Consider the following 72,089-nt stretch of genomic DNA (forward strand, 5'->3'; position numbering starts at 1 on the left):
ATGCATCGGAGTTAAATACAAAAGGCACAATGCCGACTTAAGTACAAGAAGACTGATTCTTCTTACTGTCTATGTTTTGAACCATTCCTGTGACACTAGTTATAAATTCCGATGCTTCACTCCAGGTTTACTGTATCCCTTGGACCTTCTTATTGACGATGAAACACAGAAATTGCATCGGAATTAAATACAAAAGTCACATTCCGACTTAAGTACAAGAAGACTGACTCTTCTTACTGACTATGTTTTGAACAATTCCTGTGACACTAGTTATGGATTCCGATGCTGCACTCCAGGTTTACTGTGTCCCTTGGCCCTTCTTATTGACGATGAAACACAGAAATTGCATCGGAATGAAATACAAAAGGCACAATGCCGACTTAAGTACAAGAAGACTGACTCTTCTTACTGACTATGTTTTCAACCATTCCTGGGACACTAGTTATAGATTCCGATGCTTCACTTCAGGTTTACTGAATTCCTTGGACCTTCTTATTGACGATGAAGCACAGAAATGGTATCGGAATTAAATACAGAAGGCACAATGCCGACTTAAGTACAAGAAGACTGACTCTTCTTAATGACTATGTTTTGAACCATTCCTGTGACACTAGTTATAGTTTCCGATACTTCACTCCTGGTTTACTGTGTCCCTTGGACCTTCTTATTGACGATGAAACACAGAAAACGCAACGGAGTTAAATACAAACGGCACAATGCCGACTTAAGTACAAGAAGACTGATTCTTCTTACTGTCTATGTTTTGAACCATTCCTGTGACACTAGTTATAAATTCCGATGCTTCACTCCAGGTTTACTGTATCCCTTGGACCTTCTTATTGACGATGAAACACAGAAATTGCATCGGAATTAAATACAAAAGGCACAATGCCGACTTAAGTTCAAGAAGACTGACTCTTCTTACTGAGTATGTTTTGAACCAATCCTGTGACATTAGTTATAGATTCCGATGCTTCACTTCAGGTTTACTATATCCCTCTGACCCTCTTATTGACGATGAAACACAGAAATTGCATCGGAATTAAATACAAAAGTCACATTCCGACTTAAGTACAAGATGACTGACTCTTCTTACTGTCTATGTTTTGAACAATTCCTGTGACACTAGTTATGGATTCCGATGCTGCACTCCAGGTTTACTGTGTCCCGTGGCCCTTCTTATTGACGATGAAACACAGACATTGCATCGGAATGAAATACAAACGGCACAATGCCGACTTAAGTACAAGAAGACTGACTCTTCTTACTGACTATGTTTTCAACCATTCCTGGGACACTAGTTATAGATTCCGATGCTTCACTTCAGGTTTACTGATTCCCTTGGACCTTCTTATTGACGATGAAACACAGAAATTGCATCGGAATTAAATACAAAAGGCACAATGCCGACTTCAGAACAAGGATACTGACTGTTCGTACTGTCTATACTTTTAACAATCGCTGAGACACTAGTTATAGATTCCGATGCTTCACTCCAGGTTTACTGTATCACTTGGACCATCTTAGTGACGATGAAACACAGAAATTGCATCTGAATTAAATACAAAAGTTACAATGCCGACTTAAGTACAAGAATTCTGACTCTTCTTACTGACTATGATTTGAACCATTCCTGTGACACTAGTTATAGATTCCGATGCTTCACTTCAGATTTACTGACTCCCTTGGACCTTATTATTGACGATGAAACACAGAAATGGTATCGGAATTAAATACAGAAGGCACAATGCCGACTTAAGTACAAGAAGACAGACGCTTCCTACTGTCTATGTTTTGAACCATTTCTGTGACACTAGTTATAGATTCCGATGCTTCACTTCAGGTTTACTGTATCGCTTGGACCTTCTTATTGACGATGAAACACAGAAATGGTATCGGAATTAAATACAGAAGGCACAATGCCGACTTAAGTACAAGAAGACTGACTCTTCCTACTGTCTATGTTTTGAACCATTCCTGTGACACTACTAATAGATTCCGATGCTTCACTCCAGGTTTACTGTATCCCTTGGACCTTCTTATTGACGATGAAACACAGATATTGCATCGGAATTAAATAGAAAAGGCACAATGCCGACATAAGTACAAGAAGACTGACTCATCCTACTCTCTATGTTTGAACCATTCCTGTGACACTAGTTATAGATTCCGATGCTTCACGTCAGGTTTAATGTATCCCTTGGACCTTCTTGTTGACGATGAAACACAGAAATTGCATCGGAATTAAATACAAAAGGCACAATGCGGACTTAAGTACAAGAAGACTGATTCTTCTTACCGACTACGTTTCATTCAGTCCTGTGACACTAGTTACAGATTCCGATGCATCGGTCCAGGTTTACAATATCCTTTGGACCTTCTTATTGACGATGAAACACAGAAATTGCGTCGGAATTAAATACAAAAGGCACAATGCCGACTTAAGTACAAGAAGACTGACTCTTCTTACTGACTATGTTTTGAACCATTCCTGTGACACTAGTTACGGATTCCGATGCTTCACTCCAGGATTACCGTATCCCTTGCACCTTCTTATTGCCGATGAAACACAGAAATTGCATCGGAATTAAATAGAAAAGGCACAATGCCGACTTAAGTACAAGAAGACTGACTCTTCCTACTGTCAATGCTTTGAACCATTCCTGTGACGCTAGTTATAGATTCCGATGCTTCACTTCATGTTTAATGTATCCCTTGGACCTTCTTGTTGACGATGAATCACAGAAATTGCATCGGAATTAAATACAAAAGGCACAATGCCGACTTAAGTACAAGAAGACTGAATCTTCTTACCGACTATGATTTGATTCATTCCTGTGACACTAGTTATAGATTCCGATGCTTCACTCCCGGTTTACTGTATCCCTTGGACCTTCTTATTGACGATGAAACACAGAAATTGCATCGGAATTTAATACAAAAGGCACAATGCCGACTTAAGTACAAGAAGACTGACTCTTCTTACTGACTATGTTTTGAACCATTCCTGTGACACTAGTTATAGATTCCGATGGTTCACTCCAGGTTTACTGCATCCCTTTGACCTTCTTATTGACGATGAAACACAGAAATTGCATCGGAATTAAATACAAAAGGCACAATGCCGACTTAACTACAAGAAGATTGACTCTTCTTAGTGTCTATGTTTTGAACCATTCCTGTGACACTAGTTATAGATTCCGATGCTTCACTTCAGGTTTACTGTATCCCTCCTACCCTCTTATTGACTGTGAAACACAGAAATTACATCGGAATTAAATACAAAAGTCACATTCCGACTGAAGTACAAGATGACTGACTATTCTTACTGTCTATGTTTTGAACCATTCCTGTGACACTAGTTATAGATTCCGATGCTGCACTCCAGGTGTGCTGTGTCCCTTGGACCTTCTTATTGACGATGAAACACAGAAATTGCATCGGAATTAAATACAAAAGGCACAATGCCGACTTAAGTACAAGAGGACTGACTCTTCTTACTGTCTTTGTTTGAACCATTCCTATGACACTAGTTATAGATTCCGATGCTTCACTTCAGGTTTACTGTATCCCTCAGACCTTCTTATTGACGATGAAACACAGAAATTGCATCGGAATAAAATACAAAAGGCACAATGCCGACTTAAGTACAAGAAGACTGACTCTTCCCACTGTCTATGTTTTGAACCATTTCTGTGACACTACTTATAGATTCCGATGCTTCACTCCAGGTTTACTGTATCACTTGGACCTTCTTATTGACGATGAAACACAGATATTGCATCGGAATTGAATAGAAAAGGCACAATGCCGACATAAGTACAAGAGGACTGACTCTTCCTACTCTCTATGTTTGAACCATTCCTGTGACACTAGTTATAGATTCCGATGTTTCACTTCAGGTTTTATGTATCCCTTGGACCTTCCTGTTCACGATGAAACACAGAAATTGCATCGGAATTAAATACAAAAGGCACAATGCCGACTTAAGTACAAGAAGACTGATTCTTCTTACCGACTATGTTTGATTCATTCCTGTGACACTAGTTATAGATTCCGATGCTTCAGTCCAGGTTTACTGTATCCCTTGGACCTTCTTATTGACGATGAAACACAGAAATTGCATCGGAATTTAATACAAAAGGCACAATGCCGACTTAAGTACAAGAAGACTGACTCTTCTTACTGGTTATGCTTTGAACCATTCCTGTGATACTAGTTATGGATTCCGATGCTTCACTCCCGGTTTACTGTAACCTTTGGACCTTCTTATTGACGATGAAACACAGAAATTGCTTCGGAATTAAATACAAAAGGCACAATGCCGACTTAAGTACAAGAAGACTGACTCTTCTTACTGACTATGTTTTGAACCATTCCTGTGACACTAGTTATAGATTCCGATGCTTCACTCCAGGTTTACCGTATCCCTTGGACATCATTATTGACGATGAAACAGAGAAATTACATCGGAATTAAATACAAAAGGCACAATGCCGACTTATGTACAAGAAGACTGACTTTTCCTACTGTCTATGTTTTGAACCAGTCCTGTGACACTAGTTATAGATTCCGATGCTTCACTCCAGGTTTACTGTATCCCTTGGACCTTCTTATTGACGATGAAACACAAAAAATTGCATCGGAATTAAATAGAAAAGGCACAATGCCGACTTAAGTACAAGAACACTGACTCTTCATACTGTCTATGTTTTGAACCATTCCTGTGACACTAGTTATAGATTCCGATGCTTCACTTCAGGTTTAATGTATCCCTTAGACCTTCTTGTTGACGATGAATCACAGAAATTGCATCGGAATTAAATACATAAGGCACAATGCCGACTTAAGTGCAAGAAGACTGATTCTTCTTACCGACTATGTTTTCATTCATTCCTGTGACACTAGTTATAGATTCCGATGCTTCACTCCCAGATTACTGTATCCCTTGGACCTTCTTATTGACGATGAAACACAGAAATTGCATCCGAATTGTAGACAAAAGACACAATGCAGACTTAAGAACAAGAAGACTGACTCTTCTTACTGTCTATGTTTTTAACCATCGCTGAGACACTAGTTATAGATTCTGATGCTTCACTCCAGGTGTACTGTCTCCCTTGGACCTTCGTATTGACGATGAAACACAGAAATTGCATCGGAATTAAATATAAAAGGCACAATGCCGACATAAGTACAAGAAGACTGACTCTTCTTACTGTCTATGTTTTGAACCATTCCTGTGACACTAGTTATAGATTCCGATGCTTCACTCCAGGTTTACCGTATCCCTTGGACATCCTTATTGACGATGAAACACAGAAATTGCATCGGAATTAAATACAAAAGGCACAGTGCCGACTTAAGTACAAGAAGACTGACTCTTCCTACTGTCTATGCTTTGAACCATTCCTGTGACACTAGTTATAGATTCCGATGCTTCACTCCAGGTTTACTGTATCCCTTGGACCTTCCTATTGACGATGAAACACAGAAATTGCATCGGAATTAGATAGAAAAGGCACAATGCCGACTTAAGTACAAGAAGACTGACTCTTCCTACTGTCTATGTTTTGAACCATTCCTGTGAGACTAGTTATAGATTCCGATGCTTCACTTCAGGTTCAATGTATCCCTTGGACCTTCTTGTTGACGATGAATCACAGAAATTGCATCGGAATTAAATACAAAAGGCACAATGCCGACTTAAGTACAAGAAGATTGATTCTTCTTACTGACTATGCTTTGAACCATTCCTGTGACACTAGTTATAGATTCCGATGCTTCACTCCAGGTTTACTGTATCGCTTGGACCTTCTTATTGATGATGACACACAGAAGTTGCATCGGAATTAAATACAAAAGGCACAATGCCGACTTAAGTACCAGAAGACTCACTCTTCCTACTGTCTATGTTTTGAACCATTCCAGTGACACTAGTTTTAGATTCCGATGCTTCACTTCAGGTTTACTGTATCCCTCAGACCTTCTCATTGACGATGACACACAGAAATTGCATCGGAATTAAATACAAGAGGCGTAATGCCGACTTAAGTACAAGAAGACTGACTCTTCTTACTGACTATGTTTGCAACCATTCCTCTGACACTAGTTATAGATTCCGACGCTTCACTTCAGGTTCACTGTATCCCTTGGACCTTCTTATTGACGATGAAACACAGAAATTGCACCGGAATTAAATACAAAAGGCACAATGCCGACTTAACTACAGGAAGACTGACTCTTCTTACTGTCAATGTTTGAACCATTCCTATGACACTAGTTGTAGATTCCGATGCTTCACTTCAGGTTTACTGTATCCCTTGGACCTTCTTATTGACGATGAAACACAGAAATTGCATCGGAACTTAATACAAAAGGCACAATGCCGACATACGTACAAGAAGACTGACTCTTCTTACTGACTATGTTTTGAACCATTCCTGTGACACTAGTTATAGATTCCGATGCTTCACTCCCGGTTTACTGTATCCCTTGGACCTTCTTAATGACGATGAAACACTGAAATTGCATCGGAATTAGATACAAAAGGCACAATGCCGACTTAAGTACAAGAAGACTGACTCTTCTTGCCGACTATGTTTTGAACCATTCCTGTGACACTAGTTATAGATTCCGACGCTTCACTTCAGGTTCACTGTATCCCTTGGACCTTCTTATTGACGATGAAACACAGAAATTGCACCGGAATTAAATACAAAAGGCACAATGCCGACTTAAGTACAAGAGGACTGACTCTTCTTACTGTCTTTGTTTGAACCACTCCTATGACATTAGTTATAGATTCCGATGCTTCACTTCAGGTTTACTGTATCCCTCAGACCTTCTTATTGACGATGAAACACAGAAATTGCATCGGAATAAAATACAAAAGGCACAATGCTGACTTAAGTACAAGAAGACTGACTCTTCCCACTGTCTATGTTTTGAACCATTTCTGTGACACTACTTATAGATTCCGATGCTTCACTCCAGGTTTACTGTATCACTTGGACCTTCTTGTTGACGATGAAACACAGATATTGCATCGGAATTGAATACAAAAGGCACAATGCCGACATAAGTACAAGAGGACTGACTCTTCCTACTCTCTATGTTTGAACCATTCCTGTGACACTAGTTATACATTTCGATGCTTCACTTCAGGTTCTATGTATCCCTTGGACCTTCTTGTTGTCGATGAATCACAGAAATTGCATCGGAATTAAATACAAAAGGCACAATGCCGACTTAAGTACAAGAAGATTGATTCTTCTTACTGACTATGTTTTGAACCATTCCTGTGACACTAGTTATAGATTCCGATGCTTCACTCCAGGTTTACTGTATCGCTTGGACCTTCTTATTGATGATGACACACAGAAGTTGCATCGGAATTAAATACAAAAGGCACAATGCCGACTTAAGTACCAGAAGACTCACTCTTCCTACTGTCTATGTTTTGAACCATTCCAGTGACACTAGTTTTAGATTCCGATGCTTCACTTCAGGTTTACTGTATCCCTCTGACCCTCTTATTGACGATGAAACACAGAAATTGCATCGGAATTAAATACAAAAGGCACATTCCGACTTAAGTACAAGATGACTGACTCTTCTTACTGTCTATGTTTTGAACCATTCCTGTGAAACTAGTTATAGATTCCGATGCTTCACTCCAGGTTTACTGTGTCCCTTGGACCTTCTTGTTGACGATGAACGCAGAAATTGCATTGGAATTAAATACAAAAGGCACAATGCCGACTTAAGTACAAGAAGACTGACTCTTCTTACTGACTATGATTTGAACCATTCCTGTGACACTAGTTATAGATTCCAATGCTTCACTTCAGGTTTACTGTATCCCTTGGACCTTCTTATTGACGATGAAACACAGAAATTGCATCGGAATTAAATAGAAAAGGCACAATGCCGACTTAAGTACAAGAAGACTGACTCTTCCTACTGTCTATGTTTTGAACCAATCCTGTGACACTAGTTATAGATTCCGAAGCTTCACTTCAGGTTTACTGTATCCCTCTGACCCTCTTATTGACGATGAAACACAGAAATTGCATCGGAATTAAATACAAAAGGCACTCTTCCTACTGTCTATGTTTTGAACCAATCCTGTGACACTAGTTATAGATTCCGAAGCTTCACTTCAGGTTTACTGTATCCCTCTGACCCTCTTATTGACGATGAAACTCAGAAATTGCATCGGAATTAAATACAAAAGGCACATTCCGACTTAAGTACAAGATGAATGACTCTTCTTACTGTCTATGATTTGAACCATGCCTGTAAAACTAATTATAGATTCCGATGCTTCACTCCAGGTTTACTGTGTCCCTTGGACCTTCTTATTGACGATGAAACACAGAAATTGCATCGGAGTTAAATACAAAAGGCACAATGCCGACTTAAGTACAAGAAGACTGATTCTTCGTACTGTCTATGTTTTGAACCATTCCTGTGACACTAGTTATAAATTCCGATTCTTCACTCCAGGTTTACTGTATCCCTTGGACCTTCTTATTGACGATGAAACACAGAAATTGCATCGGAATTAAATACAAAAGGCACAATGCCGACTTGAGTTCAAGAAGACTGACTCTTCTTACTGACTATGTTTTGAACCATTCCTGTGACATTAGTTATAGATTCCGATGCTTCACTTCAGGTTTACTGCATCCCTCTGACCCTCTTATTGACGATGAAACACAGAAATTGCATCGGAATTAAATTCAAAAGTCTCATTCCGACTTAAGTACAAGATGACTGACTCCTCTTACTGTCTATGTTTTGAACAATTCCTGTGACACTAGTTATAGATTCCGATGCTGCACTCGAGGATTACTGTATCCCTTGGACCTTCTTATTGACGATGAAACACAGAAATTGCATCGGAATTAAATGCAAAAGGCACAATGCCGACTTCAGAACAAGGATACTGACTCTTCTTACTGTCTATGTTTTTTACCATCGCTGAGACACTAGTTATAGATTCCGATGCTTCACTCCAGGTTTACTGTATCCCTTGGACCATCTTACTGACGATGAAACACAGAAATTGCATCTGAATTAAATACAAAAGGGACAATGCCAACTTATGTACAAGATTTCTGACTCTTCTTACTGACTATGATTTGAACCATTCCTGTGACACTAGTTATAGATTCCGATGCTTCACTTCAGGTTTACTGTATCGCTTGGACTTTCTTATTGACGATGAAACACAGAAATGGTATCGGAATTAAATACAGAAGGCACAATGCCGACTTAAGTACAAGAAGACTGACTCTTCTTACTGATTATGATTTGAACCATTCCTGTGACACTAGTTATAGATTCCGATGCTTCACTTCAGGTTTACTGTACACCTCTGACCCTCTTATTGACGATGAAACACAGAAATTGCATCGGAATTAAATACAAAAGTCACATTCCGACTTAAGTACAAGATGACTGACTCTTCTTACTGTCTATGTTTTGAACCATTCCTGTGACACTAGTTATAGATTCCGATGCTGCACTCCTGGTTTACTGTGTCCCTTGGCCCTTCTTATTGACGATTAAACACAGAAATTGCATCGGAATGAGATACAAAAGGCACAATGCCGACTTAAGTACAAGAAGACTGACTCTTCCTACTGTCTATGTTTTGAACCATTCCTGTGACACTACTAATAGATTCCGATGCTTCACTCCAGGTTTACTGTATCCCTTGGACCTTCTTATTGACGATGAAACACAGATATTGCATCGGAATTAAATAGAAAAAGGCACAATGCCGACATAAGTACAAGAAGACTGACTCATCCTACTCTCTATGTTTGAACCATTTCTGTGACACTAGTTATAGATTCCGATGCTTCACGTCAGGTTTAATGTATCCCTTGGACCTTCTTATTGACGATGAAACACAGAAATTGCATCGGAATTAAATACAAAAGGCACAATGCCGACTTAAGTACAAGAAGACTGACTCTTCTTACTGACTATGTTTTGAACCATTCCTGTGACACTAGTTATAGATTCCGATGCTTCACTCCAGGATTACCGTATCCCTTGCACCTTCTTATTGCCGATGAAACACAGAAATTGCATCGGAATTAAATAGAAAAGGCACAATGCCGACTTAAGTACAAGAAGACTGACTCTTCCTACTGTCAATGCTTTGAACCATTCCTGTGACACTAGTTATAGATTCCGATGCTTCACTTCATGTTTAATGTATCCCTTGGACCTTCTTGTTGACGATGAATCACAGAAATTGCATCGGAATTAAATACAAAAGGCACAATGCCGACTTAAGTACAAGAAGACTGAATCTTCTTACCGACTATGATTTGATTCATTCCTGTGACACTAGTTATAGATTCCGATGCTTCACTCCCGGTTTACTGTATCCCTTGGACCTTCTTATTGACGATGAAACACAGAAATTGCATCCGAATTAAATACAAAAGGCACAATGCCGAGTTAAGTACAAGAAGACTGACTCTTCTTACTGTCTATGTGTTTAACCATCGCTGAGACACTAGTTATAGATTCCGATGCTTCACTCCAGGTTTACTGTATCCCTTAAACCTTCTTATTGACGATGAAACACAGAAATTGCATCGGAATTTAATACAAAAGGCACAATGCCGACTTAACTACAAGAAGACTGACTCTTCTTACTGACTATGTTTTGAACCATTCCTGTGACACTAGTTATAGATTCCGATGGTTCACTCCAGGTTTACTGCATCCCTTTGACCTTCTTATTGACGATGAAACACAGAAATTGCATCGGAATTAAATACAAAAGGCACAATGCCGACTTAACTACAAGAAGATTGACTCTTCTTAGTGTCTATGTTTTAAACCATTCCTGTGACACTAGTTATAGATTCCGATGCTTCACTTCAGGTTTACTGTATCCCTCTGACCCTCTCATTGACTGTGAAACACAGAAATTACATTGGAATTAAATACAAAAGTCACATTCCGACTGAAGTACAAGATGACTGACTATTCTTACTGTCTATGTTTTGAACCATTCCTGTGACACTAGTTATAGATTCCGATGCTTCACTCCAGGATTACCGTATCCCTTGCACCTTCTTATTGCCGATGAAACACAGAAATTGCATCGGAATTAAATAGAAAAGGCACAATGCCGACTTAAGTACAAGAAGACTGACTCTTCCTACTGTCAATGCTTTGAACCATTCCTGTGACACTAGTTATAGATTCCGATGCTTCACTTCATGTTTAATGTATCCCTTGGACCTTCTTGTTGACGATGAATCACAGAAATTGCATCGGAATTAAATACAAAAGGCACAATGCCGACTTAAGTACAAGAAGACTGAATCTTCTTACCGACTATGATTTGATTCATTCCTGTGACACTAGTTATAGATTCCGATGCTTCACTCCCGGTTTACTGTATCCCTTGGACCTTCTTATTGACGATGAAACACAGAAATTGCATCCGAATTAAATACAAAAGGCACAATGCCGAGTTAAGTACAAGAAGACTGACTCTTCTTACTGTCTATGTGTTTAACCATCGCTGAGACACTAGTTATAGATTCCGATGCTTCACTCCAGGTTTACTGAATCCCTTAAACCTTCTTATTGACGATGAAACACAAAAATTGCATCGGAATTTAATACAAAAGGCACAATGCCGACCTAAGTACAAGAAGACTGACTCTTCTTACTGACTATGTTTTGAACCATTCCTGTGACACTAGTTATAGATTCCGATGGTTCACTCCAGGTTTACTGCATCCCTTTGACCTTCTTATTGACGATGAAACACAGAAATTGCATCGGAATTAAATACAAAAGGCACAATGCCGACTTAACTACAAGAAGATTGACTCTTCTTAGTGTCTATGTTTTAAACCATTCCTGTGACACTAGTTATAGATTCCGATGCTTCACTTCAGGTTTACTGTAACCCTCTGACCCTCTTATTGACTGTGAAACACAGAAATTACATCGGAATTAAATACAAAAGTCACATTCCGACTGAAGTACAAGATGACTGACTATTCTTACTGTCTATGTTTTGAACCATTCCTGTGACACTAGTTATAGATTCCGATGCTGCACTCCAGGTGTGCTGTGTCCCTTGGCCCTTCTTATTGACGATGAAACACAGAAATTGCATCGGATTGAAATACAAAAGGCACAATGCCGACTTAAGTACAAGAAGACTGACTCTTCTTACTGACTATGTTTTGAACCATTCCTGGGACACTAGTTATAGATTCCGATGCTTCACTTCAGGTTTACTGTATCCCTTGGACCTACTTATTGACGATGAAACACAAAAATTGCATCGGAATGAAATACAAAAGGCACAATGCCGACTTAACTACAAGAAGATTGACTCTTCTTAGTATCTATGTTTGAACCATTCCTGTGACACTAGTTATAGATTCCGATGCTTCCCTTCAGGTTTACTGTATCCCTCTGACCCTCTTATTGACGGTGAAACACAGAAATTGCATCGGAATTAAGTACAAAAGTCACATTCCGACTTAAGTACAAGATGACTGACTCTTCTTACTGTCTATGTTTGGAACCATTCCTGTAACACTAGTTATAGATTCCGATGCTTCACTTCTGGTTTACTGTATCCCTTGGACCTTCTTATTGACGATGAAACACAGAAATTGCATCGGAATTAAATACAAAAGGCACAATGCCGACTTAAGTACAAGAGGACTGACTCTTCTTACTGTCTTTGTTTGAACCATTCCTATGACACTAGTTATAGATTCCGATGCTTCACTTCAGGTTTACTGTATCCCTCAGACCTTCTTATTGACGATGAAACACAGAAATTGCATCGGAATAAAATACAAAAGGCACAATGCCGACTTAAGTACAAGAAGACTGACTCTTCCCACTGTCTATGTTTTGAACCATTTCTGTGACACTACTTATAGATTCCGATTCTTCACTCCAGGTTTACTGTATCACTTGGACCTTCTTATTGACGATGAAACACAGATATTGCATCGGAATTGAATAGAAAAGGCACAATGCCGACATAAGTACAAGAGGACTGACTCTTCCTACTCTCTATGTTTGAACCATTCCTGTGACACTAGTTATAGATTCCGATGCTTCACTTCAGGTTTTATGTATCCCTTGGACCTTCTTGTTCACGATGAAACACAGAAATTGCATCGGAATTAAATACAAAAGGCACAATGCCGACTTAAGTACAATATGACTGATTCTTCTTACCGACTATGTTTGATTCATTCCTGTGACACTAGTTATAGATTCCGATGCTTCAGTCCAGGTTTACTGTATCCCATGCACCTTCTTATTGACGATGAAACACAGAAATTGCATCGGAATTTAATACAAAAGGCACAATGACGACTTAAGTACAAGAAGACTGACTCTTCTTACTGATTATGCTTTGAACCATTCCTGTGATACTAGTTATGGATTCCGATGCTTCACTCCCGGTTTACTGTAACCTTTGGACCTTCTTATTGACGATGAAACACAGAAATTGCATCGGAATTAAATACAAAAGGCACAATGCCGACTTAAGTACAAGAAGACTGACTCTTCTTACTGACTATGTTTTGAACCATTCCTGTGACACTAGTTATAGATTCCGATGCTTCACTCCAGGTTTACCGTATCCCTTGGACATCATTATTGACGATGAAACAGAGAAATTACATCGGAATGAAATACAAAAGGCACAGTGCCGACTTAAGTACAAGAAGACTGACTCTTCCTACTGTCTATGTTTTGAACCATTCCTGTGACACTAGTTATAGATTCCCATGCTTCACTTCAGGTTCAATGTATCCCTTGGACCTTCTTGTTGACGATGAATCACAGAAATTGCATCGGAATTAAATACAAAAGGCACAATGCCGCTCTAAGTACAAGAAGATTGATTCTTCTTACTGACTATGTTTTGAACCAATCCTGTGACACTAGTTATAGATTCCGATGCTTCACTCCAGGTTTACTGTATCGCTTGGACCGTCTTATTGATGATGACACACAGAAGTTGCATCGGAATTAAATACAAAAGGCACAATGCCGACATAAGTACCAGAAGACTCACTCTTCCTACTGTCTATGTTTTGAACCATTCCAGTGACACTAGTTTTAGATTCCGATGCTTCACTTCAGGTTTACTGTATCCCTCAGACCTTCTCATTGACGATGAAACACAGAAATTGCATCGGAATTAAATACAAGAGCCGTAATGCCGACTTAAGTACAAGAAGACTGACTCTTCTTACTGACTATGTTTGCAACCATTCCTCTGACACTAGTTATAGATTCCGATGCTTCACTTCTGGTTTACTGTATCCCTTGGACCTTCTTATTGACGATGAAACACAGAAATTGCATCGGAATTAAATACAAAAGGCACAATGCCGACTTAAGTACAAGAGGACTGACTCTTCTTACTGTCTTTGTTTGAACCATTCCTATGACACTAGTTATAGATTCCGATGCTTCACTTCAGGTTTACTGTATCCCTCAGACCTTCTTATTGACGATGAAACACAGAAATTGCATCGGAATAAAATACAAAAGGCACAATGCCGACTTAAGTACAAGAACACTGACTCTTCTTACTGTCAATGTTTGAACCATTCCTCTGACACTAGTTATAGATTCCGATGCTTCACTTCTGGTTTACTGTATCCCTTGGACCTTCTTATTGACGATGAAACACAGAAATTGCATCGGAATTAAATACAAAAGGCACAATGCCGACTTAAGTACAAGAGGACTGACTCTTCTTACTGTCTTTGTTTGAACCATTCCTATGACACTAGTTATAGATTCCGAAGCTTCACTTCAGGTTCACTGTATCCCTTGGACCTTCTTATTGACGATGAAACACAGAAATTGCACCGGAATTAAATACAAAAGGCACAATGCCGACTTAACTACAAGAAGACTGACTCTTCTTACTGTCAATGTTTGAACCATTCCTATGACACTAGTTGTAGATTCCGATGCTTCACTTCAGGTTTACTGTATCCCTTGGACCTTCTTATTGACTATGAAACACAGAAATTGCATCGGAACTTAATACAAAAGGCACAATGCCGACTTACGTACAAGAAGACTGACTCTTCTTACTGACTATGTTTTGAACCATTCCTGTGACACTAGTTATAGATTCCGATGCTTCACTCCCGGTTTACTGTATCCCTTGGACCTTCTTAATGACGATGAAACACTGAAATTGCATCGGAATTAAATACAAAAGGCACAATGCCGACTTAAGTACAAGAAGACTGACTCTTCTTGCTGACTATGTTTTGAACCATTCCTGTGACACTAGTTATAGATTCCGATGCTTCACTTCTGGTTTACTGTATCCCTTGGACCTTCTTATTGACGATGAAACACAGAAATTGCATCGGAATTAAATACAAAAGGCACAATGCCGACTTAAGTACAAGAGGACTGACTCTTCTTACTGTCTTTGTTTGAACCATTCCTATGACACTAGTTATAGATTCCGATGCTTCACTTCAGGTTTACTGTATCCCTCAGACCTTCTTATTGACGATGAAACACAGAAATTGCATTGGAATAAAATACAAAAGGCACAATGCCGACTTAAGTACAAGAAGACTGACTCTTCCCACTGTCTATGTTTTGAACCATTTCTGTGACACTACTTATAGATTCCGATGCTTCACTCCAGGTTTACTGTATCACTTGGACCTTCTTATTGACGATGAAACACAGATATTGCATCGGAATTGAATAGAAAGGGCACAATGCCGACATAAGTACAAGAGGACTGACTCTTCCTACTCTCTATGTTTGAACCATTCCTGTGACACTAGTTATAGATTCCGATGCTTCACTTCAGGTTCAATGTATCCCTTGGACCTTCTTGTTGACGATGAATCACAGAAATTGCATCGGAATTAAATACAAAAGGCACAATGCCGCTTTAAGTACAAGAAGATTGATTCTTCTTACTGACTATGTTTTGAACCAATCCTGTGACACTAGTTATAGATTCCGATGCTTCACTCCAGGTTTACTGTATCGCTTGGACCGTCTTATTGATGATGACACACAGAAGTTGCATCGGAATTAAATACAAAAGGCACAATGCCGACATAAGTACCAGAAGACTCACTCTTCCTACTGTCTATGTTTTGAACCATTCCAGTGACACTAGTTTTAGATTCCGATGCTTCACTTCAGGTTTACTGTATCCCTCAGACCTTCTCATTGACGATGAAACACAGAAATTGCATCGGAATTAAATACAAGAGGCGTAATGCCGACTTAAGTACAAGAAGACTGACTCTTCTTACTGACTATGTTTGCAACCATTCCTCTGACACTAGTTATAGATTCCGATGCTTCACTTCTGGTTTACTGTATCCCTTGGACCTTCTTATTGACGATGAAACACAGAAATTGCATCGGAATTAAATACAAAAGGCACAATGCCGACTTAAGTACAAGAGGACTGACTCTTCTTACTGTCTTTGTTTGAACCATTCCTATGACACTAGTTATAGATTCCGATGCTTCACCTCAGGTTTACTGTATCCCTCAGACCTTCTTATTGACGATGAAACACAGAAATTGCATCGGAATAAAATACAAAAGGCACAATGCCGACTTAAGTACAAGAAGACTGACTCTTCCTACTGTCTATGTTTTGAACCATTCCTGTGACACTAGTTATAGATTCCCATGCTTCACTTCAGGTTCAATGTATCCCTTGGACCTTCTTGTTGACGATGAATCACAGAAATTGCATCGGAATTAAATACAAAAGGCACAATGCCGCTCTAAGTACAAGAAGATTGATTCTTCTTACTGACTATGTTTTGAACCAATCCTGTGACACTAGTTATAGATTCCGATGCTTCACTCCAGGTTTACTGTATCGCTTGGACCGTCTTATTGATGATGACACACAGAAGTTGCATCGGAATTAAATACAAAAGGCACAATGCCGACATAAGTACCAGAAGACTCACTCTTCCTACTGTCTATGTTTTGAACCATTCCAGTGACACTAGTTTTAGATTCCGATGCTTCACTTCAGGTTTACTGTATCCCTCAGACCTTCTCATTGACGATGAAACACAGAAATTGCATCGGAATTAAATACAAGAGGCGTAATGCCGACTTAAGTACAAGAAGACTGACTCTTCTTACTGACTATGTTTGCAACCATTCCTCTGACACTAGTTATAGATTCCGATGCTTCACTTCTGGTTTACTGTATCCCTTGGACCTTCTTATTGACGATGAAACACAGAAATTGCATCGGAATTAAATACAAAAGGCACAATGCCGACTTAAGTACAAGAGGACTGACTCTTCTTACTGTCTTTGTTTGAACCATTCCTATGACACTAGTTATAGATTCCGATGCTTCACTTCAGGTTTACTGTATCCCTCAGACCTTCTTATTGACGATGAAACACAGAAATTGCATCGGAATAAAATACAAAAGGCACAATGCCGACTTAAGTACAAGAAGACTGACTCTTCTTACTGTCAATGTTTGAACCATTCCTCTGACACTAGTTATAGATTCCGATGCTTCACTTCTGGTTTACTGTATCCCTTGGACCTTCTTATTGACGATGAAACACAGAAATTGCATCGGAATTAAATACAAAAGGCACAATGCCGACTTAAGTACAAGAGGACTGACTCTTCTTACTGTCTTTGTTTGAACCATTCCTATGACACTAGTTATAGATTCCGAAGCTTCACTTCAGGTTCACTGTATCCCTTGGACCTTCTTATTGACGATGAAACACAGAAATTGCACCGGAATTAAATACAAAAGGCACAATGCCGACTTAACTACAAGAAGACTGACTCTTCTTACTGTCAATGTTTGAACCATTCCTATGACACTAGTTGTAGATTCCGATGCTTCACTTCAGGTTTACTGTATCCCTTGGACCTTCTTATTGACTATGAAACACAGAAATTGCATCGGAACTTAATACAAAAGGCACAATGCCGACTTACGTACAAGAAGACTGACTCTTCTTACTGACTATGTTTTGAACCATTCCTGTGACACTAGTTATAGATTCCGATGCTTCACTCCCGGTTTACTGTATCCCTTGGACCTTCTTAATGACGATGAAACACTGAAATTGCATCGGAATTAAATACAAAAGGCACAATGCCGACTTAAGTACAAGAAGACTGACTCTTCTTGCTGACTATGTTTTGAACCATTCCTGTGACACTAGTTATAGATTCCGATGCTTCACTTCTGGTTTACTGTATCCCTTGGACCTTCTTATTGACGATGAAACACAGAAATTGCATCGGAATTAAATACAAAAGGCACAATGCCGACTTAAGTACAAGAGGACTGACTCTTCTTACTGTCTTTGTTTGAACCATTCCTATGACACTAGTTATAGATTCCGATGCTTCACTTCAGGTTTACTGTATCCCTCAGACCTTCTTATTGACGATGAAACACAGAAATTGCATTGGAATAAAATACAAAAGGCACAATGCCGACTTAAGTACAAGAAGACTGACTCTTCCCACTGTCTATGTTTTGAACCATTTCTGTGACACTACTTATAGATTCCGATGCTTCACTCCAGGTTTACTGTATCACTTGGACCTTCTTATTGACGATGAAACACAGATATTGCATCGGAATTGAATAGAAAGGGCACAATGCCGACATAAGTACAAGAGGACTGACTCTTCCTACTCTCTATGTTTGAACCATTCCTGTGACACTAGTTATAGATTCAGATGCTTCACTTCAGGTTCAATGTATCCCTTGGACCTTCTTGTTGACGATGAATCACAGAAATTGCATCTGAATTAAATACAAAAGGCACAATGCCGCTTTAAGTACAAGAAGATTGATTCTTCTTACTGACTATGTTTTGAACCAATCCTGTGACACTAGTTATAGATTCCGATGCTTCACTCCAGGTTTACTGTATCGCTTGGACCGTCTTATTGATGATGACACACAGAAGTTGCATCGGAATTAAATACAAAAGGCACAATGCCGACATAAGTACCAGAAGACTCACTCTTCCTACTGTCTATGTTTTGAACCATTCCAGTGACACTAGTTTTAGATTCCGATGCTTCACTTCAGGTTTACTGTATCCCTCAGACCTTCTCATTGACGATGAAACACAGAAATTGCATCGGAATTAAATACAAGAGGCGTAATGCCGACTTAAGTACAAGAAGACTGACTCTTCTTACTGACTATGTTTGCAACCATTCCTCTGACACTAGTTATAGATTCCGATGCTTCACTTCTGGTTTACTGTATCCCTTGGACCTTCTTATTGACGATGAAACACAGAAATTGCATCGGAATTAAATACAAAAGGCACAATGCCGACTTAAGTACAAAAGGACTGACTCTTCTTACTGTCTTTGTTTGAACCATTCCTATGACACTAGTTATAGATTCCGATGCTTCACTTCAGGTTTACTGTATCCCTCAGACCTTCTTATTGACGATGAAACACAGAAATTGCATCGGAATAAAATACAAAAGGCACAATGCCGACTTAAGTACAAGAAGACTGACTCTTCTTACTGTCAATGTTTGAACCATTCCTCCGACACTAGTTATAGATTCCGATGCTTCACTTCTGGTTTACTGTATCCCTTGGACCTTCTTATTGACGATGAAACACAGAAATTGCATCGGAATTAAATACAAAAGGCACAATGCCGACTTAAGTACAAGAGGACTGACTCTTCTTACTGTCTTTGTTTGAACCATTCCTATGACACTAGTTATAGATTCCGATGCTTCACTTCAGGTTCACTGTATCCCTTGGACCTTCTTATTGACGATGAAACACAGAAATTGCACCGGAATTAAATACAAAAGGCACAATGCCGACTTAACTACAATAAGACTGACTCTTCTTACTGTCAATGTTTGAACCATTCCTATGACACTAGTTGTAGATTCCGATGCTTCACTTCAGGTTTACTGTATCCCTTGGACCTTCTTATTGACGATGAAACACAGAAATTGCATCGGAACTTAATACAAAAGGCACAATGCCGACTTACGTACAAGAAGACTGACTCTTCTTACTGACTATGTTTTGAACCATTCCTGTGACACTAGTTATAGATTCCGATGCTTCACTCCCGGTTTACTGTATCCCTTGGACCTTCTTAATGAAATTGAAACACTGAAATTGCATCGGAATTAAATACAAAAGGCACAATGCCGACTTAAGTACAAGAAGACTGACTCTTCTTGCTGACTATGTTTTGAACCATTCCTGTGACACTAGTTATAGATTCCGATGCTTCACTTCTGGTTTACTGTATCCCTTGGACCTTCTTATTGACGATGAAACACAGAAATTGCATCGGAATTAAATACGAAAGGCACAATGCCGACTTAAGTACAAGAAGACTGACTCTTCCCACTGTCTATGTTTTGAACCATTTCTGTGACACTACTTATAGATTCCGATGCTTCACTCCAGGTTTACTGTATCACTTGGACCTTCTTATTGACGATGAAACACAGATATTGCATCGGAATTGAATAGAAAGGGCACAATGCCGACATAAGTACAAGAGGACTGACTCTTCCTACTCTCTATGTTTGAACCATTCCTGTAACACTAGTTATAGATTCCGATGCTTCACTTCAGGTTTTATGTATCCCTTGGACCTTCTTGTTCACGATGAAACACAGAAATTGCATCGGAATTAAATACAAAAGGCACAATGCCGACTTAAGTACAAGAAGACTGATTCTTCTTACCGACTATGTTTGATTCATTCCTGTGACACTAGTTATAGATTCCGATGCTTCAGTCCACGTTTACTGTATCCCTTTGACCTTCTTATTGACGATGAAACAGAGAAATTGCATCGGAATTTAATACAAAAGGCACAATGCCGACTTAAGTACAAGAAGACTGACTCTTCTTACTGATTATGTTTTGAACCATTCCTGTGACACTAGTTATGGATTCCGATGCTTCACTCCCGGTTTACTGTAACCCTTGGACCTTCTTATTGACGATGAAACACAGAAATTGCATCGGAATTAAATACAAAAGGCACAATGCCGACTTAAGTACAAGAAGACTGACTCTTCTTACTGACTATGTTTTGAACCATTCCTGTGACACTAGTTATAGATTCCGATGCTTCACTCCAGGTTTACCGTATCCCTTGGACATCATTATTGACGATGAAACAGAGAAATTACATCGGAATTAAATACAAAAGGCACAATGCCGACTTAAGTACAAGAAGACTGACTTTTCCTACTGTCTATGTTTGAACCATTCCTGTGACACTAGTTATAGATTCCGATGCTTCACTCCAGGTTTACTGTATCCCTTGGACCTTCTTATTGACGATGAAACACAGAGATTGCATCGGAATTAAATAGGAAAGGCACAATGCCGACTTAAGTACAAGAACACTGACTCTTCATACTGTCTATGTTTTGAACCATTCCTGTGACACTAGTTATAGATTCCGATGCTTCACTTCAGGTTTAATGTATCCCTTAGACCTTCTTGTTGACGATGAATCACAGAAATTTCATCGGAATTAAATACAAAAGGCACAATGCCGACTTAAGTACAGGAAGACTGATTCCTCTTACCGACTATGTTTTCATTCATTCCTGTGACACTAGTTATAGATTCCGATGCTTCACTCCCGGATTACTGTATCCCTAGGACCTTCTTATTGACGATGAAACACAGAAATTGCATCCGAATTATAGACAAAAGGCACAATGCAGACTTAAGAACAAGAAGACTGACTCTTCTTCATGTCTATGTTTTTAACCATCGCTGAGACACTAGTTATAGATTCCGATGCTTCACTCCAGGTATACTGTATCCCTTGGACCTTCTTATTGACGATGAAACACAGAAATTGCATCGGAATTAAATATAAAAGGCACAATGCCGACTTAAGTACAAGAAGACTGACTCTTCTTACTGACTATGTTTTGAACCATTCCTGTGACACTAGTTATAGATTCCGATGCTTCACTCCAGGTTTACCGTATCCCTTGGACATCCTTATTGACGATGAAACACAGAAATTGCATCGGAATTAAATACAAAAGGCACAATGCCGACTTAAGTACAAGAAGACTGACTCTTCCTACTGTCTATGTTTTGAACCATTCCTGTGACACTAGTTATAGATTCCGATGCTTCACTCCAGGTTTACTGTATCCCTTGGACCTTCCTATTGACGATGAAACACAGAAATTGCATCGGAATTAGATAGAAAAGGCACAATGCCGACTTAAGTACAAGAAGACTGACTCTTCCTACTGTCTATGTTTTGAACCATTCCTGTGACACTAGTTATAGATTCCGATGCTTCACTTCAGTTTTACTGTATCCCTCAGACCTTCTCATTGACGATGAAACACAGAAATTGCATCGGAATTAAATACAAGAGGCGCAATGCCGACTTAAGTACAAGAAGACTGACTCTTCTTACTGACTATGTTTGCAACCATTCCTCTGACACTAGTTATAGATTCCGATGCTTCACTTCAGGTTCACTGTATCCCTTGGACCTTCTTATTGACAATGAAACACAGAAATTGCACCGGAATTAAATACAAAAGGCACAATGCCGACTTAACTACAAGAAGACTGACTCTTCTTACTGTCAATGTTTGAACCATTCCTATGACACTAGTTGTAGATTCCGATGCTTCACTTCAGGTTTACTGTATCCCTTGGACCTTCTTATTGACGATGAAACACAGAAATTGCATCGGAACTTAATACAAAAGGCACAATGCCGACTTACGTACAAGAAGACTGACTCTTCTTACTGACTATGTTTTGAACCATTCCTGTGACACTAGTTATAGATTTTGATGCTTCACTCCCGGTTTACTGTATCCCTTGGACCTTCTTAATGACCATGAAACACTGAAATTGCATCGGAATTAAATACAAAAGGCGCAATGCCGACGTAAGTACAAGAAGACTGACTCTTCTTACTGACTATGTTTTGAACCATTCCTGTGACACTAGTTATAGATTCCGATGCTTCACTTCAGGTTTAATGTATCCCTTGGACCTTCTTGTTGACGATGAATCACAGAAATTGCATCGGAATTAAATACAAAAGGCACAATGCCGACATAGGCACAAGAATACTGATTCTTCTTACCGACTATGTTTTGATTCATTCCTGTGACACTAGTTATAGATTCCGATGCTTCACTCCCGGTTTACTGTATCCCTTGGACCTTCTTATTGACGATGAAACACAGAAATTGCATCCGAATTAAATACAAAAGGCACAATGCCGACTTAAGTACAAGAAGACTGACTCTTCTTACGGACTATGTTTTGAACCATTTCTGTGACACTAGTTATAGATTCCGATGCTTCACTTCAGGTTTACTGTATCCCTCTGACACTGTTATTAACGATGAAACACAGAAATTGCATCGGAATTAAATACAAAAGCCACATTCCGACTTAAGTACAAGATTACTGACTCTTCCTACTGCCTATGTTTTGAACCATTCCTGTGACATTAGTTATAGATTCCAATGCTTCACTCCAGGTTTACTGTGTCCCTTGGACCTTCTTATTAACGATGAAACACAGAAATTGCATCGGAATTAAGTACAAAAGGCACAATGCCGACTTAAGTTCAAGAAGACTGATTCTTCTTACTGACTATGTTTTGAACCATTCCTGGGACACTAGTTATAGATTCCGATGCTTCACTTCAGGTGTACTGTATCTCTTGGACCTTCTTATTGACGATGAAACACAGATATTGCATCGGAATTAAATAGAAAAGGCACAATGCCGACTTAGGTACAAGAAGAGTGACTCTTCCCACTGTCTATGATTTGAACCATTCCAGTGACACTAGTTTTAGATTCCGATGCTTCACTTCAGGTTTACTGTATCCCTCAGACCTTCTCATTGACGATGAAACACAGAAATTGCATCGGAACTAAATTCAAACGGCGCAATGCCGACTTAAGTACAAGAAGACTGACTCTTCTTACTGACTATGTTTGGAACCATTCCTGTGACACTAGTTATAGGTTCCGATGCTTCACTTCAGGTTTACTGTATCCCTCAGACCTTCTCATTGACGATGAAACACAGAAATTGCATCGGAATTAAATACAAAAGGCGCAATGCCGACTTAAGTACAAGAAGACTGACTCTTCTTACTGACTATGTTTGGAACTATTCCTGTGACGCTAGTTATAGATTCCGATGCTTCACTTCAGGTTTACTGTATCCCTTGTACGTTCTTATTGACGATGAAACACAGAAATTGCATCGGAATTAAATACAAAAGGCACAATGCCGACATAAGTACAAGAAGACTGACTCTTCTTACGGTCTATGTTTGAACCATTCCTATGACACTAGTTGTAGATTCCGTTGCATCACTTCAGGTTTACTGTATCCCTCAGACCTTCTTATTGACGATGAAACACAGAAATTGCATCGGAATTAAATACAAAAGGCACAATGCCGACTTAAGTACAAGAAGATTGATTCTTCTTACTGACTATGTTTTGAACCATTCCTGTGACACTAGTTATAGATTCCGATGCTTCACTCCAGGTTTACTGTATCGCTTGGACCTTCTTATTGATGATGACACACAGAAATTGCATCGGAATTAAATACAAAAGGCACAATGCCGACTTAAGTACCAGAAGACTCACTCTTCCTACTGTCTATGTTTTGAACCATTCCAGTGACACTAGTTTTAGATTCCGATGCTTCACTTCAGGTTTACTGTATCCCTCAGACCTTCTCATTGACGATGAAACACAGAAATTATATCGGAAATAAATACAAGAGGCGCAATGCCGACTTAAGTACAAGAAGACTGACTCTTCTTACTGACTATGTTTGCAACCATTCCTCTGACACTAGTTATAGATTCCGATGCTTCACTTCAGGTTCACTGTATCCCTTGGACCTTCTTATTGACGATGAAACACAGAAATTGCACCGGAATTAAATACAAAAGGCACAATGCCGACTTGACTACAAGAAGACTGACTCTTCTTACTGTCAATGTTTGAACCATTCCTATGACACTAGTTGTAGATTCCGATGCTTCACTTCAGGTTTACTGTATCCCTTGGACCTTCTTATTGACAATATAACACAGAAATCGCATCGGAACTTAATACAAAAGGCACAATGCCGACATACGTACAAGAAGACTGACTCTTCTTACTGACTATGTTTTGAACCATTCCTGTGACACTAGTTATAGATTTTGATGCTTCACTCCCGGTTTACTGTATCCCTTGGACCTTCTTAATGACGATGAAACACTGAAATTGCATCGGAATTAAATACAAAAGGCGCAATGCCGACGTAAGTACAAGAAGACTGACTCTTCTTACTGACTATGTTTTGAACCATTCCTGTGACACTAGTTATAGATTCCGATGCTTCACTTCAGGTTTAATGTATCCCTTGGACCTTCTTGTTGACGATGAATCACAGAAATTGCATCGGAATTAAATACAAAAGGCACAATGCCGACATAAGCACAAGAATACTGATTCTTCTTACCGACTATGTTTTGATTCATTCCTGTGACACTAGTTATAGATTCCGATGCTTCACTCCCGGTTTACTATATCCCTTGGACCTTCTTATTGACGATGAAACACAGAAATTGCATCCGAATTAAATACAAAAGGCACAATGCCGACTTAAGTACAAGAAGACTGACTCTTCTTACGGACTATGTTTTGAACCATTTCTGTGACACTAGTTATAGATTCCGATGCTTCACTTCAGGTTTACTGTATCCCTCAGACCTTCTCATTGACGATGAAAGACAGAAATTGCATCGGAACTAAATACAAACGGCGCAATGCCGACTTAAGTACAAGAAGACTGACTCTTCTTACTGACTATGTTTGGAACCATTCCTGTGACACTAGTTATAGGTTCCGATGCTTCACTTCAGGTTTACTGTATCCCTCAGACCTTCTCATTGACGATGAAACACAGAAATTGCATCGGAATTAAATACAAAAGGCGCAATGCCGACTTAAGTACAAGAAGACTGACTCTTCTTACTGACTATGTTTGGAACTATTCCTGTGACACTAGTTATAGATTCCGATGCTTCACTTCAGGTTTACTGTATCCCTTGGACCTTCTTATTGACGATGAAACACAGAAATTGCATCGGAATTAAATACAAAAGGCACAATGCCGACTTAAGTACAAGAGGACTGACTCTTCTTACTGTCTTTGTTTGAACCATTCCTATGACACTAGTTATAGATTCCGATGCTTCACTTCAGGTTTACTGTATCCCTCAGACCTTCTTATTGACGATGAAACACAGAAATTGCATTGGAATAAAATACAAAAGGCACAATGCCGACTTAAGTACAAGAAGACTGACTCTTCCCACTGTCTATGTTTTGAACCATTTCTGTGACACTACTTATAGATTCCGATGCTTCACTCCAGGTTTACTGTATCACTTGGACCTTCTTATTGACGATGAAACACAGATATTGCATCGGAATTGAATAGAAAGGGCACAATGCCGACATAAGTACAAGAGGACTGACTCTTCCTACTCTCTATGTTTGAACCATTCCTGTGACACTAGTTATAGATTCAGATGCTTCACTTCAGGTTCAATGTATCCCTTGGACCTTCTTGTTGACGATGAATCACAGAAATTGCATCTGAATTAAATACAAAAGGCACAATGCCGCTTTAAGTACAAGAAGATTGATTCTTCTTACTGACTATGTTTTGAACCAATCCTGTGACACTAGTTATAGATTCCGATGCTTCACTCCAGGTTTACTGTATCGCTTGGACCGTCTTATTGATGATGACACACAGAAGTTGCATCGGAATTAAATACAAAAGGCACAATGCCGACATAAGTACCAGAAGACTCACTCTTCCTACTGTCTATGTTTTGAACCATTCCAGTGACACTAGTTTTAGATTCCGATGCTTCACTTCAGGTTTACTGTATCCCTCAGACCTTCTCATTGACGATGAAACACAGAAATTGCATCGGAATTAAATACAAGAGGCGTAATGCCGACTTAAGTACAAGAAGACTGACTCTTCTTACTGACTATGTTTGCAACCATTCCTCTGACACTAGTTATAGATTCCGATGCTTCACTTCTGGTTTACTGTATCCCTTGGACCTTCTTATTGACGATGAAACACAGAAATTGCATCGGAATTAAATACAAAAGGCACAATGCCGACTTAAGTACAAAAGGACTGACTCTTCTTACTGTCTTTGTTTGAACCATTCCTATGACACTAGTTATAGATTCCGATGCTTCACTTCAGGTTTACTGTATCCCTCAGACCTTCTTATTGACGATGAAACACAGAAATTGCATCGGAATAAAATACAAAAGGCACAATGCCGACTTAAGTACAAGAAGACTGACTCTTCTTACTGTCAATGTTTGAACCATTCCTCTGACACTAGTTATAGATTCCGATGCTTCACTTCTGGTTTACTGTATCCCTTGGACCTTCTTATTGACGATGAAACACAGAAATTGCATCGGAATTAAATACAAAAGGCACAATGCCGACTTAAGTACAAGAGGACTGACTCTTCTTACTGTCTTTGTTTGAACCATTCCTATGACACTAGTTATAGATTCCGATGCTTCACTTCAGGTTCACTGTATCCCTTGGACCTTCTTATTGACGATGAAACACAGAAATTGCACCGGAATTAAATACAAAAGGCACAATGCCGACTTAACTACAATAAGACTGACTCTTCTTACTGTCAATGTTTGAACCATTCCTATGACACTAGTTGTAGATTCCGATGCTTCACTTCAGGTTTACTGTATCCCTTGGACCTTCTTATTGACGATGAAACACAGAAATTGCATCGGAACTTAATACAAAAGGCACAATGCCGACTTACGTACAAGAAGACTGACTCTTCTTACTGACTATGTTTTGAACCATTCCTGTGACACTAGTTATAGATTCCGATGCTTCACTCCCGGTTTACTGTATCCCTTGGACCTTCTTAATGAAATTGAAACACTGAAATTGCATCGGAATTAAATACAAAAGGCACAATGCCGACTTAAGTACAAGAAGACTGACTCTTCTTGCTGACTATGTTTTGAACCATTCCTGTGACACTAGTTATAGATTCCGATGCTTCACTTCTGGTTTACTGTATCCCTTGGACCTTCTTATTGACGATGAAACACAGAAATTGCATCGGAATTAAATACGAAAGGCACAATGCCGACTTAAGTACAAGAAGACTGACTCTTCCCACTGTCTATGTTTTGAACCATTTCTGTGACACTACTTATAGATTCCGATGCTTCACTCCAGGTTTACTGTATCACTTGGACCTTCTTATTGACGATGAAACACAGATATTGCATCGGAATTGAATAGAAAGGGCACAATGCCGACATAAGTACAAGAGGACTGACTCTTCCTACTCTCTATGTTTGAACCATTCCTGTAACACTAGTTATAGATTCCGATGCTTCACTTCAGGTTTTATGTATCCCTTGGACCTTCTTGTTCACGATGAAACACAGAAATTGCATCGGAATTAAATACAAAAGGCACAATGCCGACTTAAGTACAAGAAGACTGATTCTTCTTACCGACTATGTTTGATTCATTCCTGTGACACTAGTTATAGATTCCGATGCTTCAGTCCACGTTTACTGTATCCCTTTGACCTTCTTATTGACGATGAAACAGAGAAATTGCATCGGAATTTAATACAAAAGGCACAATGCCGACTTAAGTACAAGAAGACTGACTCTTCTTACTGATTATGTTTTGAACCATTCCTGTGACACTAGTTATGGATTCCGATGCTTCACTCCCGGTTTACTGTAACCCTTGGACCTTCTTATTGACGATGAAACACAGAAATTGCATCGGAATTAAATACAAAAGGCACAATGCCGACTTAAGTACAAGAAGACTGACTCTTCTTACTGACTATGTTTTGAACCATTCCTGTGACACTAGTTATAGATTCCGATGCTTCACTCCAGGTTTACCGTATCCCTTGGACATCATTATTGACGATGAAACAGAGAAATTACATCGGAATTAAATACAAAAGGCACAATGCCGACTTAAGTACAAGAGGACTGACTCTTCTTACTGTCTTTGTTTGAACCATTCCTATGACACTAGTTATAGATTCCGATGCTTCACTTCAGGTTCACTGTATCCCTTGGACCTTCTTATTGACGATGAAACACAGAAATTGCACCGGAATTAAATACAAAAGGCACAATGCCGACTTAACTACAATAAGACTGACTCTTCTTACTGTCAATGTTTGAACCATTCCTATGACACTAGTTGTAGATTCCGATGCTTCACTTCAGGTTTACTGTATCCCTTGGACCTTCTTATTGACGATGAAACACAGAAATTGCATCGGAACTTAATACAAAAGGCACAATGCCGACTTACGTACAAGAAGACTGACTCTTCTTACTGACTATGTTTTGAACCATTCCTGTGACACTAGTTATAGATTCCGATGCTTCACTCCCGGTTTACTGTATCCCTTGGACCTTCTTAATGAAATTGAAACACTGAAATTGCATCGGAATTAAATACAAAAGGCACAATGCCGACTTAAGTACAAGAAGACTGACTCTTCTTGCTGACTATGTTTTGAACCATTCCTGTGACACTAGTTATAGATTCCGATGCTTCACTTCTGGTTTACTGTATCCCTTGGACCTTCTTATTGACGATGAAACACAGAAATTGCATCGGAATTAAATACGAAAGGCACAATGCCGACTTAAGTACAAGAAGACTGACTCTTCCCACTGTCTATGTTTTGAACCATTTCTGTGACACTACTTATAGATTCCGATGCTTCACTCCAGGTTTACTGTATCACTTGGACCTTCTTATTGACGATGAAACACAGATATTGCATCGGAATTGAATAGAAAGGGCACAATGCCGACATAAGTACAAGAGGACTGACTCTTCCTACTCTCTATGTTTGAACCATTCCTGTAACACTAGTTATAGATTCCGATGCTTCACTTCAGGTTTTATGTATCCCTTGGACCTTCTTGTTCACGATGAAACACAGAAATTGCATCGGAATTAAATACAAAAGGCACAATGCCGACTTAAGTACAAGAAGACTGATTCTTCTTACCGACTATGTTTGATTCATTCCTGTGACACTAGTTATAGATTCCGATGCTTCAGTCCACGTTTACTGTATCCCTTTGACCTTCTTATTGACGATGAAACAGAGAAATTGCATCGGAATTTAATACAAAAGGCACAATGCCGACTTAAGTACAAGAAGACTGACTCTTCTTACTGATTATGTTTTGAACCATTCCTGTGACACTAGTTATGGATTCCGATGCTTCACTCCCGGTTTACTGTAACCCTTGGACCTTCTTATTGACGATGAAACACAGAAATTGCATCGGAATTAAATACAAAAGGCACAATGCCGACTTAAGTACAAGAAGACTGACTCTTCTTACTGACTATGTTTTGAACCATTCCTGTGACACTAGTTATAGATTCCGATGCTTCACTCCAGGTTTACCGTATCCCTTGGACATCATTATTGACGATGAAACAGAGAAATTACATCGGAATTAAATACAAAAGGCACAATGCCGACTTAAGTACAAGAAGACTGACTTTTCCTACTGTCTATGTTTGAACCATTCCTGTGACACTAGTTATAGATTCCGATGCTTCACTCCAGGTTTACTGTATCCCTTGGACCTTCTTATTGACGATGAAACACAGAGATTGCATCGGAATTAAATAGGAAAGGCACAATGCCGACTTAAGTACAAGAACACTGACTCTTCATACTGTCTATGTTTTGAACCATTCCTGTGACACTAGTTATAGATTCCGATGCTTCACTTCAGGTTTAATGTATCCCTTAGACCTTCTTGTTGACGATGAATCACAGAAATTGCATCGGAATTAAATACAAAAGGCACAATGCCGACTTAAGTACAGGAAGACTGATTCCTCTTACCGACTATGTTTTCATTCATTCCTGTGACACTAGTTATAGATTCCGATGCTTCACTCCCGGATTACTGTATCCCTAGGACCTTCTTATTGACGATGAAACACAGAAATTGCATCCGAATTATAGACAAAAGGCACAATGCAGACTTAAGAACAAGAAGACTGACTCTTCTTCATGTCTATGCTTTTAACCATCGCTGAGACACTAGTTATAGATTCCGATGCTTCACTCCAGGTATACTGTATCCCTTGGACCTTCTTATTGACGATGAAACACAGAAATTGCATCGGAATTAAATATAAAAGGCACAATGCCGACTTAAGTACAAGAAGACTGACTCTTCTTACTGACTATGTTTTGAACCATTCCTGTGACACTAGTTATAGATTCCGATGCTTCACTCCAGGTTTACCGTATCCCTTGGACATCCTTATTGACGATGAAACACAGAAATTGCATCGGAATTAAATACAAAAGGCACAATGCCGACTTAAGTACAAGAAGACTGACTCTTCCTACTGTCTATGTTTTGAACCATTCCTGTGACACTAGTTATAGATTCCGATGCTTCACTCCAGGTTTACTGTATCCCTTGGACCTTCCTATTGACGATGAAACACAGAAATTGCATCGGAATTAGATAGAAAAGGTACAATGCCGACTTAAGTACAAGAAGACTGACTCTTCCTACTGTCTATGTTTTGAACCATTCCTGTGACACTAGTTATAGATTCCGATGCTTCACTTCAGTTTTACTGTATCCCTCAGACCTTCTCATTGACGATGAAACACAGAAATTGCATCGGAATTAAATACAAGAGGCGCAATGCCGACTTAAGTACAAGAAGACTGACTCTTCTTACTGACTATGTTTGCAACCATTCCTCTGACACTAGTTATAGATTCCGATGCTTCACTTCAGGTTCACTGTATCCCTTGGACCTTCTTATTGACAATGAAACACAGAAATTGCACCGGAATTAAATACAAAAGGCACAATGCCGACTTAACTACAAGAAGACTGACTCTTCTTACTGTCAATGTTTGAACCATTCCTATGACACTAGTTGTAGATTCCGATGCTTCACTTCAGGTTTACTGTATCCCTTGGACCTTCTTATTGACGATGAAACACAGAAATTGCATCGGAACTTAATACAAAAGGCACAATGCCGACTTACGTACAAGAAGACTGACTCTTCTTACTGACTATGTTTTGAACCATTCCTGTGACACTAGTTATAGATTTTGATGCTTCACTCCCGGTTTACTGTATCCCTTGGACCTTCTTAATGACCATGAAACACTGAAATTGCATCGGAATTAAATACAAAAGGCGCAATGCCGACGTAAGTACAAGAAGACTGACTCTTCTTACTGACTATGTTTTGAACCATTCCTGTGACACTAGTTATAGATTCCGATGCTTCACTTCAGGTTTAATGTATCCCTTGGACCTTCTTGTTGACGATGAATCACAGAAATTGCATCGGAATTAAATACAAAAGGCACAATGCCGACATAGGCACAAGAATACTGATTCTTCTTACCGACTATGTTTTGATTCATTCCTGTGACACTAGTTATAGATTCCGATGCTTCACTCCCGGTTTACTGTATCCCTTGGACCTTCTTATTGACGATGAAACACAGAAATTGCATCCGAATTAAATACAAAAGGCACAATGCCGACTTAAGTACAAGAAGACTGACTCTTCTTACGGACTATGTTTTGAACCATTTCTGTGACACTAGTTATAGATTCCGATGCTTCACTTCAGGTTTACTGTATCCCTCTGACACTGTTATTAACGATGAAACACAGAAATTGCATCGGAATTAAATACAAAAGCCACATTCCGACTTAAGTACAAGATTACTGACTCTTCCTACTGCCTATGTTTTGAACCATTCCTGTGACATTAGTTATAGATTCCAATGCTTCACTCCAGGTTTACTGTGTCCCTTGGACCTTCTTATTAACGATGAAACACAGAAATTGCATCGGAATTAAGTACAAAAGGCACAATGCCGACTTAAGTTCAAGAAGACTGATTCTTCTTACTGACTATGTTTTGAACCATTCCTGGGACACTAGTTATAGATTCCGATGCTTCACTTCAGGTGTACTGTATCTCTTGGACCTTCTTATTGACGATGAAACACAGATATTGCATCGGAATTAAATAGAAAAGGCACAATGCCGACTTAGGTACAAGAAGAGTGACTCTTCCCACTGTCTATGATTTGAACCATTCCAGTGACACTAGTTTTAGATTCCGATGCTTCACTTCAGGTTTACTGTATCCCTCAGACCTTCTCATTGACGATGAAACACAGAAATTGCATCGGAACTAAATACAAACGGCGCAATGCCGACTTAAGTACAAGAAGACTGACTCTTCTTACTGACTATGTTTGGAACCATTCCTGTGACACTAGTTATAGGTTCCGATGCTTCACTTCAGGTTTACTGTATCCCTCAGACCTTCTCATTGACGATGAAACACAGAAATTGCATCGGAATTAAATACAAAAGGCGCAATGCCGACTTAAGTACAAGAAGACTGACTCTTCTTACTGACTATGTTTGGAACTATTCCTGTGACGCTAGTTATAGATTCCGATGCTTCACTTCAGGTTTACTGTATCCCTTGTACGTTCTTATTGACGATGAAACACAGAAATTGCATCGGAATTAAATACAAAAGGCACAATGCCGACATAAGTACAAGAAGACTGACTCTTCTTACGGTCTATGTTTGAACCATTCCTATGACACTAGTTGTAGATTCCGTTGCATCACTTCAGGTTTACTGTATCCCTCAGACCTTCTTATTGACGATGAAACACAGAAATTGCATCGGAATTAAATACAAAAGGCACAATGCCGACTTAAGTACAAGAAGATTGATTCTTCTTACTGACTATGTTTTGAACCATTCCTGTGACACTAGTTATAGATTCCGATGCTTCACTCCAGGTTTACTGTATCGCTTGGACCTTCTTATTGATGATGACACACAGAAATTGCATCGGAATTAAATACAAAAGGCACAATGCCGACTTAAGTACCAGAAGACTCACTCTTCCTACTGTCTATGTTTTGAACCATTCCAGTGACACTAGTTTTAGATTCCGATGCTTCACTTCAGGTTTACTGTATCCCTCAGACCTTCTCATTGACGATGAAACACAGAAATTATATCGGAATTAAATACAAGAGGCGCAATGCCGACTTAAGTACAAGAAGACTGACTCTTCTTACTGACTATGTTTGCAACCATTCCTCTGACACTAGTTATAGATTCCGATGCTTCACTTCAGGTTCACTGTATCCCTTGGACCTTCTTATTGACGATGAAACACAGAAATTGCACCGGAATTAAATACAAAAGGCACAATGCCGACTTGACTACAAGAAGACTGACTCTTCTTACTGTCAATGTTTGAACCATTCCTATGACACTAGTTGTAGATTCCGATGCTTCACTTCAGGTTTACTGTATCCCTTGGACCTTCTTATTGACAATATAACACAGAAATCGCATCGGAACTTAATACAAAAGGCACAATGCCGACATACGTACAAGAAGACTGACTCTTCTTACTGACTATGTTTTGAACCATTCCTGTGACACTAGTTATAGATTTTGATGCTTCACTCCCGGTTTACTGTATCCCTTGGACCTTCTTAATGACGATGAAACACTGAAATTGCATCGGAATTAAATACAAAAGGCGCAATGCCGACGTAAGTACAAGAAGACTGACTCTTCTTACTGACTATGTTTTGAACCATTCCTGTGACACTAGTTATAGATTCCGATGCTTCACTTCAGGTTTAATGTATCCCTTGGACCTTCTTGTTGACGATGAATCACAGAAATTGCATCGGAATTAAATACAAAAGGCACAATGCCGACATAAGCACAAGAATACTGATTCTTCTTACCGACTATGTTTTGATTCATTCCTGTGACACTAGTTATAGATTCCGATGCTTCACTCCCGGTTTACTATATCCCTTGGACCTTCTTATTGACGATGAAACACAGAAATTGCATCCGAATTAAATACAAAAGGCACAATGCCGACTTAAGTACAAGAAGACTGACTCTTCTTACGGACTATGTTTTGAACCATTTCTGTGACACTAGTTATAGATTCCGATGCTTCACTTCAGGTTTACTGTATCCCTCAGACCTTCTCATTGACGATGAAACACAGAAATTGCATCGGAACTAAATACAAACGGCGCAATGCCGACTTAAGTACAAGAAGACTGACTCTTCTTACTGACTATGTTTGGAACCATTCCTGTGACACTAGTTATAGGTTCCGATGCTTCACTTCAGGTTTACTGTATCCCTCAGACCTTCTCATTGACGATGAAACACAGAAATTGCATCGGAATTAAATACAAAAGGCGCAATGCCGACTTAAGTACAAGAAGACTGACTCTTCTTACTGACTATGTTTGGAACTATTCCTGTGACACTAGTTATAGATTCCGATGCTTCACTTCAGGTTTACTGTATCCCTTGTACGTTCTTATTGACGATGAAACACAGAAATTGCATCGGAATTAAATACAAAAGGCACAATGCCGACATAAGTACAAGAAGACTGACTCTTCTTACGGTCTATGTTTGAACCATTCCTATGACACTAGTTGTAGATTCCGATGCATCACTTCAGGTTTACTGTATCCCTCAGACCTTCTTATTGACGATGAAACACAGAAATTGCATCGGAATAAAACACAAAAGGCACAATGCCGACTTAAGTACACGAAGACTGACTCTTCGTACTGTCTATGTTTTGAACAGTTCCTGTTACACTACTTATAGAATCCGATGCTTCACTCCAGGTTTACTGTATCCCTTGGACCTTCTTATTGACGATGAAACACAGATATTGCATCAGAATTGAATAGAAAAGGCACAATGCGGAAATAAGTACAAGAAGACTGACTCTTCCTACTCTCTATGTTTTGAACCATTCCTGTGACACTAGTTATAGATTCCGATGCTTCACTTCAGGTTTAATGTATCCTTTGGACCTTCTTGTTGACGATGAAACACAGAAATGGCATCGGAATTAAATAGAAAAGGCACAATGCGGACTTAAGTACAAGAAGACTGACTCTTCTTACTGACTATGTTTTGAACCATTCCTGTGACACTAGTTATTGATTCCGATGCTTCACTCCAGGTTTACTGTATCCCTTGGACCTCCTTATTGACGATGATACACAGAAATTGCGTCGGAATTAAATACAAAAGGCACAATGCCGACCTATCTACAAGAGGACTGACTCTTCCTACTGTCTATGTTTTGAACCATTCTTGTGACACTAGTTATCTATTCCGATGCATCACTTCAGGTTTACTGTGTCCCTTGGACCTTCTTATTGGCGATGAAACACAGAAATTGCATCGGAATTAAATACAAAAGGCACAATGCCGACCTAAGTACAAGAAGACTGACTCTTCTTAATGTCTATGTTTTGAACCATTCCTGTGACACTAGTTATAGATTCCGATGCTTCACTTCAGATTTACTGTATCCCCGTGACCGTCGTATTGACGATGAACACATAAAATGCATCGGAATTGAATACATAAGGCGCAATGCCGACTCAAGTACAAGACGACTGGCTCTTCTTCCTGTCAATGCTTTGAACCATTCCTGTGACACTAGGTATAGATTCAGATGCTTCACTTCAGGTTTACTGTATCCAGCTGACCTTCTTATTGACGATGAAACACAGAAATTGCATCGGAATGAAATACAAAAGGCACAATGGCGAGTTAAGTACAAGAAAACCGACTCTTCTTACAGTCTATGTTTTGAACCAGTACTGTGACACTAGTTTTACATTCTGATGCTTTACTCCAGGTTTACTGTATCCATCTGACCTCCTTGTTGACGATGAAACACAGAAATTGCATCTTAATTGAATACAAAAGGCACAATGCCGACTTAAGTGCAATATGACTGACTCTTCTTACTGTCTATGTTTTGAACCATTCCTGTGAAACTAGTTATAGATTCCGATGCTTCACTCCAGGTTTACTGTGTCCCTTGGACCTTCTTATTGACGATGAAACACAGAAATTGCATCTTAATTGAATACAAAAGGCACAATGCCGACTTAGGTACAAGAAGACTGACACATCTTATTGTCTGTGTTTTGAACCATTCCTGTGACACTAGTTATGGATTCCGATGCTTCACTTCAGGTTCACTGTATCCCTCTGACCTTCTTATTGACGATGAAACACAGAAATTGCATCGGAATTATATAGGAAATTCACAATGCCGACTAAGGTACTAGAAGACTGCCTCTTATTACTGTCTATGTTTTGAACCATTCCTGTGACACTAGTTATAGATTCCGATGCTTCACTTCAGGTTTACTGTATCCCTCTGACCTTCTTACTGACGATGAAACACAGAAATTGCATCTTAATTAAATACAAAAGCCACAATGCCGACTTAAGTACAAGAAGTCTGACTCTTCTTACTGTCTATGTTTTGAACCATTCCTGTGACAGTAGTTACAGATTCCGATGCTTAACTTCAGGTTTACTGTATCCCTCTGACCTTCTTATTGACAGTGAAACACAGAAATTGCATCGGAAGTAATGCAATAGGCACAATGCCGACTTAAGTACAAGAAGACTGACTCTTCTTATTGACTATGTTTTGAACCATTCCTGTGACACTAGTTATAGTTTCCGATGCTTCACTTCAGGTTTACTGCATCCCTCTGTCCCTCTTATTGACGATGAAAGACAGAAATTGCATCGGAATTAAATACCAAAGGCACATTCCGACTTAAGTACAAGATGACTAACTCTTCTTACTGTCTATGCTTTGAACCATTCCTGTGAAACTATTTATAGATTCCGATGCTTCACTCCAGGTTTACTGTGTCCCTTGGACCTTCTTATTGACGATGAAACACAGAAATTGCATCGGAATTAAATACAAAAGGCACAATGCCGACTTAAGTACAAGAAGACTGACTCTTCTTTCTGTCTGTGTTGTGAACCATTCCTGTGACACTAGTTATAGATTCCGATGCTTCACTCCAGGCTTACTGTATCCATCTGACCTCCTTATTGACGATGAACCACAGAATTTGCATCTTAATTGAATACAAAAGGCACAATGCCGACTTAGGTACAAGAAGACTGACTCTTCTTACTGTCTGTGTTTTGAACCATTCCTGTGACTCTAGTTATGGATTCCGATGCATCACTTCAGGTTCACTGTATCCCTCTGACCTTCTTATTGTCGATGAAGCACAGAAATTGCATCGGAAGTATATAGAAAAGGCACAATGCCGATTTAGGTACAAGAAGACTGACTCTTCTCACTGTCTATGTTTTGAACCATTCCTGTGACACTAGTTATAGATTCCGATGCTTCACTTCAGGTTTACTGTATCCCTCTGACATTCTTACTGACGAAGAAACACAGAAATTGCATCTTAATTAAACACAAAAGGCACAATGCCGACTTAACTACAAGAGGACTGACTCTTCTTACTGACTATGTTTTGAACCATTACTGTGACACTAGTCTTACATTCCGATGCTTCACTTCAGATTTACTGTATCCCCCTGACCGTCGTATTGACAATGAAACACAGAAATTGCATCTTAATTGAATACAAAAGGCACAATGCCGACTTAGGCACAAGATGACTGACTCTTCTTACTGTCTGTGTTTTGAACCATTCCTGTGACACTAGTTATGGATTCCGATGCTTCACTTCAGGTTAACTGTATCCCTCTGACCTTCTTATTGACGATGAAAGCCAGAAATTGCATCGGAAGTATATAGAAAAGGCACAATGCCGACTTGGGTACAAGAAGACTGCCTCTTCTCGCTGTCTATGTTTTGAACCATTCCTGTGACACTGGTCATAGATTCCGATGCTTCACTCCAGGTTTACTGTATCCCTTGGACCTTCTTATTGACGATGAAACACAGAAATTGCATCGGTATTAAATAGAAGAGGCACAATGCCGACTTAAGTACAAGAAGACTGACTCTTCTTACTGACTATGTTTTGAACCATTCCTGTGACACTAGTTATAGTTTCCGATGCTTCACTTCAGGTCTACTGTATCCCTCTGACCATCTTGTTGACGATGAAAGACAGAAATTGCATCGGAATTAAATACCAAAGGCACATTCCGACTTAAGTACAAGATGACTGACTCTTCATACTGTCTATGCTTTGAACCATTCCTGTGAAACTAGTTATAGATTCCGATGCTTCACTCCAGGTTTACTGTGTCCCTTGGACCTTCTTATTGACGATGAAACACAGAAATTGCATCGGAATTAAATACAAAAGGCACAATGGCGAGTTAAGTACAAGAAGACCGTCTCTTCTTACTGTCTATGATTTGAACCATTACTGTGACACTAGTTTTACATTCCGATGCTTCACTCCAGGCTTACTGTATCCATCTGACCTCCTTATTGACGATGAACCACAGAATTTGCATCTTAATTAAATACAAAAGGCACAATGCCGACTTAACTACAACAAGACTGACTCTTCTTACTGACTATGTTTTGAACCATTCCTGTGACACTAGTTATAGTTTCCGATGCTTCACTTCAGGTTTACTGTATCCCTTTGACCCTCTTATTGACGATGAAACACAGAAATTGCATCGGAATTAAATACAAAAGGCACAATGGCCAGTTAAGTACAACAAGACCGACTTTTCTTACTGTCTATGTTTTGAACCATTACTGTGACACTAGTCTTACATTCCGATGCTTCACTTCAGATTTACTGTATCCCCCTGACCGTCGTATTGACAATGAAACACAGAAATTGCATCTTAATTGAATACAAAAGGCACAATACCGACTTAGGCACAAGATGACTGACTCTTCTTACTGTCTGTGTCTTGAACCATTCCTGTGACACTAGTTATGGATTCCGACGCTTCACGTCAGGTTCACTGTATCCCTCTGACCTTCTTATTGACGATGAAACACAGAAATTGCATCGGAAGTATATAGAAAAGGCACAATGCCGACTTAGGTACAAGAAGACTGACTCTTCTCGATGTCTATGTTTTGAACCATTCCTGTGACACTAGTTATAGATTCCGATGCTTCACTTCAGGCTTACTGTATTCCTCTGACCTTCTTACTGACGAAGAAACACAGAAATTGCATCTTAATTAAATACAAAAGGCACAATGCCGACTTTAGTAAAAGAAGACTGACTCTTCTTACTGTCTACGTTTTGAACCATTCCTGTGACAGTAGTTATAGATTCCGATGCTTAACTTCAGGTATACTGTATCCCTCTGACCTTCTTATTGACGACGTAACACAGAAATTGCATCGGAATTAAATACAAAAGGCACAATGCCGACTTAAGTACAAGAAGACTGACTGTTCTTATTGACTATGTTTTGAACCATTCCTGTGACACTAGTTATAGTTTCATATGCTTCACTTCAGGTTTACTGTATCCCTCTGACCCTCTTATTGACGATGAAACACAGAAATTGCATCGGAATTAAATACCAAAGGCACATTCCGAATTAAGTACAAGATGACTGACCCCGCTTACTGTCTATGTTTTGAACCATTCCTGTGAAACCAGTTATAGATTCCGATGCTTCACTCCAGGTTTACTGTGTCCCTTGGACCTTCTTATTGACCATGAAACACAGAAATTACATCGGAATTAAATACAAAAGGCACAATGCCGACTTAAGTACAAGAAGACTGACTCTTCTTATTGACTATGTTTTGAACCATTCCTGTGACACTAGTTATAGATTCCGATGCTTCACTCCCGGTTTACTGTATCCCTTGGACCTTCTTATTGACGATGAAACACAGAAATTACATCGGAATTAAATACAAAAGGCACAATGCCGACTTAACTACAAGAAGACTGACTCTTCTTACTGACTATGTTTTGAACCATTCCTGTGACACTAGTTATAGTTTCATATGCTTCACTTCAGGTTTACTGTATCCCTCTGACCCTCTTATTGACGATGAAACACAGAAATTGCATCGGAATTAAATACCAAAGGCACATTCCGACTTAAGTACAAGATGATTGACTCTTCTTACTGTCTATGTTTTGAACCATTCCTGTGAAACCAGTTATAGATTCCGATGCTTCACTCAAAGTATTCTGTGTCCCTTGGACCTTCTTATTGACGATGAAACACAGAAATTGCATCGGAATTAAATAAAAAAGGCACATTGCCGACTTACGTACAAGAAGACTGACTCTTCTTACTGTCTATGTTTTGAACCATTCCTGTGACACTAGTTATAGATTCCGTTGCTTCACTTCAGATTTACTTTATCCCCCTGACCGTCGTATTGACGATGAACACAGAAAATGCATCGGAATTAAATACAAAAGGCACAATGGCGAGTTAAGTACAAGAAGACCGACTCTTCTTACTGTCTATGTTTTGAACCATTACTGTGACACTAGTCTTACATTCTGATGCTTCACTCCAGGTTTACTGTATCCATCTGACCTCCTTATTGACAATGAAACACAGAAATTGCATCTTAATTGAATACAAAATTCACAATGCCGACTTAGGCACAAGATGACTGACTCTTCTTACTGTCTGTGTTTTGAACCATTCCTGTGACACTAGTTATGGATTCCGATGCTTCACTTCAGATTAACTGTATCCCTCTGACCTTCTTATAGACGATGAAAAACAGAAATTGCATCGCAATTATATAGAAAAGGCACAATGCCGACTTAGGTACAAGAAGACTGACTCTTCTTACTGTCTATGTTTTGAACCATTCCTGTGACACTAGTTATAGATTCCGATGCTTCACTTCAGGTTTACTGTATCCCTCAGACCTTCTTACTGACGATGAAACACAGAAATTGCATCTTAATTAAATACAAAAGGCCCAATGCCGACATATGTACAAGAAGACTGACTCTTCTTACTGTCTATGATTTGAACCATTCCTGTGACAGTAGTTATAGATTCCGATGCTTAACTTCAGGTTTTTCTGTATCCCTCTGACCTTCTTATTGACGATGAAACACAGAAATTGCATCGGAATTAAATACAAAAGGCACAATGCCGAGTTAAGTACAAGAAGACTGACTCTTCTAATTGACTATGTTTTGAACCATTCCTGTGACACTAGTTATAGATTCCGATGGTTCACTCCCGGTTTACTGTATCCCTTGGACCTTCTTATTGACGATGAAACACAGAAATTGCATCGGAATTAAATACAAAAGGCACAATGCCGACTTAACTACAAGAAGACTGACTCTTCTTACTGACTATGTTTTGAACCATTCCTGTGACACTAGTTATAGTTTCCGATACTTCAATTCAGATTTACTGTATCCCTCTGACCCTCTTATTGACGACGAAACACAGAAATTGCATCGGAATTAAATACAAAAGGCACAATGGCGAGTTAAGTACAAGAAGACCGACTCTTCTTACTGTCTATGTTTTGAACCATTACTGTGGCACTAGTCTTACATTCCGATGCTTCACTCCAGGTTTACTGTATCCATCTGACCTTCTTATTGACGATGAAACACAGAAATTGCATCGGAATGAAATACAAAAGGCACAATGCCGACTTAACTACAAGAATACTGACTCTTCTTACTGACTATGTTTTGAACCATTCCTGTGACACTAGTTATAGTTTCCGATGCTTCACTTCAGGTTTACTGTATCCCTGTGACCCTCTTATTGACGACGAAACACAGAAATTGCATTGGAATTAAATACAAAATGCACATTCCGACTTAAGTACAAGATGACTGATTCTTCTAACTGTCTATGTTTTGAACCATTCCTGTGAAACTAGTTATAGATTCCGATGCTTCATTCCAGGTTTACTGTGTGCCTTGGACCTTCGTATTGACGATGAAACACAGAAATTGCATCGGAATTAAATACAAAAGGCACAATGCCGACTTAAGTACAAGAAGACTGACTCTTCTTACTGTCTCTGTTTTGAACCATTCCTGTGACACTAGTTATAGATTCCGTTGCTTCACTTCAGATTTACTTTATCCCCCTGACCGTCGTATTGACGATGAACACAGAAAATGCATCGGAATTAAATACAAAAGGCACAATGGCGAGTTAAGTACAAGAAGACCGACTCTTCTTACTGTCTATGTTTTGAACCATTACTGTGACACTAGTCTTACATTCCGATGCTTCACTCCAGGTTTACTGAATCCATCTGACCTCCTTATTGACGATGAAACACAGAAATTGCATCTTAATTGTATACAAAACGCACAATGCCGACTTAGGCACAAGATGACTGACTCTTCTTACTGTCTGTGTTTTGAACCATTCCTGTGACACTACTCTTACATTACGATGCTTCACTCCAGGTTTACTGTATCCATCTGACCTCCTTATTGACGATGAAACACAGAAATTGCATCTTAATTGAATACAAAAGGCACAATGCCGACTTAGGTACAAGAAGACTGACTCTTCTTACTGTCTATGTTTTGAACCATTCCTGTGACAGTAGTTACAGATTCCGATGCTTCACTTCAGGGTTACTGTATCCCTCTGACCTTCTTACTGACGATGAAACACAGATATTGCATCTTAATTAAATACAAAAGGCACAATGCCGACTTAAGTACAAGAAGACTGACTCTTCTTACTGTCTATGTTTTGAACCATTCCTGTGACAGTAGTTATAGATTCCGATGCTTACCTTCAGGTTTACTGTATCCCTCAGACCTTCTTATTGACGATGAAACACAGAAATTGCATCGGAATTAAATACAAAAGGCACAATGCCAACTCAAGTACAAGACGACTGGCTCTTCTTCCTGTCAATGCTTTGAACCATTCCTGTGACACTAGTTATAGATTCCGATGCTTCACTTCAGGTTTACTGTATCCCTCTGACCTTCTTACTGACGATGAAACACAGAAATTGCATCTTAATTAAATACAAAAGGCACAATGCCGACTTAAGTACATGAAGACTGACTCTTCTTACTGTCTATGTTTTGAACCATTCCTTTGACAGTAGTTGTAGATTCCGATGCTTCACTCCAGATTTACTGTATCCATCTGACCTCCTTATTGACGTTGAAACACAGAAATTGCATCTTAATTGAATACAAAAGGCACAATGCCGACTTAGGTACAAGAAGACTGACTCTTCTTACTGTCTATGTTTTGAACCATTCCTGTGACAGTAGTTACAGATTCCGATGCTTCACTTCTGGGTTACTGTATCCCTCTGACCTTCTTACTGACGATGAAACACAGATATTGCATCTTAATTAAATACAAAAGGCACAATGCCGACTTAAGTACAAGAAGACTGACTCTTCTTACTGTCTATGTTTTGAACCATTCCTGTGACAGTAGTTATAGATTCCGATGCTTACCTTCAGGTTTACTGTATCCCTCTGACCTTCTTATTGACGATGAAACACAGAAATTGCATCGGAATTAAATAGAAAAGGCACAATGCGGACTTAAGTACAAGAAGACTGACTCTTCTTACTGTCTATGTTTTGAACCATTCCTGTGACACTAGTTATAGATTCCGATGCTTCACTTCAGATTTACTGTATCCCCCTGACCGTCGTATTGACGATGAACACAGAAAATGCATCGGAATTAAATACAAAAGGCACAATGCCAATTCAAGTACAAGACGACTGGCTCTTCTTCCTGTCAATGCTTTGAACCATTCCTGTGACACTAGTTATAGATTCCGATGCTTCACTTCAGGTTTACTGTATCCCTCTGACCTTCTTACTGACGATGAAACACAGAAATTGCATCTTAATTAAATACAAAAGGCACAATGCCGACTTAAGTACATGAAGACTGACTCTTCTTACTGTCTATGTTTTGAACCATTCCTTTGACAGTAGTTGTAGATTCCGATGCTTAACTTCAGGTTTACTGTATCCCTCTGACCTTCTTATTGACGATGAAACACAGAAATTACATCGGAATTAAATACAAAAGGCACATTGCCGACTTCAGAACAAGAATACTGTATCTTCTTACTGTCTATGTTTTTAACCATTGCTGAGACGCTAGTTATAGATTCCGATGCTTTCACTCCAGGTTTACTGTATCCCTTGGACCATCTTATTGACGATGAAACACAGAAATTGCATCTGAATTAAATACAAAAGGGACAATGCCGACTTAAGTACAATAATACTGACTCTTCTTACTGACTATGATTACACCAATCCTGTGTCACTAGTTATAGATTCTGATGCTTCACTTCAAGTTTACTGTATCCCTTGGACCCTCTTATTGACGATGAAACACAGAAATGGTATCGGAATTAAATACAGAAGGCACAATGCCGACTTAAGTACAAGTAGAGTGACTCTTCTTACTGTCTATGTTTTGAACCATTCCTGTGACACTAGTTATAAATTCCGATGCTTCACTCCAGGTTTACTGTGTCCCTTGGACCTTCTTATTGACGATGAAGCACAGAAATTGCATCGGAATTAAATACAAAAGGGACAATGCCGACATAAGTACAAGAATACTGGCTCTTCTTACTGACTATGATTTCAACTAATCCTGTGTCACTAGTTATAGATTCCGATGCTTCACTTCAGGTTTACTGTATCCCTTGGACCTTCTTATTGACGATGAAACACAGAAAGTGCATCGGAATTAAGTAGAAAAGGCACAATGCCGACTTACGTACAAGAAGACTGACTCTTCCTACTGTCTATGATTTGAACCATTCCAGTGACACTAGTTTTAGATTCCGATGCTTCACTTCAGGTTTACTGTATCCCTCTGACCCTCTCATTGACGATGAAACACAGAAATGGTATCGGAATTAAATACAAAAGGCATGATGCCGACTTAAGTACAAGAAGACTGACTCTTCTTACTGTCTATGTTTGAACCATTCCTATGACACCAGTTATAGATTCCGATGCTTCACTTCAGGTTTACTGTATCCCTCAGACCTTCTTATTGACGATGAAACACAGAAATTTCATCGGAATGAAATACAAAAGGCACAATGCCGACTTAAGTACAAGAAGACTGACTCTTCCTAGTGTCTATGTTTTGAACCATTCCTGTGACACTACTTATAGACCCCGATGCTTCACTCCAGGAACTGTATCCCTTGGACCTTCTTATTGACGATGAATCACAGAAATTGCATCGGAATTGAATAGAAAAGGCACAATGCCGACATAAGTACAAGAAGACGGACTCTTCCTACTGTCTAAGTTTGAACCATTCCTGTGACACTAGTTACAGATTCCGATGCTTCACTTCAGGTTTAATGTATCGAATGGACCTTCTTGTAGACGGTGAAACACAGAAATTGCATCGGAATTAAATACAAAAGGCACAATGCCGACTTAAGTACAAGAAGACTGACTCTTCCTACTGTCTATGTTTTGAACCATTCCTGTGACACTAGTTATAGATTCCGATGCTTCACTCCAGGTTTACTGTATCCCTTGGACCTTCTTATTGACGATGAAACACAGAAATTTCATCGGAATGAAATGGAAAAGGCACAATGCCGACTCAAGTACAAGAAGACTGACTCTTCTTACTGTCTATGATTTGAACCATTCCTGTGACACTTGTTATAGATTCCGATGCTTCACTTCATGTTTAATGTATCCCTTGGACCTTTTTGTTGACGATGAATCACAGAAATTGCTTCGGAATTAAATGCAAAAGGCACAATGCCGACTTAAGTACAAGATGACTGATTCTTCTTACCGACTATGTTTTGATTTATTCCTGTGACACTAGTTTTAGATTCCGATGCTTCACAATATGTTTATTGTATCCCTTGGACCTTCTTATTGACGATGAAACACAGATATTGCATCGGAATTAAATACAAAAGGCACAATGCCGTCCTAAGTACAAGAAGACTGACTCTTCTTACTGTCTATGTTTAGAACCATTCCTGTGACACTACTTACAGATTCCGATGCTTCACTTCAGGTTTACTGTATCCCTCTGACCTTCTTATTTACGATGAAACACAGAAATTGCATCGGAATTAAATACAAAAGGCACAATGCAACTTAAGTACAAGAAGACTGACTCTTCTTACTGTCTATCTTTTTGAACCATTCCGGTGACACTAGTTATAGTTTTCGATGCTTCACTTTAGGTTTACTGTATCACTTGGACCTTCTTATTGACGATGAAACACAGAAATTGCATCGGAATTAAATACTAAATACACAATGCCGACTCAAGTACAAGAAATCTGACTCTTCCTAATGTCTATGATTTGAACCATTCCTGTGACACTAGTTATACATTCCGATGCTTCACTTCAGGTTTACTGTATCCCTCTGACCTTCTTATTGACGATGAACCACAGAAATTGCATCGGATTTATACACAACAGGCACAATGCCGACTTACGTACAAGAAGACTGACTCATCCTTCTGTCTATGTTTTGAACCATTCCTGTGACACTAGTTATAGATTCCGACGCTTCACTTCAGGTTTACTGTATCCCTTGGACCCTCTCATTGACGACGAAACACAGAAACTGATTCGGAATTAAATAGAGAAGGCACAATGCCGACTTAAGTACAAGAAGACTGACTCTTCCAACTGTCTATGTTTTGAACCATTCCTGTGACACTAGTTATAGATTCCGATGCTTCACTTCAGGTTTACTGTATCCCTCTGACCTTCTTATTGTCGATGAAACACAGAAATTGCAGCGGAATTAAATACAAAAGCCACAATGCCGACTTAAGTACAAGAGGACTGACACTTCTTACTGTCTATGATTTGAACCAATCCTGTGACACTAGTTCTTGATTCCGATGCTTCACTTCAGGTTTACTGCATCCCTTGGACCTTCTTATTGACGACGAAACGCAGAAATTGCATCGGAATTACATAGGAAGGCACAATGGCGTCTTAAGTACAAGAAGACTGACTGTTCTTACTGTGTATGTTTTGAACCATTCCTGTGACACTAGTTATAAATTCCGATACTTCACTTTAGGTTTACTGTATCACTTGGACCTTCTTATTGACGATGAAACACAGAAATTGCATCGGAATTAAATACAAAAGGCCCAATGCCGACTTAAGTACAAGAAGACTGACTCTTCTTACTGTCAATGTTATTAACCATTCGTGTGACACTAGTTATAGATTCCGATGCTTCACTTCAGGTTTACTGTATCCCTCTGACCTTCTTATTGACGATGAAACACAGAAATTGCATCGGAATTAAATACAAAAGGCACAATGCTGACTTAGGTACAAGAAGACTGCCTCTTTTTCTGACTATGTTGTGAACATTTCCTGTGAGACCAGTTTTAGATTCCGATGCTTCACTTCAGATTTACTGTATCACTTGGACCTTCTTATTGACTATGAAACACAGAAATTGCATCGGAATTAAATACAAAAGGCACAATGCCGACTCAAGTACAAAAAGACTGACTCTTACTACTGTCTATGTTTTGAACCATTCCTGTTACACTAGTTATACATTCCGATGCTTCTTTTCAGATTTACTGTATCCCTCTGACCTTCTTATTGACGATGAAACACAGAAATTGCATCGGAATTAAATACAAAAGGCACAATGAAGACTTAAGTACAAGAGGACTGACTCTTCTTACTGTCAATGTTTTGAACCATTCCTGTGACACTAGTTATAGATTCCGATGCATCACTTCAGGTTTACTGTATCCCTTGGACCTTCTTATCGACGACGAAACACAGAAAGTGCACCATAATTAAATAGGAAAGGCACAATGCCGACTTAAGTACAAGAAGACTGACTCTTCTTACTGTCTATGTTTTGAACCATTCCTGTTACACTAGTTATACATTCCGATGCTTCTTTTCAGATTTACTGTATCCCTCTGACCTTCTTATTGACGATGAAACACAGAAATTGCATCGGAATTAAATACAAAAGGCACAATGAAGACTTAAGTACAAGAGGACTGACTCTTCTTACTGTCAATGTTTTGAACCATTCCTGTGACACTAGTTATAGATTCCGATGCATCACTTCAGGTTTACTGTATCCCTTGGACCTTCTTATCGACGACGAAACACAGAAAGTGCACCATAATTAAATAGGAAAGGCACAATGCCGACTTAAGTACAAGAAGACTGACTCTTCTTACTGTCCATGTTTTGAACCATTCCTGTGAGACCAGTTTTAGATTCCGATGCTTCACTATATGTTTACTGTATCCCTTGGACCTTCTTATAGACGATGAAACACATACATTGCATCGCAATTAAGTTGAAAAGGCACAATGCCGACTTAAGTACAAGAAGACTGACTCATCCTACTGTCTATGTTTTATCCATTCCTGTGACACTAGTTATAGATTCCGATGCTTCACTTCAGGTTTACTGATTCCCTCTGAACTTCTTATTGACGATGAAACACAGAAACTGCATCGGAATTAAATACAAAAGGTACAATGCCGACTCAAATACAAGATGACCGGCTCTTCTTACTCTCTATGTTTTGAACCTTTCCTGAGAGACCGGTTTTAGATTCCGGTGCTTCACTTCACGTTTACTGTATCTCTTGGACCTTCTTATTGACGACGAAACACAGAAATTGCATCAAAATTATATAGGAAAGGCACAATGCCGACTTAAGTACAAGAAGACTGACTCTTCTTACTTACTATGATTTGAACATTTCCTGTGAGACCACTTTTAGATTCCGATGCTTCACTATGTGTTTACTGTATCCCTTGGACCTTCTTATTGACGATGAAACACAGAAATTGCATCGAAATTAAACACAAAAGGCACAATTCCGACTTAAGTACAAGAAGAAAGACTCTTCTTACTGTCTATGTTTTGAACCATTCCTGTGACACTAGTTATAGATTCCGATGCATCACTTCAGGTTTACTGTATCCCATGGACCTTCTTATTGACGATGAAACACAGAAATTGCATCGGAATTAAATACAAAAGGCACAATGCCGACTTAAGTACAAGAAGACTGACTCCTCTTGCTGTGTATGTTTTGAACCATTCCTGTGACATTAGTTATAGATTCCGAAGCTTCACATAAGGTTTACTCTATCCCTCTGACCTTCGTATTGACGACGAAACACAGAAACTGCATCGGAATTAAATAGAAAAGGCACAATGCCGACTTAAGTACAAGAAGACTGACTCTTCCTACTGTCTATGTTTGCACCATTCCTGTGACACTAGTTATAGATTCCGATGCTTCACTTCCGCTTTACTGTATCCCTCAGACCTTCTTATTGACGATGAAACACAGAAATTGCTTGGGAATTAAATACAAAAGGCACAATGTCGACTTAAGTACAAGACGACAGACTTTTTTTACTGTCTATGTTTTGAACCTTTTCTGTGACACCAGTTATAGATTCCGATGCTTCACTTCAGGTTTACTGCATCCCTCTGACCTTCTTCTTGATGATGAAACACAGATTTTGCATCGGAATTAAATAGAAAAGGCACAATGCCGACTTACGTACAAGAAGACTGACTCATCTTACTGTCTAATTTTTGAACCATTCCTGTGACACTAGTTATAGATTCCGATGCTTCGCTTAGGGTTTACTGTCTCCCCCTGACCTTCGTATTGACGGCGAAACACAGAAACTGCATCGGAATTAAATACAAAAGGCACAATGCCGACTTAAGTACAAGAAGACTGACACTTCCTACTGTCTATGTTATGAACCATTCCTGTGACACTAGTTATAGATTCCGATTCATCACTTGAGGTTTACTGTATCCCTTGGACCTTCTTATTGACGATGAAACACACAAATTGCATCGGAATTAAATACAAAAGGCACAATGCCGACTTAAGTACAAGAGGACAGACTCTTCTTGCTGAGTATGTTTTGAACCATTCCTGTAACATTAGTTACAGATTCCGATGCTTCACTTAAGGTTTACAGTCTCCCTCTGACCTTCGTATTGACGACGAAATACAGAAACAGCATCGGAATTAAATACAAAATGCACAATGCCGACTTAAGTACAAGAAGACTGTCTCTTCATACAGACTATGTTGTGAACATTTCCTGTGAGACCAGTTTTAGATTCCGATGCTTCACTATATGTTTACTGTATCCCTTGGACCTTCTTAGTGACGATGAAACACATACATTGCATCGGAATTAAATAGAAAAGGCACAATGCCGACTTAAGTACAAGAAGACTGACTCTTCCTACTGTCTATGTTTTAACCATTCCTGTGACACTAGTTATAGATTCCGATGCTTCACTTCAGGTTTAGTGATTCCCTCTGACCTTCTTATTGACGATGAAACACAGAAATTGCATCGGAATTTAAATACAAAAGACACATTGCCGATTCAAGTACAAGAAGACTGACTCTTCCTTCTGTCTATGTTTTGAACCATTCTTGTGACATTCCGATGCTTCACTTCAGGTTTACTGTATCCCCCTGACCTTCTTATTGACGATGAGACACACGAAATTGCATCGGAATTAAATACAAAAGGCACAACGCCGACTTAAGTACAAGAAGACTGTCTCTTCTTTCTGACTAAGTTGTGTGCATTTCCTGTGAGACCAGGTTTAGATTCCGATGCTTCACTATATGTTTATTGTATCCCTTGGACCTTCTTATTGACGATTAAACACAGAAATTGCATCGCAATTAAATACAAAAGGCACAATGCCGACTTAAGTACAAGAAGACTGACTCTACTTACTGTCTATGTTTAGAACCATTCCTGTGACACTAGTTATAGATTGCGATGCTTCACTTCAGGTTTACTGTATCACTTGGACCTTCGTATTGACGATGAAACACAGAAATTGCATCGGAATCAAATACAAAAAGCACAATGCCGACTTAAGTACAAGATGACCGACTCTTCTTACTGTCTATGTTTTGAACCATTCCGGTGACACTAGTTATAGTTTCAGATGCTTCACTTCAGGTTTACTGTATCACTTTGACCTTCGTATTGACGATGAAACACAGAAATTGCATCGGAATTAAATACAAAAGCTCAAATCCGACTTAAGTACAAGAAGACTGACTCTTCTTACTGTCTATGTTTTGAACAATTCCTGTGACACTAGTTATAGATTCCGATGCTTCACTTCAGGTTTATTGTATCCCTTGGACCTGCTTATCGACGATGAAACACAGAGATTGAATCGGAATTAAATACAAGAGGCACAATGCAGACATATGTACAAGAAGACTGACTCTTCTTACTGTCTATGTTTTGAACTATTCCTGTGACACTAGTTTTAGTTTCCGATGCTTCATTTTAGGTTTACTGTATCCTTTTGACCTTCTTATTGACGACGAAACACAGAAATTGCATCGGAATTAAATAGAAAAGGCACATTGCCGACTTAAGTACAAGAAGACTGACTCTTCCTACTGTCTATGTTTGAACCATTCCTGTGACACTAGTTATAGATTCCGTTGCTTCACTTCAGGTTTACTGTATCCCTCTGACCTTCTTATTGATGATGAAACACAGAAATTGCATCGGAATTAAATACAAAATGCACAATGCCGACTTAAGTACAAGTAGACTGACTCTTCTTACTGACTATGTTGTGAACATTTCCTGTGAGACCAGTTTTAGATTCCGATGCTTCACTATATGTTTACTGTCTCCCTAGGACCTTCTTATTGACGATGAAACACATACATTGCATTGGAAATAAATAGAAAAGGCACAATGCCGACTTAAGTACCAGAAGACAGACTCATCCTACTGTCTATGTTTTAACCATTCCTGTGACACTAGTTATTGATTCCGATGCTTCACTTCAGGTTTACTGATTCCCTCTGACCTTCTTATTGACGATGAAACACAGAAACTGCATCGGAATTAAATACAAAAGGCACAATGCCGACTTAAGTACAAGAAGACTGACTCTTACTACTGTCTATGTTTTGAACCATTCCTGTTACACTAGTTATACATTCCGATGCTTCTTTTCAGATTTACTGTATCCCTCTGACCTTCTTATTGACGATGAAACACAGAAATTGCATCGGAATTAAATACAAAAGGCACAATGCCGACTTAAGTACAAGAGGACTGACTCTTTTTACTGTCAATGTTTTGAACCATTCCTGTGACGCTAGTTATAGATTCCGATGCATCACTTCAGGTTTACTGTATCCCTTGGACCTTCTTATCGACGACGAAACACAGAAAGTGCACCATAATTAAATAGGAAAGGCACAATGCCGACTTAAGTACAAGAAGACTGACTCTTCTTACTGTCTATGTTTTGAACCACTCCTGTGACACTAGTTATAGATTCCGATGCTTCACTTTAGGTTTACTGTATCACTTGGACCTTCTTATTGACGATGAAACACAGAACTTGCATCGGAATTAAATACAAAAGGCACAATGCCGACTTAAGTACAAGAAGACTGACTCATCTTACTGTCCATGATTTAACCATTCCTGTGACACTAGTTATAGATTCCGATGCATCACTTCAGGCTTACTGTATCCCTCTGACCTTCTTATTGGCGATGAAACTTAGAAATTGCGTCGGAATTAAATACAAAAGGCACAATGCCGACTCAAATACAAGATGACTGGCTCTTCTTACTCTCTATGCTTTGATCCTTTCCTGTGAGACCAGTTTTAGATTCCGATGCTTCACTATATGTTTACTGTATCCCTTGGACCTTCTTATAGACGATGAAACACATACATTGCATCGCAATTAAATTGAAAAGGCACATTGCCGACTTAAGTACAAGAAGACTGACTCATCCTTCTGTCTATGTTGTATCCATTCCTGTGACACTAGTTATGGATTCCGATGCTTCACTTCAGGTTTACTGATTCCCTCTGACCTTGTTATTGACGATGAAACACAGACACTGCATCGGAATTAAATACAAAAGGCACAGTGCCGACTCAAATACAAGATGACCGGCTCTTCTTACTCTCTATGTTTTGAACCTTTCCTGAGAAACCGGTTTTAGATTCCGGTGCTTCACTTCAAGTTTACTGTATCTCTTGGACCTTCTTATTGACGACGAAACACAGAAATTGCATCAAAATTATATAGGAAAGGCACAATGCCGACTTAAGTACAAGAAGACTGACTCTTCTTACTTACTATGATTTAAACATTTCCTGTGAGACCACTTTTAGATTCCGATGCTTCACTATGTGTTTAGTGTATCCCTAGGACCTTCTTATTGACGATGAAACACAGAAATTGCATCGAAATTAAACACAAAATGCACAATTCCGACTTAAGTACAAGAAGAATGACTCTTCGTACTGTCTATGTTTTGAACCATTCCTGTGACACTAGTTATAGATTGCGATGCTTCACTTCAGGTTTACTGTATCCCACTGACCTTCTTGTTTACGGTGAAACACAGAAATTGCATCGGAATTAAATACAAAAGGCACAATGCCGACGTCAGTACAAGAAGACTGACACATCTTACTGTCTATGTTTTGAACCATTCCGGTGACACTAGTTATAGTTTCCGATGCTTCACTTCAGGTTTACTGTATCACTTGGACCTTCGTATTGACGATGAAACACAGAAATTGCATCGGAATCAAATACAAAAAGCACAATGCCGACTTAAGTACAAGAAGACCGACTCTTCTTACTGTCTATGTTTTGAACCATTCCGGTGACACTAGTTATAGTTTCAGATGCTTCACTTCAGGTTTACTGTATCACTTTGACCTTCTTATTGACGATGAAACACAGAAATTGCATCGGAATTAAATACAAAAGCTCAAATCCGACTTAAGTACAAGAAGACTGACTCTTCTTACTGTCTATGTTTTGAACAATTCCTGTGACACTAGTTATAGATTCCGATGCTTCACTTCAGGTTTATTGTATCCCTTGGACCTGCTTATCGACGATGAAACACAGAGATTGAATCGGAATTAAATACAAGAGGCACAATGCAGACATATGTACAAGAAGACTGCCTCTTCTTACTGTCTATGTTTTGAACCATTCCTGTGACACTAGTTATAGATTCCGATGCTTCATTTTAGGTTTACTGTATCCTTTTGACCTTCTTATTGACGACGAAACACAGAAATTGCATCGGAATTAAATAGAAAAGGCACAATGCCGACTTAAGTACAAGAAGACTGACTCTTCCCACTGTCTATGTTTGAACCATTCCTGTGACACTAGTTATAGATTCCGTTGCTTCACTTCAGGTTTACTGTATCCCTCTGACCTTCTTATTGATGATGAAACACAGAAATTGCATCGGAATTAAATACAAAATGCACAATGCCGACTTAAGTACAAGTAGACTGACTCTTCTTACTGACTATGTTGTGAACATTTCCTGTGAGACCAGTTTTAGATTCCGATGCTTCACTATATGTTTACTGTCTCCCTAGGACCTTCTTATTGACGATGAAACACATACATTGCATCGAAAATAAATAGAAAAGGCACAATGCCGACTTAAGTACCAGAAGACAGACTCTTCCTACTGTCCATGTTTTAACCATTCCTGTGACACTAGTTATTGATTCCGATGCTTCACTTCAGGTTTACTGATTCCCTCTGACCTTCTTATTGACGATGAAACACAGACACTGCATCGGAATTATATACAAAATGTACAATGCCGACGCAAATACAAGATGACTGGCTCTTCTTACTCTCTATGTTTGGCACCTTTCCTGAGAGACCGGTTTTAGATTCCGGTGCTTCACTTCAGGTTAACTGTATCACTTGGACCTTCTTATTGACGACGAAACACAGAAATTGCATCAAAAGTACATAGAAAAGGCACAATGCCGATTTAAGTAAAAGAAGACTGACTCTTCTTACTTACTATGATTCGAACATTTCCTGTGAGACCAGTTTTAGATTCCGATGCTTCACTATGTGTTTACTGTATCCCTTGGACCTTCTTATTGACGATGAAACACAGAAATTGCTTCGAAATTAAATACAAAAGGCACAATGCCGACTTAAGTACAAGAAGAATGACTCTTCTTACTGTCTATGTTTTGAACCATTCCTGTGACACTAGTTATAGATTCCGATGCTTCACTTCAGGTTTACTGTATCCCTTGGACCTTCTTATTGACGATGAAACACAGAAATTGCATCGGAATTAAATACAAATGGCACAATGCCGAATTAAGTACAAGAAGACTGACACTTCCTACTGTCTATGTTTGAACCATTCCTGTGACACTAGTTATAGATTCCGATGCATTACTTCAGGTTTACTGTATCCCTTGGACCTTCTTATTGACGATGAAACACACAAATTGCATCGGAATTAAATACAAAATTCACAATGCCGACTTAAGTACAAGAAGACTGACTCCTCTTGCTGTGTATGTTTTGAACCATTCCTGTGACATTAGTTATAGATTCCGATGCTTCAATTAAGGTTTAGTCTATCCCTCTGACCCTCGTATTGACGACGAAACACAGAAACTGCATCGGAATTAAATAGAAAAGGCACAATGCCGACTTAAGTACAAGAAAACTGACTCTTCCTACTGTCTATGCTTTGCACCATTCCTGTGACACTAGTTATAGATTCCGATGCTTCACTTCAGGTTTACTGTATCCCTCAGACCTTCTTATTGACGATGAAACACAGAAATTGCATCGGAATTAAATACAAAAGGCACAATGTCGACTTAAGTACAAGACGACAGACTTTTTTTACTGTCTACGTTTTGAACCTTTTCTGTGACACCAGTTATAGATTCCGATGCTTCACTTCAGGTTTACTGCATCTCTCTGACCTTCTTCTTGATGATGAAACACAGAATTTGCATCGGAATTAAATAGGAAAGGCACAATGCCGACTTACGTACAAGAAGACTGACTCATCTTACTGTCTATTTTTTGAACCATTCCTGTGACACTAGTTATAGATTCCGATGCTTCACTTAAGGTTTACTGTCTCCCTATGACCATCGTATTGACGACGAAACACAGAAACTGCTTCGGAATTAAATACAAAATGCACAACGCCGACTTAAGTACAAGAAGACTGACTCTTCTTACTGACTATGTTGTGAACATTTCCTGTGAGACCAGTTTTAGATTCCGATGCTTCACTATATGTTTACTGTATCCCTTGGACTTTCTTATTGACGATGAAACACATACATTGCATCGGAATTAAATGGAAAAGTCACAATGCCGACTTACGTACAAGAAGACTGACTCTTCCTACTGTCTATGTTTTAACCATTCCTGTGACACTAGTTATAGATTCCGATGCCTCACTTCAGGTTTAGTGATTCCCTCTGACCTTCTCATTGACGATGAAACACAGAAATTGCATCGGAATTAAATACAAAAGACACAATGCCGATTCAAGTACAAGAAGACTGACTCTTCCTACTGTCTATGTTTTGAACCATTCTTGTGACATTCCGATGCTTCACTTCAGGTTTACTGTATCCCTCTGACCTTCTTATTGACGATGAAACACAGAAATTGCATCGCAATTAAATACAAAAGGCACAATGCCGACTTAAGTACAAGAAGACTGACACTTCTTACTGTCTACGTTTTGAACCATTCCGGTGACACTAGTTACAGTTTCCGATGCTTCACTTCAGGTTTACTGTATCACTTTGACCTTCTTATTGACGATGAAACACAGAAATTGCATCGGAATGAATTACAAAAGGCACAAATCCGACTTAAGTACAAGAAGACTGACACTTCTTACTGTCTACGTTTTGAACCATTCCGGTGACACTAGTTACAGATTCCGATGCTTCACTTCAGGTTTACTGTATCACTTGGACCTTCTAATTGACGATGAAACACAGAAATTGCATCGGAATCAAATACTAAAGGCACAATGCCGACTTAAGTACAAGAAGACTGACACTTCCTACTGTCTATGTTATGAACCATTCCTGTGACTCTAGTGATTGATTCCGATGCATCACTTCAGGTTTACTGTATCCCTTGGACCTTCTTATTGACGATGAAACACACAAATTGCATCGGAATTAAATACAAAAGGCACAATGCCGACTTAAGTACAAGAAGACTGACTCTTCTTGCTGAGTATGTTTTGAACCATTCCTGTGACACTAGTTATAGATTCCGATGTTCACTTAAGGTTTACTGTCTCCCTCTGACCTTCGTATTGACGACGAAACACATAAACTGCATCGGAATTAAATACAAAATGCACAATGCCGACTTAAGTACAAGAAGACTGACTCTTCTTACTGACTATGTTGTGAACATTTCCTGTGAGACCAGTTTTAGATTCCGATGCTTCACTATATGTTTACTGTATCCCTTGGACCTTCTTATTGACGATGAAACACATACATTGCATCGGAATTAAATAGAAAAGGCACAATGCCGACTTACGTACAAGAAGACTGACTCTTCCTACTGTCTATGTTTTAACCATTCCTGTGACACTAGTTATAGATTCCGATGCTTCACTTCAGGTTTACTGTATCCCTTGGACCTGTCGACTTATGTACAAGACGACAGACTCTTCCTACTGTCTATGCTTTGCACCATTCCTGTGACACTAGTTATAGATTCCGATGCTTCACTTCAGGTTTACTGTATCCCTCAGACCCTCTTATTGACGATGAAACACAGAAATTGCATCGGAATTAAATACAAAAGGCACAATAACGACTTAAGTACAAGACGACTGACTTTTTTTACTGTCTACGTTTTGAACCTCTTCTGTGACACCAGTTATAGATTCCGATGCTTCACTTCAGGTTTACTGCATCTCTCTGACCTTCTTCTTGATGATGAAACACAGAATTTGCATCGGAATTAAATAGAAAAGGCACAATGCCGACATACGTACAAGAAGACTGACTCATCTTACTGTCTATTTTATGAACCATTCCTGTGACACTAGTTATAGATTCCGATGCTTCACTTATGGTTTACTGTCTCCCTATGACCTTCGTATTGACGACGAAACACAGAAACTGCATCGGAATTAAATACAAAAGGCACTATGCCGACTTAAGTACAAGAAGACTGACACTTCCTACTGTCTATGTTATGAACCATTCCTGTGACACTAGTTATAGATTCCGATGCATCACTTCAGGTTTACAGTATCCCTTGGACCTTCTTATTGACGATGAAACACACAAATTGCATCGGAATTAAATACAAAAGGCACAATGCCGACTTAAGTACAAGAAGACTGACTCTTCTTGCTGAGTATGTTTTGAACCATTCCTGTGACACTAGTTATAATTCCGATGCTTCACTTAAGGTTTACTGTCTCCCTCTGACCTTCGTATTGACGACGAAACACAGAAACTGCATCGGAATTAAATACAAAATGCACAATGCCGACTTAAGTACAAGAAGACTGACTCTTCTTACTGACTATGTTGAGAACATTTCCTGTGAGACCAGTTTTAGATTCCGATGCCTCACTATATGTTTACTGTATCCCTTGGACCTTCTTATTGACGATGAAACACATACATTGCATCGGAATTAAATAGAAAAGGCACAATAAAGACTTATGTACAAGAAGACTGACTCTTCCTACTGACTATGTTTTAACCATTCCTGTGACACTAGTTATAGATTCCGATGCCTCACTTCAGGTTTAGTGATTCCCTCTGACCTTCTTATTGACGATGAAACACAGAAATTGCATGGGAATTAAATACAAAACACACAATGCCGATTCAAGTACAAGAAGACTGACTATTCCTACTGTCTATGTTTTGAACCATTCTTGTGACATTCCGATGCTTCACTTCAGGTTTACTGTATCACTTGGACCTACTCATTGACGATGAAACACAGAAATTGCATCGGAATCAAATACAAAAGGCACAATGCCGACTTAAGTACAAGCAGACCGACTCTTCTTACTGTCTATGTTTTGAACCATTCCGGTGACACTAGTTATAGTTTCAGATGCTTCACTTCAGGTTTACTGTATCACTTTGACCTTCTTATTGACGATGAAACACAAAAATTGCATCGGAATTAAATACAAAAGGCACAAATCCGACTTAAGTACAAGAAGACTGACTCTTCTTACTGTCTATGTTTTGAACAATTCCTATGACACTAGTTATAGATTCCGATGCTTCACTTCAGGTTTACTGTATCCCTTGGACCTTCTTATCGACGATGAAACACAGAAATTGCATCGGAATTAAAGACAAGAGGCACAATGCCGACTTAAGTACAAGAAGACTGACTCTTCCTACTGTCTATGTTTGAACCATTCCTGTGACACTAGTTATAGATTCCGTTGCTTGACTTCAGGTATACTGTATCCCTCTGTCCTTCTTATTGATGATGAAACACAGAAAATGCATCGGAATTAAATACAAAAAGCACAATGCCGACTTAAGTACAAGTAGACTGACTCTTCTTACTGACTATGTTGTGAACATTTCCTGTGAGACCAGTTTTAGATTGCGATGCTTCAATATATGTTCACTGTCTCCCTTGGACCTTCTTATTGACGATGAAACACATACATTGCATAGGAAATAAATAGAAAAGGCACAATGCCGACTTAAGTACCAGAAGACAGACTCTTCCTACTGTCTATGTTTTAACCATTCCTGTGACACTAGTTATAGATTCCGATTCTTCACTTCAGGTTTAATGATTCCCTCTGACCTTCTTATTGACGATAAAACACAGAAACTGCATCGGAATTATATACAAAAGGCACAATGCCGACTCAAATACAAGATGACTGGCTCTTCTTACTCTCTATGTTTTGCACCTTTCCTGAGATACCGGTTTTATATTCCGGTGCTTCACTTCGGGATTACTGTATCCCTTGGACCTTCTTTTTGACGACGAAACACAGAAATTGCATCAAAAGTACATTGAAAAGCACAATGCCGACTTAAGTAAAAGAAGACTGACTCTTCTTACTTACTATGATTTGAACAATTCCTGTGACACTAGTTATAGATTCCGATGCTTCACTTCAGGTTTACTGTATCCCTTGGACCTTCTTATCGACGATGAAACACAGAAATTGCATCGGAATTAAATACAAAAGGCACAATGTCGACTTAAGTACAAGACGACAGACTCTTCCTACTGTCTATGCTTTGCACCATTCCTGTGACACTAGTTATAGATTCCGATGCTTCACTTCAGGTTTACTGTATCACTTGGACCTTCTTATTGACGATGAAACACAGAAATTGCATCGGAATTAAATACAAAAGGCACAAATCCGACTTAAGTACAAGAAGACTGACTCTTCTTACTGTCTATGTTTTGAACAATTCCTGTGACACTAGTTATAGATTCCGATGCTTCACTTCAGGTTTACTGTATCCCTTGGACCTTCTTATCGACGATGAAACACAGAAATTGCATCGGAATTAAATACAAAAGGCACAATGTCGACTTAAGTACAAGACGACAGACTCTTCCTACTGTCTATGCTTTGCACCATTCCTGTGACACTAGTTATAGATTCCGATGCTTCACTTCAGGTTTACTGTATCCCTCAGACCTTCTTATTGACGATGAAACACAGAAATTGCATCGGAATTAAATACAAAAGGCACAATAACGACTTAAGTACAAGACGACTGACTTTTTTTACTGTCTACGTTTTGAACCTTTTCTGTGACACCAGTTATAGATTCCGATGCTTCACTTCAGGTTTACTGCATCTCTCTGACCTTCTTCTTGATGATGAAACACAGAATTTGCATCGGAAATAAATAGAAAAGGCACAATGCCGACATACGTACAAGAAGACTGACTCATCTTACTGTCTATTTTTTGAACCATTCCTGTGACACTAGTTATAGATTCCGATGCTTCACTTAAGGTTTACTGTCTCCCTATGACCTTCGTATTGACGACGAAACACAGAAACTGCATCGGAATTAAATACAAAAGGCACAATGCCGACTTAAGTACAAGAAGACTGACACTTCCTACTGTCTATGTTATGAACCATTCCTGTGACACTAGTTATAGATTCCGATGCATCACTTCAGGTTTACAGTATCCCTTGGACCTTCTTATTTACGATGAAACACACAAATTGCATCGGAATTAAATACAAAAGGCACAATGCCGACTTAAGTACAAGAAGACTGACTCTTCTTGCTGAGTATGTTTTGAACCATTCCTGTGACACTAGTTATAGATTCCGATGCTTCACTTAAGATTTACTGTCTCCCTCTGACCTTCGTATTGACGACGAAACACAGAAACTGCATCGGAATTAAATACAAAATGCACGATGCCGACTTAAGTACAAGAAGACTGACTCTTCTTACTGACTTTGTTGTGAACATTTCCTGTGAGACCAGTTTTAGATTCCGATGCCTCACTATATGTTTACTGTATCCCTTGGACCTTCTTATTGACGATGAAACACATACATTGCATCGGAATTAAATAGAAAAGGCACAATGCCGACTTACGTACAAGAAGACTGACTCTTCTTACTGTCTATGTTTTAACCATTCCTGTGACACTAGTTATAGATTCCGATGCCTCACTTCAGGTTTAGTGATTCCCTCTGACCTTCTTATTGACGATGAAACACAGAAATTGCATCGGAATTAAATACAAAAGACACAATGCCGATTCAAGTACAAGAAGACTGACTCTTCCTACTGTCTATGTTTTGAACCATTCTTGTGACATTCCGATGCTTCACTTCAGGTTTACTGTATCCCTCTGACCTTCTTATTGACGATGAAACACAGAAATTGCATTGGAATTAAATACAAAAGGCACAACGCCGACTTAAGTACAAGAAGACTGTCTCTTCTTTCTGACTAAGTTGTGTGCATTTCCTGTGAGACCAGTTTTAGATTCCGATGCTTCACTATATGTTTATTGCATCCCTTGGACCTTCTTATTGACGATGAAACACAGAAATTGCATCGCAATTAAATACAAAAGGCACAATGCCGACTTAAGTACAAGAAGACTGACTCTACTTACTGTCTATGTTTAGAACCATTCCTGTGACACTAGTTATAGATTGCGATGCTTCACTTCAGGTTTAATGTATCCCCCTGACCTTCTTATTTACGGTGAAACACAGAAATTGCATCGGAATTAAATACAAAAGGCACAATGCCGACTTAAGTACAAGAAGACTGACACTTCTTACTGTCTACGTTTTGAACCATTCCGGTGACACTAGTTACAGTTTCCGATGCTTCACTTCAGGTTTACTGTATCACTTGGACCTTCTCATTGACGATGAAACACAGAAATTGCATCGGAATCAAATACAAAAGGCACAATGCCGACTTAAGTACAAGTAGACTGACTCTTCTTACTGACTATGTTGTGAACATTTCCTGTGAGACCAGTTTTAGATTCCGATGCTTCACTATGTGTTTACTGTATCCCTTGGACCTTCTTATTGACGATGAAACACAGAAATTGCATCGAAATTAAATACAAAAGGCACAATGCCGACTTAAGTACAAGAAGACAGACTCTTCCTACTGTCTATGTTTTAACCATTCCTGTGACACTAGTTATAGATTCCGATGCTTCACTTCAGGTTTAATGATTCCCTCTGACCTTCTTATTGACGATAAAACACAGAAACTGCATCGGAATTATATACAAAAGGCACAATGCCGACTCAAATACAAGATGACTGGCTCTTCTTACTCTCTATGTTTTGCACCTTTCCTGAGATACCGGTTTTAGATTCCGGTGCTTCACTTCAGGTTCACTGTATCCCTTGGACCTTCTTTTTGACGACGAAACACAGAAATTGCATCAGAAGTACATTGAAAAGGCACAATGCCGACTTAAGTAAAAGAAGACTGACTCTTCTTACTTACTATGATTTGAATATTTCCTGTGAGACCAGTTTTAGATTCCGATGCTTCACTATGTGTTTACTGTATCCCTTGGACCTTCTTATTGACGATGAAACACAGAAATTGCATCGAAATTAAATACAAAAGGCACAATGCCGACTTAAGTACAAGAAGACTTACTCTTCTTACTGTCTATGTTTTGAACCATTCTTGTGACACTACTTATAGATTCCGATGTTTCACTTCTGGTTTACTGTATCCCTTGGACCTTCGTATTGACGATGAAACACAGAAATTGCATCGGAATTAAATACAAAAGGCACAATGCCGACTTAAGTACAAGAAAACTGACACTTCCTACTGTCTATGTTATGAACCATTCCTGTGACACTAGTTATAGATTCCGATGCATCACTTCAGGTTTACTGTATCCCTTGGACCTTCTTATTGACGATGAAACACACAAATTGCATCGGAATTAAATACAAAAAGTACAATGCCGACTTCAGTACAAGAAGACTGACTCTTCTTGCTGAGTATGTTTTGAACCATTCCTGTGACACTAGTTATAGATTCCGATGCTTCACTTCAGGTTTACTGATTCCCTCTGACCTTCTTGTTGACGATGAAGCACAGAAATTGCATCGGAATTAAATACAAAATGCACAATGCCGACTTAAGTACAAGCAGACAGACTCTTCTTACTTACTATGATTTGAACATATCCTGTGAGACCAGTTTTAGATTCCGATGCTTCACTATGTGTTTACTGTATCCCTTGGACCTTCTTACTGACGATGAAACACAGAAATTGCATCGAAATTAAATACAAAAGGCACAATGCCAACTTAAGTACAAGAAGACCGACTCTTCTTACTGTCTATGTTTTGATCCATTCCGGTGACACTAGTTATAGTTTCAGATGCTTCACTGCAGGTTTACTGTATCACTTTGACCTTCTTATTGACGATGAAACACAGAAATTGCATCGGAATGAAATACAAAAGGCACAAATATGACTTAAGTACAAGAAGACTGACTCTTCTTACTGTCTATGTTTTGAACAATTCCTGTGACACTAGTTGTAGGATCCGATGCTTCAATTCAGGTTTACTGTATCCCTTGCACCTTCCTATCGACGATGAAACACAGAAATTGCATCGGAATTAAATGCAAGAGGCACAATGCCGACATAAGTACAAGAAGACTGACTCTTCCTACTGTCTATGTTTGAACCATTCCTGTGACACTAGTTATAGATTCCGTTGCTTCACTTCAGGTTTACTGTATCCCTCTGACCTTCTTATTGATGATGAAACACAGAAATTGCATCGGAATTAAATACAAAATGCACAATGCCGACTTAAGTACAAGTAGACAGACTCTTCTTACTTACTATGATTTGAACATTTCCTGTGAGACCAGTTTTAGATTCCGATGCTTCACTATGTGTTTACTGTATACCTTGGACCTTCTTACTGACGATTAAACACAGAAATTGCATCGAAATTGAATACAAAAGGCACAATGCCGACTTAAGTACAAGAAGACTGACTCTTCTTACTGTCTATGTTTTGAACCATCCTTGTGACACTAGTTATAGATTCCGATGTTTCACTTCTGGTTTACTGTATCCCTTGGACCTTCTTATTGACGATGAAACACAGAAATTGCATCGGAATTAAATTCAAAAGGCACAATGCCGACTTATGTACAAGAAGACTGACTCTTCTTACTGAATATGTAGTGAACATTTCCTGTGAGACCAATTTTAGATTCCGATGCTTCACTATTGTTTACTGTACCCCTTGGACCTTCTTATTGACGATGAAGCACATACATTGCATCGGAATTAAATAGAAAAGGCACAACGCAGACTTAAGTACAAGAAGACTGACTCTTCCTACTGTCTATGTTTTGAACAATTCCTGTGACACTAGTTATAGATTCCGATGCTTCACTTCAGGTTTACTGTATCCCTTGGACCTTCTTATCGACGATGAAACACAGAAATTGCATCGGAATTAAATACAAAAGGCACAATGTCGACTTAAGTACAAGACGACAGACTTTTTTTACTGTCTACGTTTTGAACCTTTTCTGTGACACCAGTTACAGATTCCGATGCTTCACTTCAGGTTTACTGCATCTCTCTGACCTTCTTCTTGATGATGAAACACAGAATTTGCATCGGAATTAAATAGAAAAAGCACAATGCCGACTTACGTACAAGAAGACTGACTCATCTTACTGTCTATTTTTTGAACCATTCCTGTGACACTAGTTATAGATTCCGATGCTTCACTTAAGGTTTACTGTCTCCCTATGACCTTCGTATTGACGACGAAACACAGAAACTGCATCGGAATTAAATACAAAAGGCACAATGCCGACTTAAGTACAAGAAGACTGACACTTCCTACTCTCTATGTTATGAACCATTCCTGTGACACTAGTTATGGATTCCGATGCTTCACTTCAGGTTTACTGTATCCCTTGGACCTTCTTATCGACGATGAAACACAGAAATTGCATCGGAATTAAATACAAAAGGCACAATGTCGACTTAAGTACAAGACGACAGACTTTTTTTACTGTCTACGTTTTGAACCTTTTCTGTGACGCCAGTTATAGATTCCGATGCTTCACTTCAGGTTTACCGCATCTCTCTGACCTTCTTCTTGATGATGAAACACAGAATTTGCATCGGAATTAAATAGAAAAAGCACAATGCCGACTTAAGTACAAGAAGACTGACTATTCTTGCTGAGTATGTTTTGAACCATTCCTGTGACCCTAGTTATAGATTCCGATGCTTCACTTAAGGTTTACTGTCTCCCTCTGACCTTCGTATTGACGACGAAACACAGAAACTGCATCGGAATTAAATACAAAATGCACAATGCCGACTTAAGTACAAGAAGACTGACTCTTCTTACTGACTATGTTGTGAACATTTCCTGTGAGACCAGTTTTAGATTCCGATGCTTCACTATATGTTTACTGTATCCCTTGGACCTTCTTATTGACGCTGAAACACATACATTGCATCGGAATTAAATAGAAAAGGCACAATGCCAACTAACGTACAAGAAGACTGACTCCTCCTACTGTCTATGTTTTAACCATTCCTGTGACACTAGTTATAGATTCCGATGCCTCACTTCAGGTTTAGTGATTCCCTCTGACCTTCTTATTAACGACGAAACACAGAAATTGCATCGGAATTAAATACAAAAGACACAATGCCGATTCAAGTACAGGAAGACTGACTCTTCCTACTGTCTATGTTTTGAACCATTCTTGTGATATTCCGATGCTTCACTTCAGGTTTACTGTATCCCTCTGACCTTCTTATTGACGATGAAACACAGAAATTGCATCGGAATTAAATACAAAAGGCACAAAACCGACTTAAGTACAAGAAGACTGACTCTTCATACTGTCTATGTTTTAACCATTCCTGTTACACTAGTTATAGATTCCGATGCCTCACTTCAGGTTTAGTGATTCCCTCTGACCTTCTTATTGACGATCAAACACAGAAATTGCATCGCAATTAAATACAAAAGGCACAATGCCGACTTAAGTACAAGAAGACTGACTCTACTTACTGTCTATGTTTAGAACCATTCCTGTGACACTAGTTATAGATTGCGATGCTTCACTTCAGGTTTAATGTATCCCTCTGACCTTCTTATCTACGGTGAAACACAGAAATTGCATCGGAATTAAATACAAAAGGCACAATGCCGACTTAAGTACAAGAAGACTGACACTTCTTACTGTCTACGTTTTGAACCATTCCGGTGACACTAGTTACAGTTTCCGATGCTTCACTTCAGGTTTACTGTATCACTTGGACCTTCTTATTGACGATGAAACACAGACATTGCATCGGAATCAAATACAAAAGGCACAAAAACGACTTAAGTACAAGAAGACTGACTCTTCTTACTGTCTATGTTTTGAACAATTCCTGTGACACTAGTTATAGATCCCGATGCTTCACTTCAGGTTTACTGTATCCCTTGGACCTCCTTATCGACGATGAAACACAGAAATTGCATCGGAATTAAATACAAGAGGCACAATGCCGACTTAAGTACAAGAAGACTGACTCCTCCTACTGTCTATGTTTGAACCATTCCTGTGACACTAGTTATAGATTCCGTTGCTTCACTTCAGGTTTACTGTATCCCTCAGTCCTTCTTATTGATGATGAAACACAAAAATTGCATCGGAATTAAATACAAAATGCACAATGCCGACTTAAGTACAAGTAGACTGACTCTTCTTACTGACTATGTTGTGAACATTTCCTGTGAGACCAGTTTTAGATTCCGATGCTTCACTATATGTTTACTGTCTCCCTTGGACCTTCTTATTGACGATGAAACACATACATTGCATCGGAAATAAATAGAAAAGGCACAATGCCGACTTAAGTACCAGAAGACAGACTCTTCCTACTGTCTATGTTTTAACCATTCCTGTGACACTAGTTATAGATTCCGATGCTTCACTTCAGGTTTAATGATTCCCTCTGACCTTCTTATTGACGATAAAACACAGAAACTGCATCGGAATTATATACAAAAGGCACAATGCCGACTCAAATACAAGATGACTGGCTCTTCTTACTCTCTATGTTTTGGACCTTTCCTGAGAGACCGGTTTTAGATTCCGGTGCTTCACTTCAGGTTCACTGTATCCCTTGGACCTTCTTATTGACGATGAAACACACAAATTGCATCGGAATTATATACAAAAAGCACAATGCCGACTTAAGTACAAGAAGACTGACTCTTCTCGCTGTGTATGTTTTGAACCATTCCTGTGACACTAGTTATAGATTCCGATGTATCACTTAAGGTTTACTGTCTCCCTCTGACCTTCGTATTGATGACGAAACACAGAAACTGCATCGGAATTAAATACAAAATGCACAATGCCGACTTATGTACAAGAAGACTGACTCTTCTTACTGACTATGTTGTGAACATTTCCTGTGAGACCAGTTTTAGATTCCGATGCTTCACTATTGTTTACTGAATCCCTTGGACCTTCGTATTGACGATGAAACACATACATTGCATCGGAATTAAATAGAAAAGGCACAATGCCGACTTATGTACAAGAAGACTGTCTCTTCCTACTGTCTATGTTTTATCCATTCCTGTGACACTAGTTATAGATTCCGATGCTTCACTTCAGGCTTACTGATTCCCTCTGACCTTCTTGTTGACGATGAAACACAGAAACTGCATCAAAATTACATAGAAAAGGCACAATGCCGACTAAGTACAAGAAGACTGACTCTTCTTACTGTCTATGTTTTGAACCATTCTTGTGACACTAGTTATAGATTCCGATGTTTCACTTCTGGTGTACAGTATCCCTTGGACCTTCTTATTTACGGTGAAACACAGAAATAGCATCGGAATTAGATACAAAAGGCACAATGCCGACTGAAGTACAAAAAGACTGCCACTTCTCACTGTCTACGTTTTGAACCATTCCGGTGACACTAGTTATAGTTTCCGATGCTTCACATCAGGTTTACTGTATCACTTGGACGTTCTTATTGACGATGAAACACAGAAATTGCATCGGAATCAAATACAAAAGGCACAATGCCGACTTAAGTACAAGAAGACCGACTCTTCTTACTGTCTATGTTTTGAACAATTCCTGTGACACTAGTTATAGGTTCCGATGCTTCAATTCAGGTTTACTGTATCCCTTGGACCTTCTTATCGACGATGAAACACAGAAATTGCATCGGAATTAAATGCAAGAGGCACAATGCCGACATAAGTACAAGAAGACTGACTCTTCTTACTGTCTATGTTTTGAACCATTCCTGTGACACTAGTTATAGATTCCGATGCATCATTTTAGGTTTACTGTATCCTTTTGACCTTCTTATTGACGACGAAACACAGAAATTGCATCGGAATTAAATTGAAAAGGCACAATGCCGACTTAAGTACAAGAAGACTGACTCTTCCTACTGTCTATGTTTGAACCATTCCTGTGACACTAGTAATAGAATCCGTTGCTTCACTTCAGGTTTACTGTATCCCTCTGAACTTCTTATTGATGATGAAACACAGAAATTGCATCGGAATTAAATACAAAATGCACAATGCCGACTTAAGTACAAGTAGACAGACTCTTCTTACTGACTATGTTGTGAACATTTCCTGTGAGACCAGTTTTAGATTCCGATGCTTCACTATATGTTTACTGTCTCCCTTGGACCTTCTTATTGACGATGAAACACACACATTGCATCGGAAATGAATAGAAAAGGCACAATGCCGACTTAAGTACCAGAAGACAGACTCTTCCTACAGTCTATGTTTTAACCATTCCTGTGACACTAGTTATAGATTCCGATGCTTCACTTCAGGTTTACTGATTCCCTCTGACCTTCTTATTGACGATGAAACACAGAAACTGCATTGGAATTATATACAAAAGGCACAATGCCGACTCAAATACAAGATGACTGGCTCTTCTTACTCTCTATGCTTTGCACCTTTCCTGAGAGACCGGTTTTAGATTCCGGTGCTTTACTTCAGGTTCACTGTATCCCTTGGACCTTCTTATTGACGACGAAACACAGAAATTGCATCAAAAGTACATAGAAAATGCACAATGCCGACTTAAGTAAAAGAAGACTGACTCTTCTTACTTACTATGATTTGAACATTTCCTGTGAGACCAGTTTTAGATTCCGATGCTTCACTATGTGTTTACTGTATCCCTTGGACCTTCTTACTGACGATGAAACACAGAAATTGCATCGAAATAAAATACAAAAGGCACAATGCCGACTTAAGTACAAGAAGACTGACTCTTCTTACTGTCTATGTTTTGAACCATTCTTGTGACACTAGTTATAGATTCCGATGTTTCACTTCTGGTTTACAGTATCCCTTGGACCTTCTTATTGACGATGAAACACAGAAATTGCATCGGAATTAAATTCAAAAGGCACAATGCCGACTTATGTACAAGAAGACTGACTCTTCTTACTGAATATGTAGTGAACATTTCCTGTGAGACCAGTTTTAGATTCCGATGCTTCACTATTGTTTACTGTACCTCTTGGACCTTCTTATTGACGATGAAACACATACATTGCATCGGAATTAAATAGAAAAGGCACAATGCAGACTTAAGTACAAGAAGACTGACTCTTCCTACTGTCTATGTTTTATCCATTCCTGTGACACTAGTTATAGATTCCGATGCTTCACTTCAGGTTTACTGATTCCCTCTGACCTTCTTGTTGACGATGAAACACAGAAACTGCATCGGAATTAAATACAAAAGGCACAATGCCGACTCAAATACCAGATGACTGGCTCTTCTTACTCTCTATGTTTCGAACCTTTCCTGAGAGACCGATTTTAGATTCCGGTGCTTCACTTAATGTTTACTGTATCCCTTGGACCTTCTTATTGACGACGAAACACAGAAATTGCATCAAAATTACATAGAAAAGGCACAATGCCGACTTAAGTACAAGAAGACTGACTCTTCTTACTTACTATGATTTGAACATTTCCTGTGAGACCAGTTTTAGATTCCGATGCTTCACTATGCGTTTACTGTATACCTTGGACCTTCTTATTGACGATGAAACACAGAATTTGCATCGAAATTAAATACAAAAGGCACAATGCCGACTTAAGTACAAGCAGAATGACTCTTCTTACTGTCTATGTTTTGAACCATTCCTGTGACACTAGTTATAGATTCCGATGCTTCACTTTAGGTTTACTGTATCCCTTGGACCTTCTTATTGACGATGAAACACAGGAATTGCATCGGAATTAAATACAAATGGCACAATGCCGACTTAAGTACAAGAAGACTGACACTTCCTACTGTCTATGTTTGAACCATTCCTGTGACACTAGTTATAGATTCCGATGCATCACTTCAGGTTTACTGTATCCCTTGGACCTCCTTCTTGACGATGAAACACACAAATTGCATCGGAATTAAATACAAAAGGCACAAATCCGACTTAAGTACAAGAAGACTGACTCTTCCTACTGTCTCTGTTTGAACCATTCCTGTGACACTAGTTAT

The sequence above is a fragment of the Schistocerca serialis genome, chromosome 6 (genome assembly GCF_023864345.2).
Source record: "Schistocerca serialis cubense isolate TAMUIC-IGC-003099 chromosome 6, iqSchSeri2.2, whole genome shotgun sequence".
In the NCBI taxonomy this organism is placed as follows: Eukaryota; Metazoa; Arthropoda; class Insecta; order Orthoptera; family Acrididae; genus Schistocerca; species Schistocerca serialis.